The 69,940-nt window shown below is 36.9% G+C and overlaps 1 protein-coding gene across 1 annotated transcript; it reads right to left on the reverse strand.

Moving 5' to 3' along the window:
- Window positions 1-24,154: 24,154 nt before the first annotated feature.
- LOC18426427 (lysine-specific demethylase JMJ29) lies at window positions 24,155-48,889 on the reverse strand. The gene is made up of 13 exons (XM_088858372.1): window positions 48,005-48,889; window positions 47,768-47,916; window positions 42,904-43,003; window positions 42,652-42,784; window positions 41,989-42,052; window positions 41,128-41,881; window positions 38,459-38,788; window positions 31,662-32,279; window positions 31,490-31,562; window positions 31,307-31,392; window positions 27,395-27,514; window positions 27,216-27,286; window positions 24,155-24,726 (listed from the first exon to the last, which is right to left on the reverse strand). Exons 1-13 carry the CDS (start codon window positions 48,740-48,742, stop codon window positions 24,618-24,620), a joined length of 3,345 nt encoding a protein of 1,114 aa, XP_088714498.1. The 5' UTR covers window positions 48,743-48,889; the 3' UTR covers window positions 24,155-24,617.
- Between the last annotated feature and the right edge of the window lie 21,051 nt (window positions 48,890-69,940).

Raw genomic sequence — 69,940 nt, forward strand, 5'->3', positions numbered from 1 at the left:
TTATTTGAAGAATAATTGACAGCACAGTAGGATATCTTGTGGTTTAAGTTACGAGTCCATTGCGATTAGGAAAATGAAAAGGTGATAGAGAAAGAGTCGTAGAGAGAAAGAAAGAGAGCATCAACCAGAAATCCAGGTTGAAGAATTATGAAATAAAAGTTATCATGCTGCTCTTATTTTGTTAAATAAAGTTTCGGTACATACTTTCAATTCACTTGTTGCTGCATAATGGTTGTAAAGCGCAAGCAACCTTTCGATTGTCTACCTGACGAAATGGTTTTTCTCCCTAAATTCTTTAGGTAAATTTTGTTCACTTTTTCTTTCCGTCTTCCTCCCTTCTCTAAATTCTTTATGTAAATTTTGTTCACTTTTTTTTTCCGTCTTCCTCCCTTTGAATTCGTTGAGTTATATGATTCTTGTTCTTGTCTTCCCTTTGAATTCATTGAGTTGTATGATTCTTGTTCTTGTTTTTAGGTGTAAGAGGCTTAAGGTCCTGTCAAATGACCTTTTGGTTTTGCAGCGTGTTTCAAAGGAGGTAGTTGCTGAAAGCGTATGGCAAGAAAAGAAAAACAAACCGACTTTATACCTCAAACGATGTGCCGATGCTGGAAACGCTGAAGCTCGATACCCCATCGGAATAGTAATCTCCCTCTCTCCAAATTTTATGTAAAAAAACTAGTTAAATTAAAATATTTCGTGAATTTTGGTATGGATTCATGTTTTTTTGTGTTTTAGTTTGAGGTTTCATCGTTTATCTCACGGTTCTTGGCATGATTTGAGGTTCTAGTCAAATTCAGTTATTTCATGGCTTTTGGTTTAGATTCACGATTTCTCTTATTTTAGTTTTTGATGTTTAATGGTTTATTTCATACTTCTTGCCATATTTTCATGCTCTTGGTTTGTTTTGGTTTAGTTTTATGGTAATATATCTCTCCCTTGATTTCAAGGAGTAGTTAATTGCAGTTGTTTACATGGTTCTACCTGTCGTTTTCTTCTTTTCAATATTTTGCCAAAAAAGAAAGTTTCTTTTACAATAATAGAAAGAATAGAGGGTCCATAGTAGCATAGAAAGTAGAAACTCAAGGTCATAAATTGAACACCGTCTAAATCAGTTGATGGATGGTGATGATAGAGAGAGTAGGACGGACTCCTTTTGTCATATTCAGGTGCTCCTAAGCTCTCTCCGTCAATGTCGATATTTGTTCCAAGATGTTGAAAAAAATATTTTAAAATCTTAAAAAAATAAGAAACTCATTTGTAATTTATTTTCTAATGTTTTCTATGATAAAATTGGAAAGTGTTTGGGCTATAAATACTTATTTTTATATTTTCCTTTTTTTTGGATTGTTTCTAAAGTTCCCATTGATTATTTAAAAAATACTCCCGTCTTTTTCAAAATCCATTTTTTCCACTACTTTTCTAACTTTATTTAAATGTGTTTTGTTTAAGTTTACTCGAAACATAATTTTAGTACTAATTGAATTTATTTTTTATCTTTAATAATTTTTTATAGAAATTATAAAATTTTATTAAAGGAGACTAAAATGAAACTACAATTGCCTCAGATAAAAAAATACCCCCTTCGCGAGATAATCAGTCATCGCATTGGCTTACATGCAGAAAAGATCCCCATAGACATGCACAAAAGAAAAATTGGCTTACATGCACAAAAGATCCCCATAGGAAAAAGAAAAAGGCCTGGATAAATCCAAGATCTGTCATATGTTCCCCTTTGCACCACCTTATGGCATTTAGGGAATCACATAAGGGAACTAAATTTCTGGTATGCATGATCCGCTTTGTATCACCTTATGGCATTTAGGGATCCGCTTTGCACCACCTTATGGCATTTAGAGAATATAGAACTAAATTTCTTGCCACCAACACCAAAATTTGCAAACCATGAAGTAGAACCAGAAGTTCCGTACGGTTACATGTTAACCAAAACTTGCAAACCATGAAGTAGAACCAAAAGTTCCGTATGGTTACATGTTTTTACCCAAGTGGGCCAGCAAAAGTAAAAGCAATATTATCTTCCCAATCCCTAAACCACCAGCTAAGCAGGTTTTCTTTCGAGTTACCCTCAAAATTAATAATTTTTCGCCGTGGGAAGGGCACTGTCAGATTTTTTGGGTTACTCCAAACCGGTTCCGGGTTACACGGATCATCCCATGTCTGGGTTCCGAGCTTGGTCCGTGTAATCGAACATTGATTCCGTTAATTGTGGAACTTTTCTTACTTCTTGTACATCTTTATTTAGTTTCCATTTCAACATCAAAAAAATGTGATTTGTTAGTGACTTTCTCTTTTCACTAACAAATAGGAAACGTCGCCTAGCAGAGGGAGAGTTCGTCGCATAGCGTATAGGGTGTATAGACCATATCCACCATCGGTTGTAATCAATGATGGCCGAGATGATTTGCCATGCATAAATGTTTGTAGACTCGGCTTGGGCCTCAGACTCTACCATGGCCCAAGCATGAATAACACAACCTGGAGTAACGCAAAGGGCCAGAAAGCCTTAAAACTTTTTTCAAAATAAAAAAATGTTACAAAAAAAAAGAAATTTTAAAAGTGAAACAAAATAAAATTTCCAAATAATCTATAAAAACTAAAAATTACAGATTTAGAAAAAAATTTGTTACAGTTGGTCGAAATATCCAAAAAGGGAAAATACAAAAATAAGAAATTTTGGCAAAAAAATCCTAATTGTATATATAGTTTATACGCATTGATCCCATCAATTTATAGAATTTTTTATTTTATTTTTTAACAATGCCAGAGTTGTAACCCGATACTTAGCTCAGCCAGGGCCTAAGCTCAGTTAAACACTGAAATGCATAGCCTGTAACTATGTATTGTGTGACTTTCAAAAGTTAAAGCAACCATAATGTGCCCCGACTTTGCCCCATGAATAGAGAAAATAAAGTTCTTAGGGCCCTGAGGATCCCATGGTCCTGAGGATTGAAGGTGATAACAAGCTAATGACCATAGTCCTCATGACTAAGGAGATTCATAGTCATCACTGTACATCATAACCCCCTTGGTGGAGCCCGTATGTAATCCACCATAAAAGATGTCACATTGGTTGGTCAGTCTCTCTAATCCTGTCCAATTATTGAATGGATGGTGATCCAATCACCAGATATACCTAGGCTTTCGTTTTTTGTGAGTTGCCTTGATAACAATACGAGTAAAGGATTGTTGTATTAAACTGAAAGTTAAACTACAAGATTGGTGTATTACAATGAAAATGCAAGTTGGTCCCTTTAAGATATTTTTGGTTTTTGTTGTTCGGAGAGTAATAAAAGCCAGTGAACCGATAATTTCAAGTTGACCAGCAAAACATCATATCTATCTTTATGAATTTCTGGTTTTTATTTAATGCAGTACCTAAAAGATTGCTCAAAAACTAAAAGAAATGTATATTTGTGTGTTTTGTAGAGAAAGATCTCTAGCTCGATGAAGAAAGACGAGGGCGAGGAATATTTGAGGAAAGCAATCAAAATGGGTCACACTGAATCTATGTATACCTTGGGCTTGATACTCATTAGTGAGAACAAATTTCATGAAGGTATAAAATTGATGGAAAAGGGCTTGATACTCATTAGTGAGAACAAATTTCATAAAAGTATAAAATTGATGGAAAAGATTGAGGCCTCCATTTCATCTTGTCGAAGTAGGACAAAGTACATTCTTAAAACGATATGGGTCAACAATAAGCTGAAAATGCAACAATGAGAAGTGCCAAAAACCAAGAATCATGGGTTGGAATCAATTAAAAGACTACAGAGGAAGTTGCTCTTCTAAGTACAAGTGGATACGTGAGGTCAATCGATTTTGTCATTAATATCTAACTTTAAGTTAAACTATTAGGGCATGATCCACTGTGTATATGCATTACATTCTTTTACGGTATTTTGTAATTCTCTTTCATTGATAATGAAATTTGTTGAGTCATTTCTATTACTACCATCTTGATTTTCTGTTGGTCAGTTTTACGAATGTAAGTTTTACTTGTTCTAAATATTTGTACAAAGAAAATTACAAGTACTCTAAAGAGAATTATGAATTTAGCGCCTCGAATCCTTTGAGAAAACGCCGAAGAAATTTCCAAACTTATTTCTCTTTCAAAGACCTCCATCACCATTCACCTCAGTCGCACTCCAACTTGGTGCCTTTTTCACGCTTCTCTCACCTTCTCTACCTCCTCCAATTTCTGTGCCTCCGCTTAAACGTTCGATAGCAAAATATAATTCCCTCGATCCAAGGCTCAATTTCAGCTAGTTTCTTAGCTGCATATTCTGCAAGGCTAAGCTCTCCATAAATTCTAAAAGCACTTGGAAATGCCCCAAAAATGGCAGCAATTAGCTTCATAGACATGACTTTAATGTGCTCATGAGCTTGTTCTAGACACCCAAATTGCCCGAAAACCCATAATGTTGTTGGCTAAATCCATGCAATGACTGACTTATTTGCAGCAACCGTGTATGCGAAAGTGCAACCATTTAAAAGCACAATTGAAGTATAACCATTTGGTTCGATTTTCTCCCTCTTCATTGTGAAAATACTTATGTTTCTTTGAAGAGATTCCTTGTGTCCATTAATCATATGAATATATAGACATGTCTTTTATAGATAAATTACAAATGACAATAATAGAAACTAAATCATAGACACCTAAACCATACCTAAACTTATAATGAAGTGCGGATACTCTATCAACCCTTCTCATAAATACTTATTGCAATATATACTTTCCATATTAACCCGATACACAATATGCACTTTCCTTTCACATTCATCACCTCAAACAAAGAACCTTTCACATTCATCACCTCAAACAAAGAATTGCATCATTGACATGTCCATGAGCAGCATGCCCCGAGATCATATCGGTCCAAGAGACTGCATCTCTCTGAGACATTCCATCAATAATGGCTGTTGAGGTACTCAACTCTCCACAATTCACAATTTACTGCAAAAAAAAAAAATTTAAAATCGGTCAATAAGAGCATTAGATACACTAACAACATGCATGAGGCAAGGGTTTTTACACAAGTATGAATCCATCTACCAATGTCTATAGAACCCAAATGAGCACAAACTGGTGAAATAGTTATAATAATCACATCATCAGGCCTAACACTATCGTTCCCATACATCTTTCACAAAATCTCTGGAGCCTACTTATGTTGAACCCTACGAATAAACTCCGATCATTGCATTCCATTAGACCAAGCTATCTCTCTCTTATCTCATTTTTTACCTATAAATCTATAAATCTGAAACATATGGACCATGCTACCAGCCTTGTACACCACAGCCTGTAGTCCATAACCTCTAGAAAAACCATAAAATCTAGGAACATTGGCCCAAATACCCTAAAAGTATCGAATCTAATCTGAATATGTCTATATAGAAAACAGCCAATCACGCCCTTGAAACAAGTCCAAATTCAATTAGATTGCCATTAGACTTGACAAGACATTCTTCCAAATCATCCAGAGTTGGGCCCGGTTTAGTGACGTGGCGCGAGAGCTTGACATACTGGACTACATAAATTCTAGCGACTGGGTGTCATAGCGTGGTGATCTCCTTTGATCTTCTGGAACCTTCTGAACTATGTTTTGATTCCATGTAGAAGCCTCGGAAGCTTAATCCTAATAGATTTAGAACTCTAAAGATAAGCCTAGGACTCCTTATCCTAATTAAACTAAGACCCAAATTGAAGCCTTTACGAACCCCCCATCTAGCCGCCCATAATTCACAACCAAAACCTCAAGAAAATTATATAAGGTAAAATCCCTTAGGAGAGAACAAACCTTAGAAACCCCTAGAGCTCAGGGAAACCCTAAAGCCAAGAAACCCTAGAAAATCAAGACTAAACAAATTCTCTACACCCTTATTCTCTCTAATTTTCAAAAGCTTTAATTTATAAGCCCTAAGAAGACTATACCGTAAGCATCAAAACCCTATAATGAACATGCCATAAATACAAATTCTTCAATCATGGGCAAGATATAGGGTCCCAGCTCTGGGTCTTCGGGTATTCCAGGCCAACCAGCGTGGGTTCAAATTAGTTCCCTTTCTTTTCTTTAGTTTGAGTTTATTTTTTGTTTATTTTCTATATCCTAGTTTCTATTTGGATTTGGTGTGACATCAAGAACTTTTGCCGACAGTTTATGCAAAGATCTTATCCTCTAAATTCATCTTTTTATATGTCGTAATTCGACAAATCCCCCACCTTGCTCGATCAAAATTTAATTGCTTACTTTAAAGTATAAATCAAAGAGGATTTCTTCCCGAGATCTTCCCAGATTTGGTTGTAAATACTCATCAAACAAAGAAAAAATACACCTTAAATCTCCTTCATTATGATACCTAAACATCATCATATATTATAGGCCACAATATCTTTGCTCAATTTCATCGAACACTTTATGACCATTGTTGATTGACCCCTACTCGCATATAACTCAACTACGCTTGTTCCCACGTAATCATTTTTCTCAGTGGTTATCATTTTCTTTCGAGGTACGTATGTCCCTTTTCTCCATATTGGACCGTATTTGAGATATATATAAAAAAGAAACAGGGTTGGTTAAATATCCCGAACATCGTAACAACCCAAATTTTGGTTAGTTGGCATAATCAGGGATTGGATCACTGTTAGAGATATCGGACCAGCCCAATTTATTTTATTTTATATTTCAAATGTAGTGTGATTCTAGAAACATTGGACCCATATATTTTAAAAAGAAAATGCTAAGTATTGGGTGGCCGCATACTTGCACTATTAGACGGCCCTATATTTGCAGCATTGAGTTGGTGGAAAAATTGGAATAAAAGAACATGAAAAAGTAGATCCTCAATGTAAAATTTGAGAAAATATGGGCCAAACAGTAATTCTGGTAAAAAATTTAAATCCATTTGTATTTTTTCTAAAATTAAACAAAAACATAGACACTCTCTCTTCGTCGTAGCCCATTAAGAAAATGAAGAAAATTTTTAAAGCAAAAGAAATTAAACAATTTGGAAAAAAAAAAAAAAAGTGAATAAAGTGGAAACCATTGAGAAAGGAAGAAACGAAATATAAAAAAGGATATATATATATATATATATATATATATATATATATATATATATATAGAAAGAGCTGGGGTTAGCCTATTAGCTCATATAACCATATGAACCCAATGGTCCAGATTGAATCTGGGCAGATCTGACGATCACGGATGTCTGGTAGTGCTTGAAAATATTTTTTCTACAAATCCAAATCACTTAAAATTTTAGGCGTGTGTTCATCAAAAATAGGTAAATCTTCGAAAAATATCAAAAAAATATTTTACAAATAAATTGACCAAAATACCCCGAAAACGTTTTGGGGGGTATTTTGGTCATTTTAATTTTCAAGCATAATTTTTTTATATATTTTTATTAGGTGTAAATTGATAAGAAGAACACACGCGTAAAATTTCAAATGATTTGGATTCGTAAAAAAATAAATAAAATTGAAGTACTACCGTACATCTGTGATCATCAGATCAGCCCAGATTCAATCTGAGCTGTTGGGCTCATATGTTCATATGATCTAATGGCCTAACCCTAGCTTTTTCCTATATATATATATATATATGAAAACATACTTGTACGCCCATATGCTTAACACTACAGTAAACGCCCAACGACCCAGATCGAATATGGGCCGACCTGACGGTCACGGTTATCTTTGAGTATTTGAATTTTAATATTTTTTCTACTAATCATAAGGATCTAAAATTTGGATCGTATGTACATCTTAGTGAGGCGCACCTAATAAAAATATAAAAAAAATAATTCGTAAAATAAATTGACCAAAATGCCCCTAAAATATTTCAGGGGTATTTTGATCAATGTATTTCATGTAAAATATTGTTTCGATATTTTTCATAGATTCACCTATTTTTAATGAATACACACTCCAAATTTCATATCATTCTAATTTGTAGAAAAAAATGAAAAATAAAACACTACCGGACATCTGTGATCGTCAGATCGGCCCATATTCGATCTCGGCAGTTCGGCATTTACTGTAGCGGTACACAAATCGGGGTACCATAGAATCTTCTATATATATATATATATATATATATATATATATATATATATATATATATATATATACTTTACAATAGTTGGGCAGCTATAATGAATTGTAATATAGGTGGAATCTCATCCGTCAAATCTTCATCATGTAGTTATTTATAAAAGACAAAATCTTCATCATGTAGTTCAAAATGCATATCACCATATGAATTTTAATTTCTTTTTCTATAAATTTTTTTAAGTTGAAATTTTGAGTTATATACCTATCACTATTTTGCACCATATAAAAATTTTAAAAAATTATTTTCAATAATTAAAATTGACCAAATTACCCCCATAATTTTTCAGGGGTGTTTTGGTCGTTTTATATTTTGAAAAATATTTTTTATATGTTTTTAATTGTACACCCTACTTTTTCCTACACACATCTAAAATTTCATTATGATCTAATTTTTAGAAAAAAAATTATTAAAATTCATATAGTGATATGCATTCTAACAGCTCTCATTCCACCTATATTACTATTCATTATAATTGCTCAACTATTGGTAGCTTTTCCATATATATATATATATATAGAAATGATCTAATGCAACGGTTGTATAGTAGTATAATGCAATTACAACTGTAGAAAACTATATTTTTGACATTTGTATAACCCCAAATTTTGCACACATTCTCTTCATCCTCATAATCAATTATACGAAAAAAAAAAAAAATCAATGTGCACCCTAGATATGGTCAAAATTAGCACCCATCCAACATTGAATCTTGACCATCCATTTGGTGAATTTCAAGATCTAAGCTTTAATAAATTCAAAATCACTTTTTTTATTTTCTAGAATTATTAATCTAATGATGATAACGCTATATAAAAATTTTGGGAATATAAAAATGCTTCTGAGGCCTATATCTAACCATCTCAATAAAATGGACGGCTTATATTAATTGGTTTAGAATGAAAACTTTCTAGAGCATGTTTTCAAATTTTACTTTTTTGTGATTGTTCTTCATAATGAAAAAAGTGTACATTTAAAAATTAGTGTCAAACAAATCTCTCTAACATGGTTTTTGGTGACGATTACATTATATTACTATACCACCGTTGCATGAAATCATTCCCCTATATATATATATATATATATATATATATATATATATATATATATATATATATATATATATATATATGAAAAAATATTTGGTGAGCCAGCTTGCCTATAGAAAACTTGTGAGCCGAACGGCTCAGATCAATTCGTGAGCAATGGATGGTTGTTGGAGAGTTGTTGTTTTCAAAATTTGAAAACCCTTTTGTCAAACATCCTGACAATGCCAGAGAGAACGATGTCTCTCTCTACTACAAATTCTCTCTCTTCCTCTCTCTACTGCGAGCATCAACAACCCAAAAAGCTATGAAACCTCTCTCTCTCTCTACTGCGAAACCCTATCTCTCCCTCTCTCTCTCTACTATGAGTATCAACAACCCAACAAGCTATGAAACCTCTCTCTCTCTCAACTGCGAAACCCTCTCTCTCCCTCTCTCTCTCTACTATGAGCATCAACAATCCAACAAGTATTATGAAAACCATCTCTCTCATTTCATCCTCTCTCCTTCGCGCTCTCTCATCTCAGTGGAACTCCTCTGCCGAAACCCCTCTCTCTCTCAACTCAATAAAACTCCTTCACGCTAAAGAAGCTCTCTCCCTCTATTGCGAAACCTATCTATCTCTCTCTCTCTCTCCAGAGCTCAACAAGACAAGGCTCTCACTCTCTCTCATTTGGTTAATAAGACAACGAAAGAAGGGCACCTCTCTCTCTCTCCACAGAGCACAACGAAGGTATGGATTAACGCCAATTTGGTTTCATTTTATGACTTCACATATTAAGGATTTTTCTTCATTGCTTCTAGGGCTTTCAATTTAGGGTTTTTTTTTTTGACTTCACAGAATAGCTTTGTATCAGTGGGTACTTAGAAACATAAACAATGATCAGCTAGGAATATTGTGGATACTTTCATACCACCATAATATGGAATTGATGTTGCTCTATCCCTTCCCTTTCCCATCCCTAACCTCCCTCCACCCACTTCCCGTGCCCCCTCCCTCTAAACTTCTATGTATGTGCTTGTGTGGATAACATGTGGGAGTTTTTTTCTACAATTTTGTATGCATCCGATTGCCAACACAATGACCATTTGCTTATTAGTTTATTAAAGTATTCAAAATTTGTTAATGAATAGGGTTTGGCAAGTAGAAGCTGGAATTAGGGCTGGAAATCTCATTTTGAAATCTGAAATGAAAAAGTTTTGAGTACTAGGTAATTGAAAATACTTTGTTTGGTTAATCTATCTGGAATTCTAGGGATTTTGGATACTGTGTTTAGAATTTTACCAACTTTGAGGTATGTAAATTGACTGATATTACTATTCAATGAAGTGTATTAATGAGATTGATATTTGTTAAGAGCATATATCTTTGTCAGAAGACCTACTTAGGAGAACTTCTTTCAATCTAAAATTTTAGGAACCGGACTACTAGATGATTATTAAAAACTAAAATAATTGAAATTTGAGTATTCTAACACTTTTCATCATCTAAAAATTGGATAGTCTCTATTCAATCTTGATAGTTTATTTTTTTATGTGCATGGAGCATACAATTAGGAATTTTTATTGTTGAGCTTAATCTTTGGGTTGAAGATGTTAAATCCTCAAAATTTTTGGGGCCTTAAAATTAATTTTAGGTGACGTTTTTCCCCGATGGAGTAAAGACACATTACCCGATGGAATAGAAGGTGCTGAAGGAAATATATTTTGGCATGTGTTAAATCCACGCCAAAAATATATTTCCATGTGTTAAAGGAAAAAGCCTTAGTTACACTCCAATGAATAAGGCTTCATAACCAACTAAACTTAACGACCAAGAGACTAGAAATGGAAATTGTAAAATCATTTTTAAAAAAATATGTGGAGTGCTGAAGTCGTTAATTGACAAAGATTTCGTGATTTGTGTAGGGTAACTTTGGCACCTGAGATTGACCTCACCATTGCAAAAAGGGTGGCATCTCCCACATGATCAGAGAATGACAACATGGGAGATATTGTAGCGTCCATGGAGCAAGAACCCTTGCTTGCAATCCCGCCCCCCAATAAGTTCACAATTCCTGAAAATGGGGAACATGCGTTGTCGTCGAAGGGGTCTGAAATAGAGGAACCCCATGTAGGAATGAAATTCAATGATGAAAATGATGCATATGAATTTTACAAGGCTTTTGCATTGGTGGAAGGGTTTGGTGTCAGAAAGGGAAGTACTCACACGAATAAAGACGGAAAGAGAATTGATAGGGAATATAAATGTTCTAAATAAGGATTACGTAGGGTGAAACAAGTGCAACCTAAAAAACCTTTCCTTGAGATAAGGTGTGGATGTGATGCGAAAATATGCATAAGCATAAATGCCAACAATGAGTGGGTTGTCACAAAGTTTGTTAAGGATCACAATCACTTACTTGTATCTCCACATAAAGCTCGACTCATCCGATCACACCGAACAATATCGGATGCGACAAAGACAATGATAAACTCCATGAGCTCTGCTTTGATAAAATCTTAGAATATCTATGATATCTTTCTAGAGCAAGCTGGAGGAATTGATAATCTCCCTTACTTACAAAAAGGCATCAAAAACCAATTAGGAATCAAGAGAAGAAAATTCAAAGTGGAAGATGGCAATCGTGCGATGGAATGGTTAAATCGATATGAAGAGATCAAATCCATCTTTTTTCTATAAAGTGAAATTAGATGAAGAAGATCACATTGTCAGCCTACTATGGCTAGATGTCATGTCAATGGTGTTCTACCATCACTTCTCAGATGTGGTCACATTTGATACCACATATAAAACAAATATTTTGGCATGCCCTTTGCTCCCATATTTGGTGTGAATCACTACCTTAGCACAACATTTTTTGGGTGTGCCCTTATATTTGATGAAAAAGTAGAATCTTTTGTATGGGTATTTGAAAACTTGCTAGAGGCAATGGGTGGACGTCAACCTTGAGTAATTATCACCAATCAGGATCCTACAATTGCCACTGCAGTAAGACAAGTTATGAATAAAAGCAGACATCATTATTGTCAGTGGCACATACTTTCAAAGGTCAAAGAAAAATTGTGCCATATCTTGCAAAGGAGTCCATCTGTCCTAGAAATATTCAGAAACTGTATAATGAGCCAAACTGAGGAAGACTTTGAGTCAGAACGGAAATTGCTTACTGAGAAATATGATTTTCAACAGATTGAATGGCTCAATAGATTGTACAGATGTCGACAGTAATGGCTTGATGCATACATGGCAGATACATTCACAGCAGGTATGTCATCGACTCAGAGAAGTGAAGAAATAAATAAGCACTTCAAAATGTATGTGACTTCCAAAACAAGCTTGCGCACATTATTGGAAACTACTATAAAAATGTATGATTAAAAACTTTTTAAGATGAGAGAAAATGACTTAAAGAACATGGCATCTAAGCGTTTTCTAAGGACCACGTGTGACATCGAGACTCACACTTCGAAGATATATACACACAAAGTTATGAAAATGTTTGGAAAAGAAGTTGCAGAAGGCGTCAATTACATAAGTGAAATTATTGAAGACAATGGCACAGTTGCAATATTTAAAGTATCAAAACGTGAAAGTGGAACAAGGGCCTGCAATGTAGAGTTCAGTCGTCACGACCAAACTTTTGTTTGTACTTGCCACATGTATGAGAGGCTAGGCATTATTTGTAAGCATGGGATTAGGGTCTTGATAGTGAATAATATTTTTGAAATCCCATCGCATTACATAATGAAAAGGTGGACAAAAGATGTGATGAAAGGTGTTGTACTTGATGCCAATGGGAAACAAATTCAAGGTACCTCTGATCTACCCCGTTCCATTCGTTTTAATGAGGTTTGTCAAGCCACTAGAGAACTAACAAAGCATGCTTCAAAAAAGTGTAGAACTCCATGCATTTATAATGTTTGAAATATCAAGTACACTTGCAATGGTTAAGGCCACGATTGGAGCTGTGGTATTACCAGATGGTGCTTTTCAGACCCCTTGCAGCAGTCATAATGAGAATGTGATTGCCGGCAGTAGCAATGGAGCTGAGGTTGAGGGATATACATGCTATAACATCCTTGAGCCCCCTCGGGCACGAACAAAGGGGAGACCTACCAATGATAGATATGTATCTCGGGCTGAGATAGAGGCAGAGAAAGCGAAAGCGAGAGTGAAGGAAGTTACCCAAAAGTGCGCAGTTTGCAAAAGGAGTGGAAATAACAAAAGGAATTGTCCATCTCTCGCACGTTCAAAGTATGGATGAATTATTGCTCTAGTTCTCATACTCTATGTGATTTTAATATGAATTCTTTAAATATAAATATTTGAAATGGGTTTTCTTTGTTTAGGTTAAATGTAATTATAAGATGCATGGATGGGTCATGTGAGAATGTAGAACATGTTGAGCAATGGTAAGAATTTTTAAAGATTTGCATTATATTTAGTAAAATAGTATTTTTTGTGTTGAATTTGCATTGTAAGAAATTTGTTTGCATTGAAATTCTAATGCTTGTGTGGTTGTTGACCATGTAGGTAAAAAATATTTCTTATGCTTATGTGGATGCAACGGGTGCTGTACTTTTGTATCAAAAGTTGGCAGGTAAATAATATTTTTTATCGTGTAGTTTATTCATAAATTTACCTTATTTAAGCATTATGGTACTTCTATCCGTGCTTGTATTACTTATTGGTGGTCATACAGTTGCAGACATCGATTGATGAAGGACTTCACATTTCACTTGATGTTTCCAAGACAGAAAACAATGTATGCACTACCTCCGATGAATTTACCATGTTTCATGGTTATTACTTGCATGTCCATCCACAATAGATGGTGGTGGTAGAATAGGTTAGAATGTAGTGAGGTGAATATTTTAATTATTTGTAAACTTAAATTTGTAAACTTAATACTACGCCTTTTGGAGGGTGATCCTTTTGGAGCCATTTGATATGTTTTTCTCTTATGGGACCATGTATCTTTTACTGTTTATGGTTGTCTTCGAACTTTGGCAGTGTGAAAGTGGTTTGTTTTAATTGGCAGTGCGAAATTGGTTTGTGGTGTGTTCATTGTTTGTATTGATTTTTGTTATCTTGGGGCTGTCTCGTTATCTTGGGATAGTGCCTGATGGGGTTTGGAATTTATGACAGGTTTTGTATGATATATGGCTCGAAAAACCAAAAATATGGCAGCAGTGCCCAATTGGGTTTGGAATTTGTAACAGGTTTTGTATGATATATGGCTTGAAAAACCAAAAATATGGCAGCAGTTCCCATTGGAAATCACTACAAACCAACACTAGAAACAAATTACATATATATACATAAAAGTTATGTGATACCTGACCACTATAATGAAATAGAAATCTTTGTTTTACTATAAGAATAGAAACGTTTGAATGAAGGCTGAAGTATATAAGACTACATAGAAAATTTGCTACACAATTTGAAGAGCAATGACTGAAAACACAAGGGCTCACATGCAACTGTAAGAAAGAATGGCATACTTTCACATGGCTGAATTTCAGCTTTTATAGCACATTTTTTTTATAGCCCTCAATAAATGGCAAAATCGCACTGGCCATAGTTCAAATGATCAACCCACCCATTTAAATAAATTATAGATGCTTGAACTGTCACTCGCTATCAACACACAATAAAAAATCAATACATAATGTCCTTGAGATAATATCCTTGAATTGGAATTGCATGGAAAATAATATATGTTTACATTACCAAAAGAACAATTTTGTTACTTTCAACTACAATATTTTCCATAAAAAGAGAATAAAAAATTCCATGATGGAAATAATTACATTAGTAAAAAGGCAACCCTTAGTAAAAAAGCAATTCCAAGTCAAAAAGTATCACATGTTTCTAATCAGGACTATAAAATTAAAAAAGATGAGTGCAAGCAAACACACATTTATTATACACAAGAATACAAAAATTGTTGCAAACGCCCAAAAGCACCGAGTAAGAATTGATGCATGCGCCCTATGGCAACGAGTATCGTATCATTGCCAACACTTGTTTCTTGATTGAGCTTGACATGTTCTTCTGATTCTTACATTGGATTCCATTGTCGTGTATTGTGATGTATTAAATTGATATTTTCCACAACGGTGTTATATTCATCACACCATTGGAAGAACCCACATATGTGACATTTATAATACATCCTGTTCGGGTTATTTTGCCTTGTGGATGCTTTCTTAGCACAATCTATACTGCACTTTGGGCATCGTCGAGTTGTATATCCACGATTACTTGTAGAATCAAATAACATTGTTAGGGCCTACAATAATCGCATCAGTACCACACTATGAAGGACTAAATAAGTACATATTTCAAGCACATCATAACATTTATTGCAAATATGTCAATAATAATTTCAACAATAACCACAACAGCAACAACAACCATCACCACCTGTATGAGGAGGCCCAGAACACTCCATAGAGCAACATCAATTCCACCATATTTGAACCATTAACAAACCAATATTCTTGATGATTGAAAGAAAACAAACGTAATGAATAAAAAGCAATCACTTAACAAAGCAACATTAATGGATGCCATTCGAGTATTAAAAAAAAAAAATTCCAAATTACTACTTCACAAAGCAACATCCTACCCTGTTTGAACCATTGACAAACCAATATTTTTGATAATTGAAAGGAAACAAACCTAATGAACATAAAACAATCACTTAACAGAGCAACATTAATGGATGTCATTCGAGTATTAAAAAAAAAAAAAAATTCCAAATTATGACTTCACAGAGCAATATCAATTCCTTTAACACATGGAAATATATTTTTGGCATGGAAAAAGATAGACTTTTTCCTTTAACACATGCCAAAATATATTTCCTTCAGCGCCTTCTATTCCATCGGGTAATGTGTATTTACTCTATCGGGGAAAAACCTCACCTAAAATTAATTTTAGGACCCCAAAAATTTTGAGGATTTAACATCTTCAACCCATAGATTAAGCTCAACAAAAAAAATTCCTAATTGTATGCTCCATGTACATAAAAAAATAATGCATCAAGATTGAATAGAGACTATCCAATTTTTAGATGATGAGAAGTGTTAGAATACTCAATTTTCAATTATTTTATTTTTTAATAATCATCTGGTAATGCGGTTCCTAAAATTTTAGATTGAACGAAGTCCTCCCAAGTTGGTCCTCTGACTGAGATACGTGCTCTTAACAAATATCAATTTCATTAACAAACTTCATCGAATAGTAATATCAGCAATTTACAGACCTCGAAGTTGGTAAAATTCTAAACACAGTTTCCAAAATCCCTAGAATTCCAGATAGATTAACCAAACAAAGTATTTTCAATTAACTAGTACTCAAAACTTTTTCATTTCAGATTTCAAAATGAGATTTCCAATCCTAATTCCAACTTCTACTTGCCACACCCTATTCATTAACAAATTTTGAATACTTTAATAAACTAATAAGCAAATGGTCATTGTATTGGCAATAGGATGCATACAAAATTGTAGAAAAAAAATCCCACATTTTATCCACACAAGCGCATACATAGAAAGTTGGAGGCAGGGGGTACTGGAAGGGGGTGGAGGGAGGTTAGGGATGGGATAGGGAAGGGGCAGAGCAACATCAATTCCATATTCTGGTGTTACGAAAGTATCCACAATATTTCTAGCCGATCATTGTTCATGTTTCTAAGTGCCCACTGATACAAAGCTATTACGTGAAGTCAAAAAAAAAACCCTAAATTGAAAGCCCTAGACGCAATGAACAAAAAGCCCTAATCTGTGAAGTCATAAAATGAAACCAATTTGGCGTTAATCCATACCTTCGTTGTGCTCTGTGGAGAGAGAGAAAGGTGCCCTGCTTTCGTTGTCTTGTTACCCAAATGAGAGAGAGAGAGAGAGAGAGAGTTATCTCGTTGAGCCCTAGAGAGAGAGAGAGAGAGATAGGTTTCGCAATAGAGGGAGAGAGCCTCTTCAGCGTGAAGGAATTTTACTACGTTGAGAGATAGGGGTTTTACTAAGTTGAGAGATAGGGGTTTCAACAGAGGAGTTTTACTGAGATGAGAGAGAGGGGTTTCGACAGAGGAGTTCCATTGAGATGAGAGAGCATGATGGAGAAAGGGTGAGATGAGAGAGATATGGCTTTCGCAGTGCTTATTAGGTTGTGGATGCTCGCAGTAGAGAGAGAGAGAGAGAGAGAGAGAGAGAGGTTTCGAAGCTTGTTGGATTGTTGATGCTCACAGTAGAGATAGGGAGAGAGAGGGATTCGCAGTAGAGAGAGAGAGAGGTTTCATAGCTTTTTGGGTTGTTGATGCTCACAGTAGAGAGAGAGTGGGGGGGAGAGAGTTCGCAATAGAGAGAGAGAATGTCCTCTTTGGCATTGTCAAGATGCTCTGACAAAAGAGTTTTCAAATTTTGAAAACGAAACTCTCCAACAACCGTCCATTGCTCACGAATTGATCTGAGCCGTTCGGCTCACTGGTTTTCTATAGGCGAGCTGGCTCACCAAATCTTTTTCCTATATATATATATATATATATATATATATATATATATATATGTGTGTGTGTGTGTGTGTGTGTGTGTGTGTGTGTGTGTGTGTGTGTGTGTGTGTGTGTGTGTGTGTGTGTGTGTGTGTGTGTGGTGTGGTGTGGTTTCCATAAGGTAGCAACCTTAAACGATCCAACCCAACTAAGGTTCACCTTCAAAGTTTATCATAATATATAAGTTTAATGTAAAATGTTCTTAGGATTATCTCAAAATCTATTTTTATATCTAATTATAAAATTTTATATTTCAAAAATGGTAAAAATCAAGTAGATCAATAACCATATAAAAATATTGAAAATGGATGGTTTAGATAATATATTGTAAGATGCAATATTTCTGAGATTCAAAATTTTTTAATTTTTCATAGTCATACATCTCGATGTCGTGATGATCAATCACAGGGTCTTCCAACATTAAAATAACCTTTTCCGATGGATTTTTGAGGTGCATTCGTAGTTCAACATTTTAAGATCGCAACCTTATATAAACTTGTTCCATATATATATATATATATATATATATATATATATATATATATATATATATATATATATATATATATATATATATATATATATATATATATAGGGAGTGTGTGGTTTCTATAAGGTTGCAACCTTCAACAATCCAATTAAGGCGCACCTCAAAATTTTAGCATAACATGTAATTTTGATAAAATCATTTTTAGGATTATCTCAAAATCTATTTTTATATGTAACTATAAAATTTTAAACTCCAAAAATATGAATGTAAGTATGACCGTTATGTAATGAATGTTTTCTATATCATGAGTAGGTGCCACAATATCATTTGGCTTGACCACCTAACACTGTCATTTGCAACAAATATATACTGGGGGAGGATGTTTTCCACATTTTTTTCATCTTGTGAAAATTTTTAGAGAAGGGGAAATGATGTTGAGGCTTTAATTTCTTGGAAGTTGATGTCTCCCAACAGGTCCAGAGTTTTATCTTTGGAAGGGGTTTTATTTGGAGCTTTCTTTTTTTTTTTTAACATTTTAAGTTTTTTCTTACATGTAGAGGAGTAAGAAATTTATATAAAGTTCCAACCTATAATATAGAAGCAAGGTGCACCTAAAACATCCAATACAAGTGTAATCCGAAGGTGGAAAATCTTCGAATTAATCATCTTGATCTCAAGATGTAGGGTTATTAAGGCAGTTAAAAAAAAATTTCAAGTCCTAAAAATAATATATTTGACAACACGTTATCTAGACAGTCTACTTTCAATGTTTTTAAGTGTTTATATATTTGCTCAATCTGTACCGTTTTTTAAATTTTAAATTTTATAATTAGGCTTAAACATAGATTTTAAGTCATTGCAAGGTCTTTGACACCAAAACTAAGTGTTTTGACAAAATTTAGAGGTGCGCTTTACTTGGACAACATAAAATTCACGACTTATACAAACCTCACCGTTAAACAAATTCCTATGTGCTTTTGGCATCAGACCATGTGCCGATGATGGTCGGCATGACCGTGAAAGATTCCTTGAACTGGATTACCAATATTTCCCATCAATATTATTTAAATCAAAATGATTCCAAGCTCTCGAGGGAGCATACTGTTCATTTATTCCCTCAGGCAAAATCCAATTTAGGAAGATTTCTAGAACCCAAAATTTTGGGGATGACTATTCAACCCATATGCTATACTCAATAAAAGAATTTCTAAATTGTATTATCCAAAGACTTTAAAGAAATAATGCTTCAAAATTTAATATAAATTATCCAATTTTTGAAGGGTGAAATTTAAGTGTTACAAAACTCAAAATTCAACTTTTTCCTTTTGAATATAATTATCAAGTTTTTCTAGGTGGTTCTAGAAGTTTCGGATCAAGAAAATCTTTCCAAGTTAGTCTTATGTCTAAGGAAGCAAGTGCATAGTATGCTTCTATAGGGGCATAATATACATTTTCTTCTAGTAATACAAAACATGATACTCTAATCTCTAATCCCAATCAGATTTCCTACTCGTTTGGGCAAAACCTTACAGATTTGGGTACCTAGAAATTTATTACATGACAATAGATTATAAGGAAATGTGACATTTATACTGTTTGGGCACACTTTAATAATAAGGAAATGAAAAGAGATTAAGCGTAAAAAACATGAAAACCATTACTTTGGGTATAGTAAAGAAATGGAAAGAGATTACTCAAGATTATCCGAGATTTCTTCAAAAATCACGAAACCATTGAACGTGGTGATGGGCGAAAAGTCTATTATGCATCTTTGATTCTCTGCCCTATACCCAACTTAAAAAAATATTTTTGGTAAATGTTTGGTTTGCATATGTGCTCCCTCCTTCTCTAAGCCTGGCTCCCTCTCTTTAACCCCCTTTCTTTTAGCTGGACTTTTTTCTTTTAGCTGCTAACCTGAAGAGAGAAGGAGGAGAGTCCTGGTAAGCTCTACACAATCATAATAAAAAACTTCACATAACATAATTCTCATAATAGATTAGTAAAAGCTCAATTGAAATAAGATACATCTTTAGTCTCCTCCAATGCCCCAAAATTTTTTACTGCAATTACCACACATTCTAGTTTACTAATCAAATTTCTTCCTATTTTTTAATTTTTACTATAAAGATTTTCAATTTCGTGTCATGTTGAAACCAAAGTCTGATCATATTATAAGGCATGTGATTCCATGTAAGTCTCAAAAGAATGCAAAATAAGTAGAAAATGGTGTCATCATGACTTTAGAATGGTACAAGTTATTATTAAAAAAAAAATTTGGAATGGTGATGATGTTATTATTAGAAAATCTTTTTGAAATGGTGTGATGATGACTTTAATTCCGCATTTCAATGGAATTTTGTGACAAAAAAAGAAAGAAATAATAGTTTATAGGCAAGTGCTGGTAAAATATTGGTAATGCATTTCCCATATTTCTTCCAGACATTGCCAAACACTACCAATGTATTTCTCATGTTGCATTTTAATACTACCCAAACAGTAACAATCCATTTGCAGGTAATGTATTACGCAATAATGTATTACGTCAATAATATATTTCACAGACAATATATTTCCAGGTATCCAAATGGCACCTAGAGAAATATATTTTGGGATTGTATGCTACGAGACCAACTATCTTTTGAATAAGGAGGTCACAACTAATCCTAACTATTAAATGTCAAATCAGACAGCTTAAAGTATGTCACATAGTTCAAAAGATTTTTCTGAGTTTTGAGCCTAATCAATGATGCATTATCAGCCTTCCAATTTCAAAACTAATAGCCATAAGTGGATGTGACCTCCTTTTACAAAGGTAAATCGTCTTATTGTATATGTTTCAATATCTTTTTAGATCCCAAATTTTGGGGATGTAATCTCTAAAACTAGGCAATCAGCCTTAAAAAAAAAAAAAGCTCTCACTTTCTCTGTGCCTATAATAAATGGCATCCCAAGATTGCAGTGGTAACCATCCAATTTTTGAGGAAATGGTCTAGATGTTTAAGAACTCAAAATCTAAATTCTCTTCATTGAAAATAATCATCTAGTTTTGATTAGATAGATCCCAAAAGTTCAAAATAAAAAAAAAATTTCTCTCAGGCTCGCGTTGTTCTAGTAAATATATAGTATGCTCCCAAAAAAAAAGCACAGTATACTCACTCATCTCTAATTTATCATTTTCATTTTAAAAAAGACCCGGCTTCTATGTGGCCAAGCCCTCATATGTAGAAATGGGGCCCTATTAATAAATCTATTTTTTAGATGGATGTTAAAACTTAATATTTAAGGACATATAATAAACAATTTTCCTATTGAAAAGGAGGCCATTTTACTCAAGAAATGATGGACGATGCTCACACGTCCACAACGGTTGGGAGAGAAGGGTAGCGGGTCATGCATTTTTTAGATAAGAAAGAAGCATCATAACTACCTCTCTCAATTGAGTATTAATTGGTTTCGGAGCACTTCAATATGAACATTTTACTCAAGAAATGGTCGATGATGCTCACACGTCCACAACGGTTGGGAGAAAAGGCTAGCGGGTGGTGCATTTTTAGACAGGAAAGGAGCATCCTAACCAATACTATAACTACAAGGGCCCCCACTTTGAATATTGGAAAGTACGAATACTTTCACGTGGTCCCTCGAACAAAGGCAAGCTTTATATGCTTTTCTTACAACATAAAACTTATGTATTTTTCTACACTATTTTATTTTTAATTTTTTTATATGAATTATTTTCACACCAAATTTTGGACTTCCAAACCTCTATTTTTACTTGCACTTTTCAAAAAATATTTTCAATAAAATAAAATGACCAAAATACCACTGAAAATTTCAAGAAGTATTTTGATCATTACATTTTATCAAAAATTTATTTTTAACATTTTTTATACATACGCCCCAATGAGAAGATACCACTAACCATATTTAATATTCATATAATTTTTATTAAAAAATTAAAAATAAAATACTATGAGACATCATATCTAAGATCAAACGATGAGTGGTTCACTTGATCAAAATTGGACAGCTGGATGGTAGGGAAAGCATAGATCTTCTATGCTGGAAGTATAGAAACCTTTCCCCCTAAAAAATAAGAAAAACAAAGATTAAGTACCATCACGTACTTTCTTTTGAGAGAGGGAGAGTGCCTGTAACTGGTTGAAACAGAGAGAGGGAGTAATAAAAAGGAGATTAGTACTCCACATTTTAGAGAGGCCGAGTAGTACACCTCCCTACCTTCCGCGAGATTCGGACATACTGGCCGAGGCCGAGTAACTCAGCCAAGTTTGAAACACAATATAAGAGGATATTAGTACAATAGTTATATCGGTCAAAAAAGAAAAAAAATGTCAGAGGAAATCTAAGTCATTCTCATACCTGCTTCCCCGTTTTGTCAAATTAAATGAGCAGAAACCTTCAAATAATTGAACAGCAAACACAAAGATGGTCCCCCACTTTGGACCTTGGAAACAGTACGCAGTACGATGGAGTACTTTGACACAGTCCAACCAAAACCAAAAATTAAGTACTATCACATACTTTCTTTTGTTTCCCCCGATGATGGGGTGGATAGTACAAAACACTGCAATGTAATAGTAATGTACTACCATTTTGGGACGGACCAATCAGATATAAATAACAACCCACCTTGGTGATTGAAGAAGAAGCATCGGAGAGAATATGAGGAAAACCAGAAACATCATTGAGTGCAGCGTTGGTGAACCCCAAAACCTAATTTTCATCTCTCTTGTTTGGGTTTCGGCAGCGCTGCACCCAATTATGCCTTTGGTATATCCTCCACGACAGGAGGCCGGCCTATCAGATTTTATAGAGTTTTTTTTATAATCAGAATATACAGAAAGCTATTCATGTCTTTGCTTATTCCATCCAAGACCAACTCGCTTAAATCTCTGTTGTTTCCAGACGACCTCGATAGAACAAGGTAATCTCTCTGTGTACATGCTTCTCAACCTAAATTTGCTGTTCTAGTGAAGCCGCCACAGTTTTTGATAGAATGAGGACCCAAAACCACTCTAAACTACCTGCAAATCCATGTTTATATCAAAAACTGGATTTGGAGCTCCTAAAACTCTGCAAATCTCTTCAATCATCAATGGATAATCCAGATCAAATGTAGAGATGACACGAACAAGCATTCCTAAAGCTCCAAATCCATCTCTTCTATGAGAAATTGTTCTTGTGGAACAGCGGTATGGATGCACCGTGTTTTAGTGTGCGACCATATGGAATTACAGTGAAACGAGGTGTAATTGCAGTATCTGGAAAAAGTGGCTTCATTCTAGTATCTTGTAAAGGTGGCTTCAAGCCTTCAATATGCGCCCGCTAAATAACTCCATTACTTCAGTAGCTCGTGATGGTGTGCAAATCCACTCCCGAAAATCCAAAAACCATGCAGATGTCACTCCTGAAACTCCAAGAAATACTTCGGCAAATTTTGAAGACTTGAAGATGGACACTCCAAAAAATGTAATGCTGGACTGCTTAAAGGGCAGGAAGCCCTTTTCCAGTGTTCTTTCCATAATCGCCAAATTGAACATATCTTATTTCCAATACTTGCAGTGCTGAAACTGCATTTTCAGCATGTGAGATAAACCCAGAGTCCCGTAGAGAGAGAGAGAGAGACTTTATTACCTCTTCCTTGCTGCTATGTTACATGTCTACTTTTGACACATGAGATTTGAAACAGAAACACCCAATCTCAAAATTAAGCTTTCAAAAAAAATGCAAAGGTTGAACATCAAATGACAATGTACTTTTATATTAAAAAATTTTAAAACAAAAATCAAGTTGAAGCATGTAAGTTCCTAAATTATCAGTAGAAGTGACATGTATTAAATGTGTAAGCAAGCGTTAAAAATCCTATAAAAATGATAGTCCATGTTGTGCTTGAGCTTAAGCAATTTAAAAGTATTTATAGTTGGTATTCAACCTTAAAATGGCAGGTCTCTCCAAAAGACAAATGTATAGTAATTCACTGTGAGATGAATTATGTTAGCTGAGTTCATAAAAAACAATTACGTGCTTTTGCGGAAATAGGCAGTCGGTCCTTAAGGTGTTCACAACTGCAACAAATTGTCCCAGTTGCAAATGCACGCTGAACCATCGCCCCTACCTCCCTCCCTCCCAAATATCCAAAAAAAAAAAAATAATAAAGTTGTATATACAAAGATTGAGAAGTGAGGCCCCCCACTCTCCATGTATGCCAGACTAATTATTGGATCTACAAAACACTAGTCTATAGGGCTAATGCATTCTCATTCTTCTGCCGAAAAAATAATTGAAGGCGATTGAATAGGAATATCAAAATTTCCGCCTGGCACTATCATGTGCCTAGTGAATTATGAAGAACAACAAACTATACAAGGCATAGTGATCGAGGCTGAACCAATGGGGGTGAAGGGGTCTGTGGAGCCCATGCCAATCTTTGGTTTGAGATTTTAAGGTCCGCAAGTCTCACATCGTCCCTGCCATAATAAAAAGAAATGATCAATTTCCCACGTCCCCTTTACTTTTCTAAAGTTATATTTATGTCATATAAATTATTTGAGAAGTCCAAACATTACTAAGAGTAGTCAGTAGTCACACTCACACCAAACTTGTTATTATTTGTACAACGCATGAGTTGTGCTTTATATCCTAGTATTCTGTTATTATGGTGAAATAGAATACTTAGCTATGTTCATAGATAAGTGGGTTAGTGCTGCATTGCTAAGATATTGATATCTCATATACTCCTGTGGCTGTAGGTACTCTTCGAGTATCCATTTATTTCTAAAGCATTTATCGCAGAGACCGCAGCCCAAGCCATGGCAGTTTGTGAGCATTATTACTTCACAGAAATGGCATGCAGAGCTTAACAAATGGTGTCCAACAGATTGTTCTGTTTTTCTCTCTCTATTTTATGATGATGATGCTGCGTTAAAGACATGGCAAGCTGGCAATAATGGCCTCGCTCAATACATAACAGAAAAAAGTCCCTGGCTCTATCAAGATCCCCAAAGAAACATGCTGAGGAACATCAGTAGCACATTGACATGTGCCACAGAGTTGCAACGCTAACGGTGAACTTTACTATTTTTTCCAGCCAGGAAAGCTTGTAAGCTCTCCTTTCAAGTGTTCCTCCAAGACTTAGCATAAGCAATAAGAGGCTAGATGAAAGTTCAATTCATCATGTCTCGGAAATGGATAGAAATGAAACAGATGGTTACAAGTAATTCCTGGAAAAAGGAACTAAAAGACAAAATATATTCCAAATCCAAATTTTGGCTCTTATTCATTCATATGTGATATACTGGCACTCACATTTAAGAAAACTATGAACCAAGATCATTTTTCTTTGCCATGCAAAAATTTCATTGCAATAAGCAACCGGTCATTCCAAGAACTTGATAACTGGATATTTTATATGTTGAATAGCAATGAACCAAGACAAATCAATATTTCAATTGTTGGATTTTTGTCAAAAATATTTCTTTTTATTTCCTTTATAATATTTCCAATGATATTTGATAATAAAAATTTACCACAAGAAACTTGAGACATTTCTCTGGCCTACACATTCACCTTGATGTCTCACAAGTTGACTTAGTTGACCAAGAATATCTTCTCCATTAAAATCCCAAAACTCCTAAATTCCTAGCTTCTGAATAATATGTAGAGAGTGCAATGCTAGCTTATGTTGTTCTACACTAGGAAGCTATGTGCACTTCTTGAAACTTGTAGCACAAATTTCTGATATAATGAGATGTACGCACGCTTCTGAGGAAAGGGAAGAAGTGCAAGGAGGCAATTACAGTACTTCTAAATGACGCATCTAACTCTTTTGGCAAATGTAGGTTGCTCAAGTTAATCTTTCATGGTAAGGCTCACAGCTTCCAAGGACGTGTTGCCTAAAATTTGTTAATACTTGTTAGCAAGCTTTAAAAACAATCAAACATTTTATTGAAGGAAAAATTTTATATAAGGTTGCAACCTTAAAATGTAGAAATAAAGTTGCACCTAAAAAATCCATCATAAAAAGTTGTTCGCATATTGGAAAACCCTCTAGTTGATCATCTCAACATCAAGATGTATGAAAATGAAAATAACAAAAGATTTTGAATCCACGAAATGGTGTATCTTGCAACACATTATCTGGACCATCTATTTTCAAGATTTTCATGTGTTTATAAATTTACTTGATTTGAATCATTTTTAAAGTTCAAATTTTCATAATTAGAGATGAAAATTGATTCTCAAGCCATCCTAACAAATTTGTATATCAAATTTACATTTATGAAAATATTTAGAGGTGTGCCTTATTTGGATTGTTTAAGGTTGCAACCTTATACAAACCACACCATTTATTGAATACGTTTAAGATACCTCTAGTTAAATGTTAATGCACAGGAGGCTTGCAGTCATCACTTTTTATTAGGGGGGTGAGTATGTAGTCATCCCTTACAACTGCTTTAAGTATGCTATGCGTAACATGACTCAATACTTTTTTGGTTTTATGCATGCTAAGTGTTATGAGACTCATTTTCTTATCTTCTTATCAGAAAATATTCTTCCTTTTTTTGGACATTTGTCCAGTGAATTCTTCATAAAAAGCCTCCAGAAATGTCCTATTGTTGATTTAAACATATTTGATTTCCTATTCTTCTAGATTTCAAATAGAGAACCATAATAACCATGACCATGTAATAAAAATGCTTGCAACTAAAATGCACTGAACATGGGATTCATTTGTCTCCTAGAGCCCCTAATTAATGTCCATTTAACATAATCATGTCATATTAGACTGCAATGTTTTGATAAGCACTGCTTGGACTCATCAATCACGGGAAAGGCCAAAATACATTTGTTCCGAAACATGGGAAGGTAATATTTGCATCAAACAGAAAATTATTCCAAGAAAATAATAATATTCATATGGAAATCATATCCCACAATCATGTTAAAAGACATTTACCTGGCAAGTGATGTCAACTCATGAATTTCTTTGACTGCTGCAGAAACACCATAGAGAGTCATCTTCTTTACCTAATTGTCCAAGTTCAGGCAACAGAAAGAAATGTAATGCCATGAGAGATAGGATCAGCTATGAAGGGGAATTTACAAAGGTAAAAGAAAACAAAATTGAGACGTTACATCCAATTTGTCTTCTTTAGATTCGTGATTCTTTGGCAGTGACCGGAGTTCATCAGTCAACTGGATACATTCATGCACGTTCTCAGGCGATACAAATTCCATAGCCACTTTTAGGCAGGACTGTATTAAGGAATGCATTTCATGTCAGTGCAGCCAAATCTCCAGTAGTTCGGATCGGCTAAAAGGATTAAGTCGTAGAATTCTAAGGCTTAACAAGAAATTAAAAGAAAGGGCAAGCAAGCAGGATGGCAAAACAATACTAATTATAACCATTTGGTGAACTGCTGAGCAGAAAAAAAGCAGAAATAAGAGATAGAATGAAAAAGATAAGAAAAACCAAGCAAGCTGCATGGCAAAACATTATAACCATTTTGTGAACTGCTGGGAGGACGAAAAGCAGAAATAAGAGATAGAATGAAAAAGATAAGAAAAACAAATATTAACATTCTTCCAAAAGTAACAGACATCTCCTGAACTTTGTGTGGAATTCAGAAATGCTCATGTTATTGTTCTTGAAATGGCCATACTCAATATCTGCTTGGCCCCAACCACATGAGGAACTCATGAACCTCAACTACCAAGGCTTCAAAAGAGTTTTGTGCCTGTAAGATAAAAGAGTTGCTTCCCTATAACTATAAGACAAATTTTGGCAAATGCACCATGCGCTAAAAAGCCAATGAAAATATGATGGCTTAAGGAGGACTCCCATCTCCAGCCATTGTTCTCCTAGTATTATCAGACCCAAAAAAAGCACATATTTTAGCCAAACAAAAAAAGAAAGAGATCAGCTAGTACACAGTGCTTTTCCTCTACTCGAAAAATCTAAATCAGAGCAACAAAGAGTTGACCAGGAATCTACACATGGAAGAAAATCCCCCGATAATATGACAGAGTTTCACAGGCATTGCCCTAGGGGTAATGCAGTTCTTTGTATGTTAGATGTACAAATGCTCCTAGAGCATGCATCAGTGGTCTGCATGTTCATTAGACACATGTCCATTTAATTGCGTAAACTTAGCAAATGCATTAAAGGCAACTACTTATATTTTCTTTAGAAAATTGCAAAAACGAAAATATAGTTTATTATATATAAAGAATGCCCCTCCCCTTTAATGTTCACATTTACCACGATTAAGTTACCTAGTTTCTCTACTTCCTACAGTTGTACAAATTTGGCTGAAATCAGCAGAAATTTGGTTGTCCTTTTTCCCTTGACTTTAAAAATTTTTTTTTTAACGGTTTTCATCCTAGAACAAAGTAAAATTCAAAACCCCATATTGACTACAACGTGAAAACGTCAAAACAATTCCCAAGCCCCAAAATTCGAGACCTTGAACACTTGCATGAGCCTATTGGGGGCAAAAATAGCTAAAAACAGCTTTTTGTTTTATGCTAGTTTCTATAGAGATCTATTATACCCAATTAAGATATATAGTCCAACATGTTTTGAGTCCCACAAGCACTGGGAACAGAATGTACTTGTGTTATTAGTTTCTTGGAGATATAGCGAATAGTATGAAGTCCAGCACAAAGTTACCAGGATCTCTTAACTTGGTGGCTATCCCAGCGACCCCATATTTCTGAAGCGGGATCTCGAGTGGATCCCAGTCCTATATTGAGGGAACACGATCCCATTCCCTCAGGAAATTATTGACATAGTTCACACCCATGCCAGATAAATCTCTTAAAAGGAAACAAATTTTAAATGCATAATAATTAAAAATAAAATAAATATGATACAAAATCATGTGCAGTATATTTTACAAAGAGAAAAAAAGAGCTGCAACCCATTGCTGGTCCCGCCTACGCAGGGTCCCGGGAGGGGTGAGCTGGAAACGGTCCTAACCTTTCTCTTTTTATGCACAAAGTGGCCGCTCTCAGGACTCGAACCAGCGCTCTTGCGCTGGCTACCCGAGCCTTTTACCATCACACCAAGTGATGGCCCCAATTTTCCAAAGAGAAAGTGATGCTTTAATCCACCCCATCAGAAAAAGGAAAGTCTTAAAAATGCATGTCAATCAAAAGTAAGGAAATATTGATGGAGATCCTCATACAACATATTTGCTTTGATGGGGAACATGTGCAAACCTAGGAAAATCATAAAAAGAAAGTCCTTGATGCAATGGTTTCATAATTGTATTAAAGAAGGGATATCGGGTCCATGTTTAGCAACTTTGTACGAAAACTCGTCTCTCTTGTTTCTCTCATATTTATTCCCTTTCTACTATGCTTTGGTTTCTTTTTTAATTTATAATGGAGTAAGACAAGAGAAGGAGAGGACCTATTTTGGCCGAAATTCATTAGTACCTTCTGTTAAAATTTTAAATAAATTGATCAAATAAATAACTTTGGTATATTATTGCATAGGTTTTTTACTTGAGAAGAAACATATATTCCTAATATATTTATGGTGTATCTAATATAGCCTAAATATAATTTATTAAGATTGTGTTTTTTTTTTTTAATTTCCATAATTTTTTATATATTTATTGTAAGAGAACTTCTATAACATTCCTAAAGAAGGAAGCTTCTATCTAGTTCCCACTCCCACACTGACTCCCGCATCCAACAACTATGTATTTTTTATTAATTTCCATATTTTTTTATATATTTATTGTAAGAGCAACTCCCGAAGAAGGAAGCTTCTAACTGGTGAGGATGAACCACACCCGACCCCACTCCCACACCAGCTCCCGCTTCCAGCAACTATGGTCCAACATGTTATAAGCTGCCAGTGGGGAAGGCACAAGACAAGTACTCCAGGTTAACCTAGGACTAGAAAACTTAAATCATACATACCATGGCCAAGTGGGATGCATATACTTGGGTTTGTGAACACTTGTAAAAAATGACGAAAAATGAAATACATAGTCATTTTACAGCATACCTTCCTCTTTAGTATCTAGCATTTTGAGGATCTTTAGGTTGACTAATAATCACCTTTTCAAGGAACAAAATTATTCACTACATTACTCACACAAAGAGGCCCTCTTTGCTCGCACATTTCTGAAAGTTGTTTTCTTTACCGTTTATAGCAGAACTTATGGAATAACTAAGAATCTCAGAATTTGCGATTTCGCAGAATTAAAACTCTATCGCAGAACTAAAACTCATGTGTTCACATTTCTGAAAGTTGCAATATATTTATATTCATAGCAGTACTCGGATAGCTAAGAATCCATGAATTCGTAATTAAATTCATGTGTACCTCCTCCGTTAATGACGCAACTTGACTCAGTTCCACACAATTCAATTTCTTCGAAGTTTATGTTTCGAAGTTATTTATTAACTTAATATCCAACCTTTTACTTCTGCTAGTCTTACACACTCATACCAATACAATTAATTAGATAGAAGCTTACGATGTGCAATGCATGAGGAATGTGTCTTGTGCATTTTTTGTCCTATATATCCTCTTACTATGGTTATCTTTAAATCCAAATCTCATCCTGGTTGGGAGGCAAACTTATTTATTTATTTGTCTATTTATTTTTTGTGACAGAGGTGGGTAGGAAATTTGATTTCTTAGAAATGAAAATTTTCACATATTGTAGAATTTCATTTCAATTAATTTTGGTTTTTAGGAATCATTTAAAATTTCATTTATTTTTCCTAATTGGATAAGTTATATTTATTTTTTCATGTATCAAATACATAAAACTCCCACCTCATGATTCAAGGACCATCTGAGTTTGTTGCCCTAATAATAAGAGCATTCCCCAATTTCTAACACAACTTATGGCCACTCATGTAATGATGAGCAATGATATTGAGAAAATCTTAACATACTCAAAATCTGCAATCTGGGGACAAGAGAAGCTTATGGAACCAAAAGTACTTCTCAATAAGGACATTCTCATGGAGCCAGCCAAAACTACCAGCAAAGAGATATCCATGCAACTTCATTCTCACCTTAAGATTTCTAACTTGATGCGGGCACCCCAGAGGAATAAAGATTGCCTCTCCAATGTGCTGCTCAAAAGTCCAAGGCTCCACTTCTACATTTGGTAAACCAGAAAAAGAATAAAAAGTCATCGGTAGTAGTCTCTTTTGGTTATCTCAAACTAAAAATTGAAAAATATCAATATTTCTTACGGAATTCCTCCTTGAGCTTTCTTTTGTGTGCCTCAGTCAAAAAGAAAATCTCATCATGAATGGGATGAACAAACTGTCACAGTGACAAAAATATGATTAGATAAATGCTTTAAATTAAATAGGAATAATATAATGAACATGAGAATTCCCATTTTGAATACTGTCCACTTACATGTTTAACTGGGGAGCAATATGTATGCCAGAATTCATTGGAGTGTTTCCTAAGGTATTCCTGTAGCTTCGGAACATCTTCTCTACGAAATACATCCCATATTGCGCCGCAAGAATCAGCTATTGAATTTCCAACAACGCTTGGAGGTTCCCTGCACTTTGCTTGACTAATTGTCCCACTACATTCAGAATTTTCAGAGCTTTGAGAAGTACTGCTATTGCTAGATTTTTGCTCTTCATTGTCAACATAATTCTTTTTGGTGGCCACAGACATAAAATCATCCAATACAATGTTAAGATCTCTCTCTGCTGCAGTACCAATATCAAGGTCTTCACTGGATTTTGAAGTAACACCAGAAAGAGGTGAATCTTCAGCAGCGGGTAAAGGCCGGAGTGGCTTGCCACCATCAATATCAGTCAGTGAGCTAAGAGTGTCAGCTTCTTCGACATATTTTCTTACAGAATATGCATCAGGCTGCATCTCATAAACCGCTGGGTCCTTACTAGTGCTAAAAAAATCTTTATGATCTTGACTTGTATGCTTTCTCTTTTGCCGTTCTTTCTTGGTAGCTTGTTTGGGGCAAAATACAACTTCTGCAGTATGTGCTAAAACATTCACCTAATTTCAAATGTGCAACATCAATTAGGCTCGTGAAATTATGAAGCTATTATTCAAGACAGTGATGACAATTATGTTTTCTTTATATAAATGCAACCCATTTTAGCAAGAAGGAAACAAATAAACTCAAGAGGTAGCTCACCCAGGAAAAATCAACTCATAAGGCAAAAACACCAAAGAGGCAGAACTAAATGACTGATAAATCCAAGCAGATAAACAAATAAAAGAAACTCAGGTACACCAATTCCCAGTTCGTTTCTTTCTCTTCTTTCTTTTTCGATCCGTCACATGAACGGGAGCGGACGATTCCTCGTCTCTGCCTTTTCGGGGAGCAGCGCAGCCAAGCAAGTGATTGAATGAGTGGGGGGCCCCAACAGGACATTTCCATGACATTAAATAAGAGGGTACCGATAGGAACTTGTGGAAACTGCAATCTCATTCATAATGCTATGAAGGTGAGGGGAAGTGGACTATGTTTCATAAGATATGTAGAAGGAACCTGTGAAATCCACACAAAATGCTTTCGCATGTTTTTTGGCTGCCATTTTAAAACCTCAATTTCTGATGAAACTATTCTAAAATTTGGAAATCACCGAAACTCGCTGCAAGTCTTCTGGAAACACATGTCCATTTAATATCAAACGAAACACACACTCTCTCCCCTGAAGTCCATTTTTTGCGACAAAAATGACCAGGAATATTGAGTTTTATTGGCCTGAAAATTGCTTCTGTTCTTTTTAGATTTGAGGAGAATCAATTCGAGTATTGAAATGGAGGGGACTCCCTCCCTATTCTTCTTGGTTTCTCATGGATCTGCAAAAATTAGGGTAAAATTTCATCTTTTTTGCACCAGATAGGCCTGTATTCTTTGAGGACTGGGGCACCAACTGTGCCAGCATTACCATACATTGAGAGCTCTACAAAGATTTGGCCAAAACAAGCAAGGATTCAGGTTTCATTGAGAGGAGTTTAAACTGTTAAGGGGGGGAACTATGTCTTGATATTAGCGAAGGAGGGAAATGACAACATGAATGGTTAAACAGCTTATGTAATGGACACCCCACTACCAGGTTCTTCTTCCAAACCCCACAAACTTCTCTCCTCTTTCTTCCGAGTTCATCTTCTTTTGTCCTCTCCATTGCCTTCTCTCTCCTTGGAAAGAGGGAGGCCCCCACCCTGCCTCGCTGCCTGCTCTTTCTAGACTTGCAAAATGTACATTAAACAAACCAAAGATGCCCACCCCATAGTTAATAGTAGGATTTATTCCCCCCTACACAACTAACACTGGAACTTAAATCACCTTGGGAACAAATCAAATGGTCCAGCCCTGCCCCTAGCACAAGACACCAGAAGCTGACCCCAAGGACCCACATCTTAGAATCAACCAGAAGCTTCCAACCTAACCTGCTTCCAATTCCAGGGAGCTCACACAACGCAACCACACCTACACACAAGCCGCACAAACCACAACTTCCACAACCTCAGACCCAGAGAGCCAACTCACAAACACACCCTTTTGTCTGCACCTATCTCATCTCAAACTTCTTCAAATCTAGAGAGGTTTCCTTAACAAACAAACTGGCACCCTGAAACACTCATGGACGGCTCGCTTCTCCCCCCCAAGGGATGACATTAAGAACATATGAAAATGGGCTGTCTCCACTTGGAACTCAGCCTAAGTATCCTGCCATACTCTATGCAATGGATACCACTTTTTCACCTTCCCCTGAGGACATGGCTCATAAAGCCACCAAAAATACTAACCTCACTTTCAGAAGAGGACAAGTATCTCTCTCGATGGCCATCATCATTGTTTTCAAATGCGCTACTCTCCCCAAAGAGCATCGCATGGGGGCGCATATGCACTTTGGTGGGATGCGTCCGCATATGCGCCACATCCCACTGCATATGTGGCCACATAGTGCTTCGCGCATATGCACTACATAGCTTGTGGGCAAAAATAGTGCTACAAGCATGAGTATTTTAGTCATCCCCTCCCTAAATAAAAAACACAAAAAACAGCCACACTCGTGGGTGTTTTCGGATTAAATGAAGAAGAAAAAAATTTAGGTGGAAATTATTTTTTGCAAAAAATGGTCGATTTGCTGTTGGTGTTGGTTGGGTTGTCTATAGGGATTAGCTTGGGCGTTGTTTTGGGGAAGTTTGAGCATAGATTCGTCAATATATCGAGTGTTTCAAGAATTGTTAGAAAAACCGGGCGATCTAACCGGTAACCGACCGGTTAGATCGGAACCGGCAAAGGCCAGCTCAGGTTTCGAGAGGTTTTGGTGATCGGCTGGTATTTTAGAAATAAAAATTCAAAAAAATGTATATAAAATCCCAAAAATAAAGAATTTGATTTGTAATACATCTTTTAATATATTTTACATTATGGTAAATATTAAAAATTGTTTTGGTCACTAATACTCACTTTTAAATTCATTTTTTTATTAATTTTCAACTTCATTTGAATGCACTTTGTTTTTATCATTATTTATACGCTTTTCATATTTTAGTTTTTTGCATCTTTTTTATTTGTTTCAACAATTTTTTGGCCACCTGGGACTTGCCCAATTAGAACAATTGAATCGGCCGGTTTACCGGTTAGGCCAGTTAAACCGCTTCTAGCCCCATGTCCGGTTAACTGTTCCGATTCGATTTTGCGAACACTGGTTTCAAGGGCGGAGTTTGCAATTGCGATTATGGTTTTTGGATGTTTATGAATTATGATAATATGATGACTTCTAGTGGCTTCTATAAAGTTATTTTCAAGTTTCTAGTTTCTATTTTCTAGTGTCTTTTAAAATGGGATTCAAAGTCTCCAAATATATGATAATATTGGAGTTAATGAATAAATTAAACACATACGATCACATAAATCACCTCCATAGTTTTTTCATTCATTAACCTATTTTTTGATATTTTCTAGAATTTTTAATATTTATTGACCGCATCGAGGTGATGTGCCCGCATCTGGAACACATCGGGCAGCACCCCCCCCCCCCCCCCCCCCAACTGCAACGGGAACGCATCCCGCATTTTAAAACACTAGTCACCATCTTTTTCGGCCATCATCCGTATTAGGAAACGGGTCCTCATCCAAGGCATCCCTTTGTATGAATGCCAATTCTCACCCTTCAAAGCCATACGACATTTGTGGAGTTTTCATCAAACTTGAGTATAACTAGTCGAAAGTCTTGCCTCTCAAATATGTTATCATCCAAACTAAACCTACAGTGCCTGATCACATCAACATCCAAATCAATAAACTCTGCCACTCAGTCTCAATATCCAGCCTAGACAAACCACATACCAAACCTCTGTTATCACAAACCACCACTCTCCAACCAAGAGCCACAGTTCACAAACACGTCCCAAAGGTGATGCTGGGAACACAGAGACAGGGGATGGAACTTGGTGATTCGCATAAGTCGCCAGTCCAAACATCACCCAGGGAAGCAATATGGCAAAATAAACGAACAGCCACACGCATAGGATCCAACCACTCTCCGCCCCACACTGCACCATCGCGCCCACGCAGCCCCCCCCCCCCTCTCCAATCGCAGACCTGGCACATGTCTGCCAGCCCCCAACAAACCCTGTAATCTGGCCAACAGCAGCACCTAGCCATACGCCCGAACCACAAAATGCCCCGGACCCTTTTCCAACTCTAACCTCCAAGACAACATCCTACCCCAAATCTCAAACCCGAACCCCAATGCACCTACTTAAATGCCTTTTATCAGGCCCTGCCAGCCCTGCTTCAATCCCAAACTTAGCCACATTGCCCACAACCTCACCCCCACCCTCCCCCCCAGGACCTTTTCTTGTCGTCTGAAGCCGGCAACACAACCCCAACCCCATCAACCGCACATCATACTGCGAAAACGACTTTTGTTACCCTAGATCCAACCAACGTGACAATCATGAAAAACCTCGAGTACCAACCTCATTTAATGCCCAGCCACCTTGTAAACCACTTCAAAGTCATTGAGGCGTAACTTCATCATTCTCTGCTGCCTGAAGTCACACATTGGATACACACCTCTTGAAGGGAGTATTTAAGAAACCTCCTCATCAATCACGAGATGATGCTTACCCTCTCTCGTCAACAACCACTCTCAAGTCCATCAATACTCTCGTTCATCATCGTGATGACCAGTCCACATTACCTGCAGCCCTCATCCCCGAATCGATATTCTGACTCCCCCTCATGATGACCACCCTCCCATGATCCTTCTCTATCCTTCTTGGACACATTGCCTCTACCACCCTCCATCTTGTCAATCAATAGCTGCCTCAAACCTACAACCTCATGTCCCCCCATCTATCCTCACACATGGCAATCCCACCTTGAGCATACAAACCCATGCCTCATCATAACTCCCTTTTTCTCCCCACCACTCATAACTCTTTTTTTCTCCCCTCCTTCAAACCACTACTACAACTTTAGCCCTTCCAACCTCTCTTCCCTTTTCCCATTCCCTGCATCCCCTACCTCTCCTCTATCTTCTCCCTCACCCCGCTCCACAACCCAATCCTTTAAACTCTGAGCCCTATGGACAAACCACTAGTTTTCGCCCAACTCCCTAGATGACCCTTCCCCACCACTTCCTATAGCTAACTTACCCCCAATTCCCATGCCTTGCTGAGAATCTTCTTGAAAGTTATGATCTCTTTGGTCCCCACTCCTACACTTTCGCTTCTCTCAACTCAACGGTAGACCCCTTCAAGATCCCCCCACACATTGCTTAACACCCTAGTACTGACACCGTCCCCCCCCCTCAAAAAAAACCCACCAAAAAAACGAAACAAACCACTCTTTCATCTTGCTATTCTCTCCCTAATCTCCCTGCCCCCGACCTGCTCTCTCAACCATGGGCACCTGCTCCTATATTCTAGCTTATCTACCCTTATCAATTCCCTCCCGAACATCCAACCGACTACCAACTACAATCTGCCAGAAGCCATATACTGACCCACATCACCTCAACCCCACTATTACCCATCCTCAAAATCTCTCAATCACCTTGCCATAGACCCCATCCACAACCACAACTGTCCAAGCCGTTCCTTTAGAGTCTGCCCCAGATAGCTCTCTTTATCTGCACCACAAGGTACCACAGCAGCTTATGGACAAGGAGAAAGAAGCTAGCACCCTGTGGACGAGGAGGAGACCTAGAAACGAATAGATGAGGAGATTCGATGCATTGACCACGGTGAACCCCACCATGAGGAGAAGCTGGAGTTAATGGGCTTCAGCTATGATGGACTAGCTTCCAACCTCTCCGAAGTTTGGGCCAAACATCTAAGAGACTTAGACTGGCAACAGGTCACCCATAGGACCATCAAAGACCTTTTCTCTTCCTACTTCTCTCTGCCACACACTTCGGTAAGCCTCTTTCTTTGGAGAGCTTCCATAGCATCCACACTTTGGTCCATATGGGAGGAGAGGAATTCATGAAACCTTCTGAGGAATCAAGAGACAACTTCTGCCCCACAACTTAGTACAGAGGAGGAATCCAAAAGCAAGTCCTCTGTACTAAGTTCATGTACTTGTTACCATCCCAGCATCTCAGGAAACAAAAGCAAGTCCTCTAGCCCCACAACACCCGCATCAAATATTTCAAATTACCCGGCAGATTTTTCTGGGCAACTTCAAAAATCGAATTCCTATATGTTAAAATATACATGGAAATAAACTGCTAGATGATGCAGCTCTTATGGAGAATTTGTTAAAACAGTTATTTTTCAGTATCGCTCATAATGCCTGCCAAAGAACAAGAAATCATGCAAGAAAAGGAACACTTGAACTCAACAGTTCTCCAATGCAATGCATAAAACTCATAAACTAAGTCTTCTGCAAAATAATAAATCCATTCAAAAAGTACCCAAGTTCTTGAAAATAAGAAGACTACGATATTATAAGGATAATTTAACAAATCCATATGGACAAACAGCGAAAAAAAACAGCAATACCCCCTAATACTAGAAATAGGTACTTTGGAATTGATAATTTTTCAAGTCATGGTCCAATTACATTTCCAGGAGGCCCTAAGTAAGTAATATGAGCAAAGAGACCAGACAATACAAAATAATATGAAAACCCATTATGATAATGTGCACGTCTGCGTATATTTAAATATAGCAAATGTGTATATCGCCAGAGGTGGACATACCACATCACATAAGTCATAGTGCAGCTTTGTTACAGAATCACCTCTTCCAAACTCCTCAGAAGTCCCATAACCAATATATGTTCGTGGGCCAAAGTCAGACTTCAGGACATCCTTTGGCAGCTTGACTGCCAGGTTAAGGAGACCATCACTTGGACTAGTATATTCCTTAAAAGGTAATGCACTGATAAATTCAGCTCTATGTTGTGGAAGGTGTTCCTCAAATACTTTAGAAGAGGGCCAATTTTTCAATTTCAGCATCTGAGGCGACATTTTATCATGCATGTGCCCCTCAAAATAACCTTCAAAGAACTGATCAATACTGATATCTACCTGCCAGTTATCATAATGAATCTTTTAGCTCAGATAAAAATTAACATTTTCATGGGAACAAACTATATGCAGATGCACCCAAAAGGAAAAACAACTCCAAGTTTCAAAAGGTTAGCACCACTTGAAGAAGCTCTACCACTACAAACAAAGTTATAAAGCAGTAAGAGAATAGAATAACCGCCCACAATGTACCAAGCAGCTAAGCAATAATCTGTGGTCACTATCCAGTAATAAATTGAATTGCAGAATGATTCATGTAAAATCTCTTCAGTTGTAATGGCTGGATGCAGCAGACTACTAAAATGAGTATATTTTCAAAGGACTAACCAAGGCCTTGGTAATTAGATAGACAATCTTGTAGGACTTTTCAAGAACTAAGGTTACAAGCATGCTAAAGATGTCTAGTAACAGAGATTATAAGAACATCTCATGTGGAAATCTATGTTCCTGTGTGTCAACCTGCAAATATTTGTTACAGAGGGCCACATAAAATGAGCAACATATAGATTTTTGGGAAATTTATCAGAATACATTTAAAAGTTTCAACTACTTAACGTTTTACCCAATGTTCAAAAATGTATAGGCAGGTGCCTAGGCATTTTGGGGGCCTGGCCGCTTAGGCGGCCACCCAAGAACAGGGATGGGTAGGGTCTATTCACATAAGAATTATGATACAAGATATAATAATTATTATATTTATTAATTAATACCCATAAGATTTGGTTTTGGATATCAAATATTCACAAAATATCAATTTCATCCGAAGTTTATGACTATTCACAAATATACGTCCAAATTGATAAATGTTCCATCTACAAATATGTAAGAATATCAAAAAAGTAAAACAAAACTAATAGGATATCAAAACACCACAAAATGTACAAAAAAAGAACCAATCATTCATAAAGGAATTCGATATAGGCCCAATTTCATCGTCCAAATGAGTTAATAATCAATTAATCACCAAAAACATAATCTTTCAACTACAAACATGTAAACATATCGTAAAAATAAATAAATAAAATCAAATGATTCAAAACATATTTATTACATTATAGCAAAACAAATCAAAAACCTTAATCAAATATCATAATGGCATAATGCTCTAAAAATATCAAAATGAAAATGATGTCAGCCTGTCTACTCAGCCGCCAAAAGTCCTCACTATTGACAATTAGAAGCTCCGAAAACTACCACGAAGCATTGCTTTTGATTTCGAAAGAAATCGAAATTTATCAATCTTTTGATAAATCACAAAATCGAAGTTTTTAAAGAGTTTTTCTCTCTCCAAATGGCTCGGATTTGGTTTTAAGGGTTTAGACTGTAGCCGAGGGCATATTTCTGCCCTCAGCAACCTGCATTGAGGCGGTGCCTAGGCGGCTGTGTTGACCTTGCCTGCCAAAGCGGGCACCTAGATGCCCCGCCTAGGTTCTGCCTAGGCAATTTAGCCAATTGGCCACCTAGGCGGTTGGGCGACCAAATTTTCGAACATTGATTTTACCCTTGGTTTAATTTGATAAATTTCAAAACCCATTTGTATGTGTAATTTAAAGGGCAATTGAAATTTGATCAAAAGAATTATGGGCTATTTGAAATTAGATTAAAAGGAGAAGATTTTAAATAATTGAAATCCTAGGTGTAGTTTGATACATATCCCAAGATATTATTTCTCCCAGTTTAATTGATGAAAGAATGTTTGCGTGTTATCACCACAATTCTATGCTTGAGATTATACAAGCACAAGCTAGAGAAGAAGCACCACCAATTGGTAGTTTTTCACCAAGGATTGAGTAAAGTTACCTTCAGTCCATATATGACAGCTTCTTTCTTTTTGTGATAAAAAAGTAATGTACAGTGGGGTGAGATCAACAGTCAAGGAGATGCTAAAGCAACATCCCAAAGGAAGAATCAGTTTCCACAATGTTAGATGATATAATTGTTTTAACTCCAGCATTGTATTAGATGCTCTATAAAGGTCTCGGATCAAAGAGTTCCTGGGGAACAAAGGTGACCTCTATCCAGTCCAATAAGTTGGCTTTGAGATGCTGACCACAGTTGTGATAAGGACTCAAAATTCCTATTTAACATGTGATGTCAGATAAACAAAGATCAAGTATACTGTCAAATTAACCCTTCACTAAATTGAAGTATTCGAAGCAGAAGTCAAAATCGTCAACAAGATAAAATAAGGGCCAGAAACTTCATGATGCAAACTGTCAACATAAAATAATCAAGTGCTAATGTCAACAACATTTATATTATAATCAAGTAAAAATGTCAACAACATTTATATTACAGCATACACGATTAACAACATGAAAAATGTCAGAAAGCCCAACCTGACACCAATTCAAGCAATCAATAGCTTTAACTGTTTTCACTTCATTCTGAAGTTCCATATTTCGTTGGTCAAAAATTGCACGCAACAAGACTGTTGGTTCCCAGCTTAACCTAGAAGTATCTCCAAGCACATTTCGAACTATTATTGGCTGTCCTCTAATCCAATGGTGCTGGAAATGCTCAACGTCTTCAGCTTGGATATCTTGGGCTGTTGGACAATATAAGTAGTTGTCATCAGAGTGTTCCCTAGCAGAAGCCTTCCGTAGCGATTGATCATATTCACTGACCTTATTACCAACTTTAAAGCAAAAGGTACAGCAAGAAGAAACATCTGATGTGTCGGGAAAGTCATAACTACAAGCTATTTCCTCTGCATTTCTTTCCAACTCAGAAATCCAAGTGGCTGGGAAAACACACTTCAAGTCCAGAATGCATTTACCACAACCCCCCAGTTCCTCAGGTGGGCAAGGAATGGTACCATCAGGGTTAGCTATCCATTCACATAAAGGTGTTGGAGAGAACTGCAATGACTGACAAGGACTTAATGCCAAGGGGCTTTGCATAAATTCTCCTCGATAAGGATCTCGAAAATGGGAGTAAGCTCTGCTTCTGTCTAGGTACTCGAGCCTCTTAACTTCCATGAGTCTACATAACTTACCTTCCCGGATATCTCGGCAACAATTTAGGCAAATGTTATAATGACACCTTGAGCAACTTCTATGAAAATCCACTATAGAAGTTTTGCAGTTATCACTGATCCAAAAGGGCAGGAGTAATATTAGATTCTCAAAGGTAGCCACTGGGATAGTGTGCAAAATCTATATTGCATACTACCTAGAGTTTAGTATAAATAAACATACCAGTATAGTTGCTTTCCACAACAGCTTTCCACTTGTTGAATCTGAATGGCGGATGGCACTTCCCCTGCTAATATGAAAACATATCAGAGGACCAGTATTATACTGCACAGAAGACAAAACCGAAAAGAGCATTGTTTATAGGGAAAGGTTTCTATACTTCCCCTACAGCATAGAAGATCTATGCTTCCCCTTCCATCCAGCTGTCCAATTTTGATCAAGAGAGCCACTCACCATTTGATCTTAGATCCGACATCTCAAAATATTTTATTTTTAGTTTTTTTATAAAAATTGTATGAATATGAAATTTGGTACGTGTCATCTTCTCATTGGGGCGCACCTATAAAAAATATTAAAAATAATTTTTGGATAAAATATAATGACCAAAATACCCCTTGAAACTTTCAGGGGTATTTGGTCATTTTATTTTATTGGAAACATTGTTTTTATATTTTTCGCTAGTGCAAGTTTAATAGAGGATTGAACGTCCAAAATTTGGTGTCAAAATAGTTTATACAAAAAAATTAAAAATAAAATAATGTAAAGACATGACATTGTGATTGGGGCAATCTTAGCCCTCCATTCAGAATGGACCGTTGGATAAGGGGAAGTATATAAGTTTTATGTCGTAGGGGAAGCATAGAAAACTTGCCCTTGTTTGTATACCCCGTAAATTGGCTTCCATTTCCCATTCCATCTTCTGTTCAAAATATATTTGTTTCAACACAGGAAGAAGCATGCATATCATATAATGTGCGTGCCGGATTTTATCCACTTTATTTGCCTCCCTTAATGAATCCTGAAGTAAGAGATAAGAGTCAGAGAGACCACTTAGCAACACAATTTAGTGTATTGGCACAAAAAGGTGGAATAATAACTAGCTCAGGAAGAGAAAGGCAGAATGCCTCAAGACTAGACCTTCACACTGTCTACAGCACTTGAGCATTCATTGCAATTGCAATTCCCATGGCATACTGGACAACCCTTCTGAACTCCACCCGCTGTCAAATCAGGGTACCTGTAAAGAGAAGTTCATAAAGCCTTCTATGTGAAAATATGCATCAAACAAATTATTCACAAGAAATATTAAATATCAAAATGTCATACAGAATACTACACAAAGTATGTCCAGCATGAGCGGAACAATACCTAGCCCATGAATCATACAACCAACAAAAATATAATGTGATTTATAACCAATATTGAATAACAAATGCTGTTTTGATAAGTAACGCATCATTTCATGGGATGAATGCATGGTATCAAATCCTACAATGTACAGACATGAAGGCAAATCCATGCAAAGCTGAAAAAGAACAAAACAAACAGGACTAAGCACAAAATCAACCAAACTAAAAAACATTAAGGATGTAACCATTAGAAAGACATGACCCACAGGCACCAATGATTCACTGTTTACAGTTATACCTCCACATCCCAGAGAAGATGGCTAAAAATTCTTTGATGGAGATTGAGAATCTCGAAAAAATGTCTGCAACCCTCCAGGACAAATGATATTTGACCATCTTGATAACTAGAGTTTATGCAAGGCAATGAGATACTTCAAAATGCAGGAGGTAGATTGAACTAGGGGCCCGAGAACAGTAAGAAGGACCAAATACTCTATATTTAGCATCATATGAACCTCTCAGCCAGATGAAAGTCAATCAAACATCCAACAGTGACTTCAGATTAAAGCAACCCAGTCCAGCTAGGTTCCAAGATCCAAATAATGGGGGTCGCCATGTCAAAGGTCTTACAGGTTCCAACATTCAAGCCCCTGTACGCTGCACCAATGACCAGTCTTAAACTAGATCCAAGAGTAAATTGCAAATGATTAGGGGCTAGGAGATCAGCTTATCTCAGAACCATGAAGAAATATAGTCACAATTCAAATAAATGCTAATAAAAGTGCAATAAATTGCTCTGCTTCCCGGCACCTTAAAAAGTAGCCATGGGGCCTATTTTCCAAAGGATGCACTCTCACTGATTACCACGGGTTTTCCATAAACAAAGGAGAAAAGCCACAGACCACAGTATAAAAGAAAAATCCCAAATATGGGCTATAGATATCACATATCAGACAACCATAACTTTCTCTACAGATAAGGCAGACTTTTGGAAAGTGGAGACCATGGTGCTGTAAAGTATCTCTGCTGAACTCATTCCCAAACTACAACGAACAATACAGTTGTAGGCACAGCTAAAATGTCAATCTTCTGTTATTTCAAATACATCTTTTGAGGTATTTGACATAGAAGGACACTCATCTTGAAGTATCTAAGCATCATAGGTCCTAAAATGCAAGGGCCACCTCTGGTTAATAGTAGATTTTTGACAAAGCACAGTCCTCTAGTAGCAAGGCTGTCAAAGTTCTTAAGGTTTGCATAGTTTATCCCATTTAAGCAGATGGAATTTCCTAAAATCATGATTCCTTCAAACCCTCGCCATGAGAAGATCGTCTGGGTTTGTCTAACTTGACTACCACCCTGCCTGAGCTCCAAGTAAAGAAATATAGTATACCAGAATAGTGCTTAGGACTACTCTAATGGGAATAAATCCATCAGCTCTGACAGTGTCAACTTACTCTTAAGCCTCTCCAACATTTGATCCCACAGGGCTTTAGTTCGCTATCTGGATCATAAAGGAAGATCAATATATTGAATTGGGATGCTATCCACTTCACATTTTAGATTGAGAATCAAAGGACTCTGACTTATAAATTATAAAAGAAAAGAATTCTCACACATATTTTGAGAAACCAACAGAAATATGTTTCTGCCTAGAAGCCTAGTTGGAGGATCTCACTATCAGCACGAAATTTCAAAGAATCAAACCATCATTCAAACTAGCACCTGATAGTGTTGTTGCTAAGGACTGCTTTGAAACCTTCAATTCTGCCAACCTTTTTCCCTGCTAACCAGGAATGGGTCTCCCAGCTGAAGGAAACCTCTGCTCCTAAAACCTCTCATGGTGAGCAATTTGTGAGAATCAATGTTCAAAAAGGAGGCGCCAGCCGCCTAGTAGAATGGGCACCCAGATACCTCAGACGCCTTGGGGGGTTGGTTAAGGGGCATTGTGTGTGTGTGTGTGTGTGTGTGTGTGTGTGTGTATATATATATATATATATATAGATATATATATATATATAGATATATATATATATATATATATGTGTGTGTGTGTGTGTGTGTGTGTGTGTGTGTGTGCATGTGCATTCGTGCGTGTGTGAGGCCTTGCATGAAATACGTAAAGATCATTTTCTCTTTTTCTTATCTCATAGGGTAGGGTAAGAGGGAGTGAGCATATGGAACCATGTTTGTGAAAGAGAGGTCTTGAACATTTGGAGGACGTTCTTCTTTTTCTTCTGATACTAAGATAGAGAGAGAGAGACTATGCAAGAGAGAGAGGGACCTCGCATCCAACATTTGGAGGTCAGAGTCTGTGAGAGAGAGAGAGGAACCTCACATCTAACATTTGGAGGTCATCTTCTTCATTTTCTTCTTCTTTCATGTAACGAGAGAGCATATGGGTCCATGTGTGTCTTTGTGTGTGTGTGAGAGAGAGAGAGAGAGATGTAGAGAGGCCTCACATCGAATGCTTGCATCTTCTACTTTTTCTTATATGTAGAGAGAACATATGGGCCCATGAGAGAGAGAGAAGGGCCTTAAATAGGCCTTAACTTTTTCTTTTTTTAATGGCTTTCTTTTGCCTAGCCACCCCACTTTGAGCCAGCCTAGTCAGGGGCCTTGCACATGCCTGACTAGAAAGACACCCTCCTCACCTCTGCCCCTGCCCCCCCCCCCCCCCCCCGCCCCGCCCCGCCCCGACCCGAGGCTAGGCTACGCCTAGGCCCCGGGTGGCCGACTTGTCATCGGTGGTCAGGATTGAGAAAAAGAGATGCGCTCCCCAACTGAGCTCTTTCATACCATTACCAAAACTATTCATGCTACTAGATAATCAAGAAATGACCAATCTACAATATCATATATCTTCCAATCTATATTTTCCTTATCAGTGATATGATGAATTCGTGTGTTATTAGTGCCATATCTAAAATTTTTGGTCATGAAGAAGTGCATCTGGGGATGGGGAAATAATAATGGAAAGACTCCAGCTATAAATTTCTAGATGCTTACCACCAAATTCATGTCCAAACAACTTATTTTTTCTGGCCCTTAGAATCGTAGGAATAAGCAGATAAAGGTGGAGTTTAGGCCTAATTTCAACCTAGTGCAGCCATGAAACTAGTGGATCAGGATCTTCCTTGCGGACATCCTAGGCTCCCGGCAATCTTAGAAAAATGCGAGCAGAAAACCATATAGACCTAGTGCTAGACCTCTAAGAAGTGAAAAGATTGCAAGCCTGAAACTTCCACTACAGGGTATCAGTGAGCAATAAGGGAATGCATCCAGAGGAAGGTATTCTGATGAAGGCTTGAACTCTCTTTGGATGAATAGAACTGGTGTACGACATTACATCTTCTTAATGTGCAATACTGCAAGCCACTTTTGATATGATGAATGAGATTCTCTTCTGCATCCCTTATCAATCTAGTAGACAGAACTTGCACTTCAATACCCTTCCTTAAGTCACACAAGATTTCTAGTTCCGATATGTCTACTGCAATCTATGAGTGCCATGGTACTCTGGTTTTGATGAATATTTTTGGCTTCTATCCTCCGCTAATAGCTTGGGGACTTCCTCCCTCCTAACCATGAATGGTACCTCTTCAGAAACATGTGTATTCTAATGAAGTAAGATTTCACACCTATACTTCCTCTCATGGTCTACCTTGAGGAAACCCTGCAATCTATGAGTGCCATGGTACACAGGCCTTGATGAATATCATTCACTTCTATCTTCCTCTAAGAACATGTGGATTTCCTCTCTCTTACCCGCAGCTGATACCTCTTCAACAAAATTAAGTGTTCAAGTGAAGCAAGATTTACTACTTATACTCTCTTTCACTGCCATGAGTTTTTTCAAACAAAAAACCTATTGTCAACCTGCTCTTCCATCAACACAGTTTCAGATAGCAAGCATGACCTGACCACATGCCAGTGAATCCAGAGGGGATCAATCCTCTTCGACTCGTGAATAGTCACACTCCTTGGAGCCTTTAAGGATATTCACTCCTTGGAGCCTTTAAGGATATTCACTCCTTGGAGCCTTAAGGATGCAAAAATGGTTGACTCCAGAATTTCAGTCGCTGAGTCTTGTCATCACCAGTTCTCATGGTTATTAGACCATGTAAAATTGTCCCCCTCCATTTCACTTAGTTATTGAGTTTTCAATCCCATGGAACCGTACTACAAGCTTACGGGTTCAAATTTTCTTCATTGAGTACAAAAAATCAGTATGCTCATGTCTAGCAACCATTGAGCCTCTAACAGTAAAGCACCCTAATCCAATAACAAGTAACCACTTCTTACTCTTAAGTAGAGATCACCTGTGCGAACAACAACATGACAAATAGGAAGGCACTCACTCAATTAAATGCTGTGAGACCTCTAATTACAAGATAATTTTAAGAATTTAAGATTGACCATTGACAATGTAGATGGCCAACCCAAAAAGATTTGAATCGTAGTACACATTGCTTCTGAATAAAATAAGAATAGAATTTTATAAGGGAAAGAAACTGAATGTGTGAACGTTTTCAAAATGAATTCAAATAAGAACATCCATTAATTGGATGAAATAATAAACAAAAAAGCATTCACTCAAGAAAAAAGCAACTAAATTTAACTCACATTGCACAAAGATGATAAGAACTCACCATTTATTTATGCAATCCATGCAAAAACACAATGTTTGGCAGCTTGAGCATCGAACACCAATGAAATCATCCCTCCTCTGACATTGATGGCAACTTTTGCTCTTAAATTTAAGCCTAGACTTTAACCCACTTCGTTTCCATGGAATAATCTAAAAGCAGAAGTGTATAAGTAAAACCTCCAATGCTTTAAACTAATACTGGACCTGAAATGCCTGAAAATTAACAAAAGCAAGTTACCTGAACTGCTTCTTGGTTAAAAGGCTCTGCGTTCTTTGATCTAACCGGCCTCCTAGCCAACAAACCAGGAGCCAAACCCAACACTAACCCTAATTTCTTGTTAAAAACCCCAACCTCCTTCTCTGGAGCTCCAGCAATTGCCATTAACCCGTTAGGAAAATCCCTAGTCCTTTCCCCCACTCCAGAAACCCCTTTACTCTTCTTCCTCTCCATCCTCCTCTTTATCACTCTCCATATCAGTTCCTCAGGTAACTCAGCTTCTTTCATCTTCATCTTCTTCAAAACCATCTTAAAAACCCTCTCAAACTTCTCAGGAAACCTTTCTGGAACCTCTGAATTCCTCCATTTCTTCTGCATTTTCAACGCTGAATACCTCAAACTTTTATGCATTTTCAACTGAACGGGCCTAGAGTGAGATCGCCTGTTCTTTCTTGGCAACTTCAGGGACTCCGGAACTGGTTCTTTCTTGCTTCGTTTTTGGCCTTGAAGGTGATGGATCTCGCATAGAGCTCGGCCCTCCATTGCAGGGCGAGTGCACCTCCACTCTCGACCATCAGTTCTCCGGCACCTAAGATGGTCAGGCACTGGTTCTTGTTTCTTGGTTCGATTCTTTTGGCCTTGAAGGTAATGGATCTCACATAGAGCCCGGCCCTCCATTGAAGGTCGCGAACACCTCCATTCTCGACCATCGCTTCTCCTGCACCTGAGATTGTCAGGTGGGGTTTCCTCTTCCTCCATTGATGGGGTCTGAAAACCACTTTTGACTGGTTTCGGCGGCTTTCAAAATACCGCCTCCCGCTTAGCAGGAGCAAGATAGATGGTTTAAGGAGGGAGGAGATAGAAAAGGGGTTTCTTTGATGCTATTACTCTCTCTCTCTCCTCTCCTTCTCCTTCTCCTTCTCCTGTGTCTTTAATATTTTGGATTGCAGTGATTTACAGGCGTTCCGTAAAGGCGTTTCCCTTCAAGATTTTGTTGATGTTCATCGAGGCGCGACGCGTGGCGCCACGTGGAATCCAAATTTTTAAACCTAGGTTATAGAAAATTTTATACATGTACTCTTTTTTTTCCTGGATTTTCAGAAAAATCAGATCCCCTTTGCTACTACTACTTGGGAGGTCAATCCAATCCATATGCTGTTTATTGTCTTTGATTTCAAAAGATGAGTGCTTTATTTTGCTTTCAAAAAAAAAAATGGAACCAGTTATTTTGACACAAAGTGTGATAGATTTGGTAGCTTTAAGGTTTACGCCAATTTATCTTAGTCATACCTGGATAAAGTCGATTGAATCAATGTGAAACCCTTTGACTTAAGGCACATTGAACCCCTTCAATCACACAGTGAAAATATAGCATCTTTTTTTTTTTTTTCTTACTTTTTTTTGAGGTAATACAGCTGCCCACTTCCACCAACAATTTAACTTACAAAGTTTAAGAAAGTATCTAAATAGCTAGCTGATTGTCTGATCTTCTACAGGAAGTAAATCAGTGAGAACTGGTTTCTTCCATGTACTATCATGGGTTCCATTTCCGAACTCATTTTGATGTAATTTGGCCGAAAAATAAGAAGCACTTCGAAACTTTCAATACATGGAATGATAGATATTGAGTGGCAGAAGTTTTGCCCTTGCCATTCCAAAGTTGTTTCGCATTAGCGCAATACAAGGACTCTACTCTCCTTTTTATAAACATTTTAACATATTTATAGACCATTTTCTCTATTACCTTATCATTTTAATTCTCGTTTTAATATCATATACGCATGGAGGCGCACAATCAATATTTTACTGAGGGGTGATTTCTTGAATTTTATCTCAAGATGCATAGCTTTAATTAAGTTTTTCTTTCTCAGCATCTGATTTGCTTGTTTCAATGCTTATCACTAACATTCAAGGTCTTTTGTTTTTTTGAATGTCAACTTTCAAGCTTGTTCTTTTCAATGCTTCTCACTAACATTCAAGGTCTTTTGTTTTTTTGAATGTTAACTTTCAAGCTTGTTCTTTATGTGTTTTGCAATTACATTGAAATAACAAGAGGACAAGAGGTCTTTCTATCTCTTGGGGATTAACGCAGAATGAAGCAGCATTTTAAAGTTCGCTCCTTCCTAATTGGTGTTTTCTGAGAATTTATGCTTTGACAGATAAGAGCCAATTGCCTTGCCATCATTAGAAAGAAAATAATTTTTTTCTTTGATTGAGCTAGTTGGACAAGGAAAACGATTTAGTGGTTTGGCAGTCCACAATCAACATATTATTGGGCACCGAAAGGACGATTTGTTTGATCGAAAAATGTTTCATATCATTAGTTCGAGTGTCAGTTTCAAACAAAAAATAGGACTCAGGAGTTGAAAAAAAAAGAAACTCCAACTCAACTCCCTCTCGAAGACATAATCTGAACCATATATTTTGGATCACATATAGCGTGCTAAGAGCTCAAAGGCAATTTTTTCATTTTTTTTGCATTATTCAGGTCTTGGATCTAAATATTATTGAGAGCAAACATAATCCTCTATACTTTTTGAGATGAAACATAATCTTCTATGCTTTTTGAGGTGTATGACCATGTGTTGACACTAGACACTGGACTACCAGAACGCCACAGCAGCACCTGATACAAAGCCTTTGTTTCCACAAATAATGGTATATGTCACTTTCCCAATCCTGCATCTTGTCCACATGGCAGGAAAATCGAGCATCCAAATAGGATTTGAAACAAATATTGCATTTCCTCATAAAAAAGAAACTAGGATTCGAGCAGAAACCGTTCTCCCCCAACTTTATCTAAGGTATTTGCCATATATAATAACTCATAAGGCAGTCTCTTCATTGATTAATCCACATATTGTCTCATTATGAGAGAGGGGACCCATTCGGATATCCTATTTCCTTATAAAAGAGAAATCATTTGTTTCTATGTGTATTTGTTTATGTGTGTCAGAGAGAGAGAGAGAGAGTATGTGTTAAAACGATGCATTAAATTGACATAATTTTGTTCGTCTTCAAAATAATATTTATCTTTTCTAAAGGTAATTTGAATTTAGAATATATCTAGTTTCCAAATAAATATGTTGAGTGTTTCCTATTAAGGAAAAAGAATTGTCTTGGTCATTTCCAATAAATTAGAGAAAGATTTTGCAGTCTAAGGTGAATGTGCATGGAAATAGTTGACTTTGTGATGATGTGTTGATCTCTTTTTTAGGCACCGTTTGTTTCAAAAATTCGTTAAATCATGTCGTTTTAGTTTTTTCAAATTTTATTTGAACAATAGCATTATGTTCTATTATCATTTTCTGATTATTTCAATTTGAATTGTAATTTGTCATTGTCAGGCGAGACAGTAATTGTGGTATTGTTGCTCAAAAGTGGTTGGTATAACGATGGTGGTGATGGTAGTGGTGGTCCTAGTGGAGTAAGTAGAGTGCAGGAGTGGTGGTGGTAGTAGTAGTGTGATGGTGGTGGTTTAGTATGGTGGCGGAGTTCTAATAGTGGTTTAGTGGTTCTTGTGGGGTGGTGATGGCAACAGTGTTATAGTGGTGCTCCTATGGTGCTCTTGGGGCTACAGTCATGATAGTCGTGTTGGAGTAATAGTGGTCGAGTCATATTTGTGGTGATGGAGTAGTGATAGTGGGTAGGAGGCAATGGTGATGGTAGAGGTCAAGTCCTCGTAAGCGTGGTAGTAGTGGATATGGTGGTCGATTAGCTGTGGTGGTAGCAGTTGCAGCAATGCAAGATATGATGGTGTTATGGTCACGGTGCTAACAATGTTGAGAGCGCTGTAGCGGTAGTGGTGGTGGTGTTGGTGCCGGAGAGAGAGATATTTATTATGAAAAGGTTAAAATAATGAAAATTTTACTTTTTGGGGTTTGATGACACAAACTTTAAGGTTTTGAACCCTTAACATCACTCATCCAAACCGACGTACTTTTCACTAAATTGAAGCCTAAATGACAAAGAACAACATTGCTCTCCTAAAATCTCCCTGTTTTCTGAAAAAAATAATCACAATTTATGCATTTATTTAGTGAATCTATACTCTCTCTGTCTCTCAGAATGACAATGACGCACAAACAACCCCATAACTTACCAATTTTTCATCGAGTAAGCGTTAAAAAACTCATGCTAAAAAAAACATGTTGTTTTTCTCTCTCTATAAAAATTCATCTCTCAACATATTTAAGAGTTATTTTAGAGAGAGAAGTGGCTTCCGAGATTTAGGCGGAAGACCATTGCAGGTAATAATAACTGAATTTTCACCTACCCAGAAAACAAAACCCATCACCTTCTTGATTATGATGAATGATTGTAATGCTCCAAGTCCTAATGGATGCCATTTCCAATTCTTGCATTATATTTTCTCTCTCTAAACGTGATGTTTCCCTAAGTAGTCTCTCTCTCTGATCACCATGTATCCCAAAGAATCTTCTCTCTCTTTAAATATGATGTTTCCCCAAGTAGATTAAGAACACTGAACCCTTGAGTGAACAAAATGTTTATAACCCATTGTCACATGCATGCCTCATCCTATTGACTTCTCTTCAATAACACTAAGAGAAGCCCAATTAAATTCATTACCACCACTAAAACTCCATAAAAAAAAATATGCAAACTATTTTAACAGAGAATAGAGTAAACACAAAATATCAAAAAGTAAAGCATGACAAGGAGCCATTACCTTACTTTAAAGAAGAAACTCAATCTCTAAATCAATATAACGAAATCTGAGAGATAATAAAAGATAGTACATAAAATCACCAAAAAACCTATTTTATATATGCATTCTAAGAATAAAGATTGATATAGGGCTCTATATATCTTCATAAAGCCTATGGTTAATAAGGCTAAGTATAATAAGTAAAAAAACAATGCATACTCTCTCCCTCTCTCTCTTTCTCTCTCTCTTCCCTTATTGTTTATTGGATTTAGTGCTCATTGAAATAATCCCATAAACATGGGAGAAACTAGATCTTTATTTATTTTGTTGATATCTCTCTTAATATTAAAAAATATCTCTCTAAATGGAAATTTGGGATATGATATTCTCTCTCTAATGGAAATAATACATTCTCTCTCTCCTTATGGTTTATTTACTTTCTAAGTTTGATGAATTGCTCATGTTAATAATCCTACAAATATGGGAGCAATGAGATCCTTGTAGATTTTGTTGATATGGCAAAATATAAGAGCAATGAGATCTTTATCTATTTTGTTGATATGGTAAGTAGCACTCTCTTCATTGATTTTGTTGATATCTCTCTCTAAATAGAAAATTGAAATGTGCATACTCTCTCTTACCACGCGCTAATTTTAGGAGATTGAAAATAATGCATACTTTCTAACTTTCCTTATGCATACTCTTTCTCTCTCCCTTTCTCTCTTTCTCTCCCTTTCTCTCTTTCTCCCCCTTAGATATTTCTCTAAATAGAAAATTGAACTATCTATCTCTCTCTCTCTTACCATACACTAATTTTAAGAGATTGAAAATAATGTGTATTCTCTCTCTTCCCTTATGCATACTCTCTCTCTTTTCCCTAGATATCTCTTACTAAATGGAAATTTGAGATATGCATACTCTCTCTCTCTCTTACTACGCACTAGCGGAGATTGAAAATAATGTACACTCTCTCTTCCCTTATGCATACTCTCTCTCTCTCTCTCTCTCTCTCTCTTTAAAGGCGGGAATGTCTCATACATCCTCTATAGAATTATGGTTCTTTCTTATTTTCGTAACATGTGTCCACCTATTAACTCTGACTCAATAATGTAGTATAGATATGCCTACTTTTTTTGCCAAGATTACTACAAGCACCCCTTCTTTGTGTAAACACCCCATTCACGGCTGAAGGAGTTCCAGGAAGCCAAGACCTCAGAAAACTTAATATTATAGGCCTAGACCATTCTTAGACCAATCCCTAACCAAAACCCTGAAATTCACCCCACCAAGAACCCATCATTTGCCTAAGCCAGACTAGGGACCATACTATTTCCATACACCCTAGAACCATCATTTTCGTACACCATAACCCATCCCATGTACCATAGAAGTTAATAAACACTTCATTTAAAATCCAACTAAATTAGTTCAACTAGCTTAGTCCACTAGACCCCCTTAAACCTTCCTAAATAAGCATTTACCCACCCTTAAAATTTCAATTTAGACTTAAGCTCCATTAAAACCTTCTAAAACAAGCCTAAACCTACCTAAATGTCCTAAACGCACCTAAAACTTACCTAAACTAGCTTAAACCTTAACCAATACCTCTAATCAGCTTAAACCTTAGCGAATACCTCTAATCCTGGGAGAAACCCTAATAACACCATAACCCCTATTAAGCCATAGTTTGACCGCACCTTTATGACCTTTAAAACCCTTAATTTAAACCCATTACCATCACCAAAACAGTCCTACAACGGCTTCTTTGTATGGTTGAAACATACCATAGGACATAATAAGATAGGTGCCACGAAACTATAAAACTGTGGGTTCCACCATGTCTGTGTAACACCTATTTACGCAAGCGTAATATTGTGTTTTGCAAATGATCTACGACCCAAATTGAACTGCCATTTGCAGGAGTCATTATCTAGGTTTTAGCCAATAAATATAGACCCTTACCTATATCATCGAGACCTGAATTTGAGAGAATTAGGCGAAGCCCTGCCACTCTATGCATTGAACCCTGAATCCTTAGACAACCTAAAGCCAAGAACCCTAATTTCCCTTCTCATAGATCTATGAGCCAACTTTGAACCTCTAAGACCTTATCCTAACCCAAGATATACCCTCTAGCCAATCAAATCATACAATCTCAGTTACCATCCATGGACCCTAGTCTCTTCCTATAGATCCTAGGCTTAATATCCCATTTAAACTTAGGTTAGCATTGAGTCAATCTTAACATTGTTTAATTCCAATTGATGAACTCTAAGAGGCAAAAAAGATCGACGTACAATCTCATATCTGAACCAGACCACCAACTCTGGGTGCCGAGCATGTGGGCCTGGTTTCAAGTAAGTTCATCAATTTTTCTTTTCTTTGGATTTTCATTTTGCTCTTTAGTATAGTTTAACCCTAGTTCCCTATTTCGAAACCCTTTTCTAAATCTCTCCCCTTATTTGCTTTAGAATTTCCAAAACTTCATCTTATTTGTGAATTTTTGGCTTCATCGTTCCATAAGCCGGTAACTGCCGGTGGTTCATGAGAGAGAGCAATCCTTAGGCCTATCTTCCTCTCGGACCATAATTTGCAGAGCTCCAATCTCTACCTCTAATTGACTCAGTTCCCATTCGAATGTGCTTGGCGTCGCGGTCGAAGAGCCGGCCCTCGAGCGTTGTTGTGAATAGTCTGGAGCCCACTGTGGGGCCCTTCAAGCTTGTGGGGCATTGAAGCTACTAAAAATGCCCTCTGGATTCCAATCCAAGGGGTCCTTTTAGGTGGAAATTCATTGTTTTTTATTCTAAGAACTTTTTAGAGCAGAAAGAAGTTAAGGAGCAAAGTGTGTAGTTATCAATAACGCCAGCAAAACACCTATTTACGCAACTCTCTAAGATTTGGTAGTGCGGGTATAACGAGCATCAAGGCCTTTAGGTCATGCATGATTGTTTTAATACACACCAACACTGCCAAATCCTATGATCTAGTCTGCACTTCAGGTCTTCCTTTGGCGTCTCTTGACCATTCTCCTTTTACTAGTGGGTCACAAGCTTTTTGGAGTCTGCATTACAAGGACTTACTGGTGGATAAGAGTCATTTACGCATACCCATTAAGCCTTCAATTTTGGGCATCTCTGGTTATTACGCTTGTGAAAATAGGAACTCCACTGAGTCTTAAGTCCATGGATTTTTCAGTGAGGCTATTAACAGGTGTAACACCGTCTTACATTTGTGTTATAACCAGTTTTGCTTTTAGATCACTGCTCAAAAAAATTCCCATATTTTTGTAGTAGTTGTTCTTGTGCTCCTTGATCTATTGCTCTGTGATTTCTGAGTTTTTCTTTTTTAAAAAAAATAAATAAATAAAAATATTTTCTTCCTTTTTTTACTTGAAGTAAGACTTTCTCCCTTCCTTTTTTGTTTTTTTTATTTAAAAAAGTGAATTTCTATTTGTTCCATTCTATTTTATTTTATTGCTGCCTATTTCATTTGCTCTTACTCTTTTGGGCCACCCAATCCATCCCTTGAATTATTCCTTGCTTGAGCCCACATCGGCAAGGCACACCACACTTGCACGGACCGTTCTTGTGCTTCACATTTGCTTTCTTTTTGCTTATTCTTTATGCACTTGTTTGTTTGATACAAATGGTCACAAGTACGAGTGTGTATTACACACAAATCACACACTAGAGGGCACGAAAGAAAAAACAATTCCAAAATAGTTTTCGAAAACCCTGGATCTGGCGTTAATGTTTCAGAAACGGGCACCTAGTTCCTAGAGGAAGGGCAGCTGGGAGAGCGAGCCCCAACGGGAATGCACCCTCTATATAAACTAGGCCCCTAAGAGCACCCAATAATACTTTGATCTCATAGCTACCTGTAAGGGGACTCGGACCAAATGTGGGTGTACCCATACCATACCCTCTTTTGAAATTCACCCTTCGTCAGGACACCCCAAGCCTTGGCCTTTCCTCAGAGAGACATAGGATTACCCAACAATTTCAATTGTTCTGCTTGTTGAGTAGTCTAGAAAGATGTATTTCGACTAAGACAGGATGGTGTGGGACTCGGACAACGAGTCTACCGCTTCATCTCGGCCTCGATCGGATGCATTGCCTTGCCGCCTAAGAGAGCAGTACTTTGCAATCCCTTACAACTATGAACCTCAGGTTAGTCCAATAGGCTTGGCCCAACGTGATACCGTAATTAGGCTTCTTGATATTCGAGTAAATAACCAACTAAGTCAGCAACAAGGAGCCGAGGGTCATCAAGTTTGCACCGTCAGGAGCACCCTAAATAACCAAGTTGTTAAAGAATTGGGGGTATTACAACCGTCCAGACTTCGAGGCCAGCCAATGTTTATGTTGCTCCCATTAAGAGCAAAATGGGAGAAACTTGGTGATCGTAGTGGGGGCAACCCTAAAAACTTGACAATCATTGATCGAGATAATAGGGAATTGGTCATTAGAAGTACCTCATTTAGAACATCCACTAGGGGGAGCAGTCGTAGGACTAACCAAAGGCCCCTTAAGACCAACCCACCTATGATGGGCAACCCAGTCAACCCTACTTTAGTCCAAACTGTGCTCCAAGCCATAAACAACCAAGGAAACTTAGGACTAGGGGAAAACCTAGCAGCCCAATACAACCTAAGGCTCCCTCATGTTAGTCAATCTAGTCCCCAACCTAAAGTAGGACCTAGCCAACCCATCTATAATGCTCCCTCCCCGAACCATCCCTACCATCCACTACTACCACCTATCTACTCGACACAACCTGTAGGAGCTCCACCCATCCAACAACCTCTCGTAGCACCTAGCTATCCACCACCACATCAATCTACACCCACTTATCATGTACTCATCAGCCTATCTTAGGGAGCAATCCACCACTTCAACCGACACAAGCGGATCCCAAATATGCAGCCTTAGAATGGACAATCAAGGCCCTTCAAGACCTACTTAGATGACTAGGGTACATGTCCATTTTGACTACTCTTATGATGATGCCTACTTAGATGGCTTCGCTGACTTACCACTGAGCTTCGTCATCCTAGATTTTCGCACGCGCTTTAATGAGAAGGGTGACCCACAACTGCATGTGATTAGTTACCTGCTTGTAGTCTCAATGCTTCGTGATAGGCCACACCCACTTAAGGCCTTATTCGACCATAGCGTCATAGGAGATGCCCTCACCTAGTACAACGATTTTGTGAGAGACTATCCCAATGCATTATATCGTGAGATGTTCCAAAAATTCATATCACACTATCATGGAAATAAGCCGCGTTCAATCTCACTCGGCAAACTTACAGTTGTCAAACAAAGAATCGTCGAACCATTCATCGAATTCGTAGAGAGGTTCAAGAGTATGGCTTCGAGAGCTACCGAATGCCCTCTCTCTAACCATTCAAAGATTGGGATGAGAATGGAAAACGCGAGCTTGGAGTACAAGACATTCTTCAACCATGGCGGTAACCCTCTGACTTTCAACATGATGTCAGAAAGGGTCGAGCTATATGAGAGGACCAAATACCTCATAGCGGGCACTAGACTAGCGAAAAACCGAAAGATTGCCGAGCAATCAAGGAAAAATAATAACAATAGAGTCAAACCACAAACAAACATGGAGGTAAATCAGATTATCATTAATCAACCGAACCGTCAAAATCAAAACTGAACCAAAATCCAAACGCCAGGCAAGGCCAATAAGATGTATGAAATCAGCCTAGGGGTACAAATGAAAACATGTTGTTTAATCGGCAAGAGACACTAAGGAATTTCACTTTGCTCAAACAGCCCATGATGGAAGTCCTTCAACTTCTTTTGCACGAGAAGCTTTTGGTACTCCCCTTATTAAAAGATCACCTATAAGAGCCAAAGACAAATCCAAATGGCGTGATTGGCACCAAAATCACAGTTACTATACTGAAGAATGTATTTCATTACTACAACAAGTCCAAAATATGATTGATAGAGGTGCAATTGATGTATTGAAACAAGAAAATGAGGAGCCCGTTAAAGAGGTTAACCAAAAGATGGGGATTTATGTCAATCCACTGCTGAACAATGACCCACAATCTAGTAACAAACTTATCGTGGTAATCCTTGCAGCAATTGGTGACAACAAAGGGAAAGCCACAGTCATGACGGTCCATAGAGGATTCGAGTTCGTTCATCTTCCCAAGTGGAACATTAGTCGGGCCAACTTTTGAGGCACCACCAAAAGAATCACGTTACGAACCAATTCCCCAGAAGAGATTATTAATATTCCCTCTAACAGGGAAATTGATGAAGAAAAAGTCGAATGGGAGGCCATTGAAGTGGATATGATCTACATAATGCTCGTTAGGCCTGCCCAATCCTCCATTCAACGAGAAAAAGCTCCAAGGAAGGTAGTCAAAGATGACCGAAACCACCCCCTCTTTGGTCCTAGCTGATGGAACCCTAAGTTGTTTGACTAGAAAGGGACGTCAGTTCAAGCCTGCTCGGCTTAGAGCCGACACCTTAGTAGGGAGACTAGGGAACCCAGTTCAAGCACTCAAGCCTACCATAAATATCCCTCGTCCTCTGACCTAACCAACCCTAGAGGTAGAGACTATTCCCAGGATTCCACCATGTAGCATGATTGGGTATGATCTCTCAACATATTTAGACAAGATCCCAACTTCCGTATCTATTTTAGATCTTCTTAGGAAATCTCGAACTCATTGGCGACATATTGAAATTGTGCTTGGAAAAACACACGTTTCTCCTGACACAAGTTAGAAGGAGCTCAGTGGGATGATCGGTCAATTAATGGCTCCAATGCCGATCACCTTCAGTGATGATGACATCGCGCAAGGGTTTAACCGATTCCATAACAAGCCCCTTTATATTACTGTTTACATAATGAACTTCGAGATTCTTTGTGTAGTTGTCAACAATGGGGCTATCCTCAATATTTGTCCATTAACGACGATCAAGAAATTGGGTATGGGCCCAACTTATTTTGAAACCTCTCAGCTCACCATCATTGCCTACGATGGGAGTAAGTTTCAAGCTAAGGAGATACTACCGCAACCATCAAAATAAGGCCAGTAGTTCAAGTTGTTAGGTTTATGTCTTAGACAAAGACGAATCCTTCAATCTTCTTTTAGGCCGGCTATGGCTTCATGAGAACCTGGCTATAGCATCAACATTTCACCAATGTCTTAAGTTTTCGACATCACAAGGGGTAGTTAAAATAAACTCAGATAATCTATCAACAGTGAACATTATAGAAGTAGAACGTCATCTGGCAGGCGATGAAAACGAGACCCATGAGCTACCCCTCATCTCATTCGATGTGGGTGGTCAAGCCACCTCACACAAGGAAAGCGGGAGTGATGGGTTCATTCAAAACAAGGCTCCTGTAGGACAAGCTTACAGACACGGGGACTATGAAATCCTCGATCCGGATGTAGGAGTGCATGGACTCCCCAACCATGGTGTGTGCGTAGCTTAAGGGGCAAGCGTGGTGAGTGTACAAGTGAGAGGAACCACCAATGGGGTGGTGTATCCCCAATGGAGTCGCCTGTTGGTTGGCCTAGTTCCGTGGTAGCCAATGAAGATATGGTGGGAGGTGTCGTGCAGTGCAAACCAACAAAATTTAAAATGAGGTAAAGCTTATCTCGAAGTGTAGGTGTCGAATACACCCGGGCGTGTTGCCCTCTTAGATTTCGGTGCCTACTTGTGCTTGTGGAAAGCCCCCTGATCGCTCTTGTGGATGCGGTTTGGACTCAACCCCCTTGTGCTGTCTCGTTTCCCTCTCTCGAACTGCTCGCATGTCGTGGTTAAGGTCATGTGAAATCCTTGGCTTGTCCCAAGCTTGAATAGGGTTAGATATATGCTTGGATTAGGGTTTGGATGGGATGGGTTTGAGTTGGTTCGAGATGGGTTCGGTGTTTGGCTCGAAGTGCATTTGTTGGGTTAGGTGTTCGAGTCAAGTTGGCTCAAAGTGGGTTTGGTGGGTTAGGTGTTCAGGTCAAGTTGACTCGAAGTGGGTTCTGTGTGGTTCGGGGTTTGAGTCAAGTTGGCTCGAAGTGGGTCCAGTGGACTTGGGTAGGTTAGGCTAGGCTAGGTTCGTGTAGGTTAGGTGGGCTTGGATAGGATAGGCTAGGCTAGGTTCGTGTTGGTTAAGTGAGCTTGGGTAGGCTTAGTAAGCTTTGATAGGCTAGGTTCTATTGTGTCTTAGATGTTTACTTCTTTCCGATTCACCTGGTGTCCTTGGTGAAGGCCAAAGAGGGGCCACTATAGACCCCACCATTGAAATTGTGGCCCAAGGGAATTGCCCAAGCAACCCGTACCTTGTCACCTTTCTTAGACCTAGACCTACACCTAAAACCTGCTTAATACCCAAAGTTAGTCATCCTAAACACCTTTTAGCCTTATGAACCTAGAAAACTGACCTAAACACCAATCCGACAACCAGAAAGATCGTATAGCCCTAGATTTGTATACCCCTGAAATGTAACTCAAAATTCATCGAATTTGGTTCGAAATTATTGAGGAGTGTAGACACGCCGGTTTCAACTGGAGAAATTGTGGATAGGTTGAAATGTCCCAGCAGACCGCCCGGATATTTGGACTCATTCACCCCACCAGAACCCTGACATAAATCTAGCCTCCACTAACTCGATATTGCCCCGGTGGGATCAAATACACCCAAAAGGTGCGACAAGGCAGACAAACTCAAAATCACCTGGCTTGGAGCATTTTCAGACGGGAAGGATCTAACGCTGCTCCAATGGCCGCTAGAGCTTTGCCAAAACCCGAAGACAAGGTGACAAAGGCACCTCATTCACGAAACAAGGATTTAGAGCAAGTAGAAGGCTGGCGACATTGCCAATGTTGCCAGTGTCATTCCAAATGTTGCCAGGCCGTGAGATCCCCAACTGATGAAAAACAGTTTGGGACGTGACAACAAGTCAGATCATACCATCAGGTGCGACAAACTCGTACTGGCACGTCAGACGTCACTACAGATGGTGGTTGTTGATTTTCGATAGGTCGAGGTTTAGAGACCAGTACAATCAAGATGACGTGATAGCTCATGTCTGAGGATGTTGCAATTCTCATTGGTGCCATTCGAAATAGCTTCAGGTTGTGATCAGGTCCATCAGACACAGATCAAAATCGTGAGAAGGCGACACATGTCTGAATAAAAATTTGAAGGTTGTCAGAATGCCGCTGGTGCCATTGCCAATGGCGTCAGATCCTGACGGAACCATATCAACCTCATTAAAGAGCAATTAATATTTGTTGACCATCATTAATGGAGCATTAAGAACAATGGTGATGTTCCAAGTGCCGTCAGCGCTATTCTAAATAACATCAGATTTCTGATGGTCCAAAATTCACACAAAACCAACTTACAGGTTGTGGAATGCCTATTTTGTCTATTAATACCCTATTTTACCTCAAACCTAAGGTCCGAATCTTCTTTATCTTTAAGCATAAGTAATATCAAAGGTTTAGGCTTAAGGTTGTATGAGAGAGCCATAGGTGTGAGCCCCCTTGAGCAACCCCCATCCCTCCTAAACCTTTGAATCCAAAACTAAAGCGTCTAAACCCTTCAAGTTACCCTATCAAGCTAAAGGCGGTCCGAATAATCCGAATTTTGATCTTCTTCCTCCTATTTCTACTTGCCTCGTTAAAAACCGAAAATTTACGATTGACTATGCAACCATTCGATCTGAATTGGTGCTGAATCTGGGCGCCGGGCCTAGGGGCCCAGCCTCAAGTATTGTTTTCCCCTTTTTTCCCTCCATTTATTGCATTTATTTCTTCTCTTCAGTTGCATTTATGATTTTTCCTCTTTTCTTTTCATTTATAATTTAATCTCCTCATCTCTCTTCTTCTCCTAATGTTATATTTATTGTTATTGCTTGTTTGCTTTTGATTCTCTTTTTCATCCTTTTAGCTAAGTATTTAGTTCTCTTAATTTGTTGTACTCATTTCTCTCTCTTTTATTAACTTGTTGTTAGAAATCTCTCTCTCTATCTCCCTCTCTATCTCTCCCTTCTTCTCTCTTTCTCTTGCATTTATTTTTGTTATCTACCTTGTATTTTATTCAATAGTTCTACCTTTTTCCTATTTTCTTATTGTATTTAATTTCCTACGTTTTCTTATTATATTTAATTTCCTACGCTCATTACCTTTTATTGTTGTCTTGTATTCATCGCCCCTCATTCTCTAATAAATGTTTTACTCTTCTTTTTCCCCTTTTCTTTCTTGTTTAATGCTTCATTCTTTTTTCTTTTTTTTTTATGTACCTCCTCTCTTTAATGTTTTATCCCTTCCTTCCTCCTTTCGATCTCCTTTCACATGGTGTCCTCTCTTTTTCTCTCTTCATGTCGCCTCATTTCATTTACTTAGTCATTGCATGTTTAGTTTAAATAGTAAGTTAGATGTATAGCTTCCATGCTCTTTACTTGTTTGTTTTTTTTGCATCTCATAATAAGATTCTTTACCCCCATTTACCTTTACTTTCCTAATCAGTTAGTTGTTGTGGTTCTCTTCTCTTCTCCATTTTCTAAATCTATTTTTCTAAAATCCTATTTTTGTCTTCAAACCCTTTTGAAAATCTTCCTGTTGAGTTCCAAAGTTGAAATAGGAGGGAAGCTGGCTTTGCCAACGGTCCAAGAGGGATACAACCTTGTGGCTTGACTCTCTCTTGGAATGTAATTTGACAGGACCCATTCTTTTCCAACTCTTCGATTTATTTACACCTGAAACCAAGGCGAGGGCGAAGTCCCTTGTTCGCATTTTTTGGTATAAACAACAAGGTATTAAGCTTTCAAAGATCTAAGAATCACTTGAATCTGACCAACAGTTTGAAAGTTATGGCCAGGGCTACATTGTTAAAAAAAAATGATAGAAGGGTCCTTGCATGAGTCGGAGCATGTCATGCGGGTCGAAGTCTATCGGGCCATGCGAACCACAAAAATTTTGGCCATGAATTCACCCATAAAATCCCATATTTTTCTGGAATCTCATGGAGGCTTCTAGGGTGCTCTAGGTTGATTTTTAAATGCCTTTTGGCATGTAAAACCCTAGAAATTAGGGGAATATTCACTCAAAAATGCTTAGAACCCAAGCCTTTATAGACCCCCTAGATTTCCCTCTGAAAATAACAAAAGTTGGTCCAAAAATCACTAGAAAATTATAAATCCCCTAGAAAATTAGGAAAAACCTCTAGAAAATTCCCTTAGGCCCTACAAACCCTAGATGCAGTAAAAAACCCTAGTCTAGAAACCCTAAGCCAAAAGCCCTTCAAACTTACCCTACAGAGTTCTTATATCAAACCCTTAAGAATAAGATCTCATAGATCCGTAACCTTTAAAACGAGTTCTGCAAGAAAGCAAGAGAAGACATCAAATGTGTAAATCAACCTTTGGTCTTGATACAGACCCAACTTCAGGTTTCTCAGGTATGTGATCTCTATCTATTCTTTATTTATTTTTCTGATTATTTCTTGACCTCCTAGTTTAATATAGAATTTCAACTTTTAAAGATATATTTAGTGTGAAATTTACATCTGACACTACCAAAAAGGATAAGATCTCTCATATGTGAATCAATATTGGATCTATAATATGATCTGCTCCACTTTTTCTATCGATCCATCAATTTTAGCTTGTTTCACATGAATTGTAGGAAAACTCTTTCAAGATTATCTCATATTTGCATATAAACATGTACTCTAACATTTCATAATTAAAAAATATAACTAAATTGAGAAGGGGTGTCTACAGTGCGCAAATAAGCAACAATAGTAGGCAGATATTTGCCCAAAAAGAACAATAGCAAGCAATTGAAAATAAAACTATAAATCTAAAAGTTGTGATTTTGATAAGAAAGAAAGATGACTTTTATTTGTATTATTGTTTCTCATTATTTTTTATTTCTTTTTTATTTTATTTTATTTCCTTTAGATAAGACTGGGCAACAAAAAATAGTGAGACATGTAAACCACCACACGATTTGGATTTGGAGGAATCATGGCCCAGAAAATGAATCTGGGCCATGATGCAAAATGTGTCATTGGTCTATCTACCACCAGTGATGTACAAGGCATCACTATTCCGAAACAACCCAGAAATTGCGATGATGATGCACTATGCGTCATCCAGGTGTAAGACACATACAAGGAATAATGCATCTATCTATGAAGATCAACCTCCATACTCACAGATTTAACCCGTACAATAGTTTTAGTTCCATGTTGGTAAAAATACTAGTTGTGGAATGGATTTTCAAGGTAGTTTTATGATGGATTTTGTGTGATATGAAGCTTTACGTACTCCACGGTGGATGCCAAAATGTTTACAACTCTCAGAAAATTTCATATGAAACTCTCTTTGATTCGTGCTTTCAATTAAACAATTAAATTTCAATAGAGAATATCGGGTTTGTTCTGTTGCGATTAAAAGAATCTTGATCTTGAAAGATCAATCTTCTTTGAGAACCGCTAGCATTGCTGGTTTGAAATCATGCAAAATTAAGAACATAAACCAAGAAAATAGGAAATAAAGAAAAGAAAAGGTTAAAACTAACAAAAATCAAACTAAAGGAAAATGAAAAGAAACTTCCTTGGAAAACCTAGAGTGGGGGCCCATATCATTGATTCACATCTTCGTTCATTCTCTTTTCCTTGAAGAATTGGCTTGAAAGGATTTTCTTTTTAATTGAAGATTTGTAGAAAAATTTGGTGGGAATTTATAGAGATTTGGCTTGAGTTCCATCCTGGGTTTTCTAGGGTTTCCTAGTTCTAGAGTTTCTAGGGGCTTATTTTAGCCTACCTTTTGGGAATGTTTTTTAATTTTTCTAGAATTTTAGGTTGTTTTCCTAAGGTTTTCTATGAAATTTAGGTTGTGATTTGTGGGATGCTAGAGGGGTTTATACCTGCTTCAAATTGGGTATTAGTATAATTGAGATTAGAACTCCTAGGCTTATATTTAGGCTTCCAAATCCCGATGGATTAGGCTTTCCAGTAAAAGATTCAATCAAAATCCCACCCAAGATTGATCTAGAAGGTTCAAGAACCTTTGACCAAGAACAAGTCAGACATTATGGAAATTTTCAAAAGAAAATAAGTTTAGCGATGCGTCGTTAAAGTTTTGGTGTGCGTGTCACTAAATTTAAAATTTTAGTTCCCCATCAAAATTCAGGGGGAGTTTAGAGCTTTAAGTTTTTGGGAATTCCCTTGGCCAAAATTCAAGGGCTCTACGCACTTTTTTTTTAAAAAAAGGGGCTTCTTTTTTTTCCCTGAAAATAAAAAACCTACCCAAGAAAAATAAACATATTTATAAAATAAAGGAAAAAATTCAAATCACTTCCATTTATCATTCTCAACAATATATTACATAAAGGCACAAATAAAACTTAGCAAATTATTACCAACTTTCAAAAAAAGGCTTTTTTTAGTTTTTTTTTTTTTTTTTTTTTCTGGAAACCCTGAAATCTGCGAAGTTTTGGGGCTAGATCTATATAACAATTGATTTAGACCAATTAATTACATTCTAAAAAGATGAATGAATGTTCATGTGACCCAAATTTGAACAAATTTGGTTCAAAATCGCAGATGAAAACAACAATTACGTGGATTTTCAAGAAAGCTAACATTACTAGTAGGATTACGTGTATTGTACGCAAATATTCAATAAGGCACTTTAGGAAGCAAGAGATTAACAAAAGCATAATAGAAACATGTTCTCTTTACTGAACTTTGTCATACATCCCAATCTATTTTTTAAAGATTTTCTCAATAGTTTAATCTACAATTTGGTTCTATTTTTCAATAATGAAATTTCATGGAGAAATCAATTTAATTTTATACTTTAAAAGTTACTAAAAAGTACTAGAAATTTAATGTAAAAAATATAAAAGATAATAAAAATTAGTCCTAAATGTGAGTGCATATATCACATGGACCTCATAGAAGATAATTGAATAAATAATAAAGTGGGGATGCCAAGCATAAATTTAAACCAATAAAAGAAAAGTAAAACATTAATAAATAAAAATAAAAATAAAAAAGAATATTCAACAAAACTCTCGTTACAAATATAATTTTTTTTTAAAACATGTTACCATATGGAAGAGTAAAAATTAAATATTGAAAGAGACAATAGAAAATTATATTGAAGATCAAACAGATTGTCAATAATCTATGTCTCCAACCGTAGCAAATCCCACAACTTTAAAGAATAAAAAATTTAGCTAAAAAAATCAGAAGTTAGCAATAAACTAATAGTGAGGAATAATGTGCACAAAATAAAAAATCTTGACAATTTTATAGATTTATTTAAAATAAAAATTAAAAACCTAAACTACAACTATTAGTTATGTATGTAGAGCATGGGATCCCAACTCATATCAAGAAAGATTGAGAATGCCAAAAACATGCACGGCTACATATACTTCTATCTAAATCCTCTGTAATGAAATGAACAAACTCAAATCACCAGAATCCAACATGACTACATAAAAATCACCAAAAATCCTATACAACTGAGTGAGACTAAATATTTAAGTGAGTGTGGCGAGTTAGGTGTGTCTCAGATTCCACGATGGTTAATTATGAAAGAAGGTTGAGGATGAGAGAGAAATCAACATCTCTCAATTCCATTTCTACACAATAACGACATTCATTAACTAAAAATAATAGCTTAACTGGCTTTGCTTATTTATTTTATATAATTATTGTATATATTTTTGTATTTTTGTAAATATAGACTCTCAGTTGCTTTAATCCATAACTAAAACATCCCATGCAATGAAAAGTATAGTAGTGAATCACACTAAAACTAATGAATCGTGTGATATGGAGAAAATACTTATAACTATATTACCAAGGAAAAAGCAAAAGAAACGTACCTCATTGAGAGTAAGGATGATGTATGAAGCAAAGAGAGGGAAAAAAAATAACCAAAGATCGGTAGAAGCTAATATAGTGTATGAGCAAATGGCTTGGGTGTTCCCATTTTAGGTTTTCTAACTTCAATAACATCAAAACCCTAATTAATGTGAGAGTGAAATAGAGTGGGGGAGGGGCATACATACATTGAAAGAGGTTATCATGCACTTTGATGGGGATACTGAAACAATCTTAATGCATATCTTTCTCTCTCTTGAATTTGAGTTGGGGATAGATACCCATTTTATGAAGTTTGAAACAAAAAATAGTGAAAAAAATATATATTATTTCTCAAATTAAGATATGGAAACAATCTCTTTCTTCCTAAAATCTCTACTCTTCATGCAAACAATCTTAGATATGTATGCATATTTTTCTCTCTCTTGAATTTGAGTTGGGGATAGATACCCATTGTAGGAAGTTTGAACAAAAATCGAGAGAGAAAAATCTCTTATTTTTCAAATTAAGATACGAAAATAATTGGTCTTTTTTTTCCTAAAATCTCAACTCTTTCTCTCTAAAATCTCTCTGTCTCTTACATATTCATATGGTAAACATTGGAATCCTATCCATCTTTACATATTCATATGTAGGTAAACATTCGAATCCTATCCATCTCTGTACGGTTGAGATAATGAGGGGCTTAAGGAAAGAAATACGGTGATATATACAAGGAGCTACATGGGTTGCGATAAATGACGGGCTTAAAGGAAGGAAATATGGTAACTTATACTAGGTCTCTTTTACTTTATAGTTCTCTCTTACTCTAATATTGATGTATATCTATTTTTGTTAATAACTGTGCATGCCTTGTAGCTCCTTCTTATTAAGATGTACATCTTCTCTCTTACTCTAATATTGATGAATATCTCTTACTCTAATATTGATGTATATCTATTTTTGTTAATAACTGTACGTGCCTTGTAGCTCCTTCTTATTAGGATGTACATCTTCCCTTTAATTTGTAGATATTTGTATCTCCTTTCTTCTCCACTTGCTCTCTCTTTCAACTCTTTCCGTCTCACATCTCTCTCTTCTCCACATACGTTCTCTCGATAGGGATTAGGCAACCTAGGTTTTTTTAATTTGGAAGTTATGTGCCCTACAAATACTCTAGAATTAGGGTCCCATCCAAGGCTTTTTTAATTTAGAAATTACGTGCCCTATATATACTCTAGACTTCGGGTCCCGTCTTTTTTTTGCGACACATGTCAACCCTTTTAACTCTAGCTTAATAAAGTAATATAGATATAGATAGTGAAACCCTAAATTTGAGAAAATTCAAAATAAGAAATAATGTGAGAACTACAAATACCTAGTGTGAAGAGCAAGGCTACTTGTAGATCGCAATCCCCAATGGGATTTGCAGGAATATAGAAAAAAAAATTTGTTTCTTTGGCGAATTTCAAATATAGGTGGAAGAAAACCCAAAATGTTTTGAACTAGATCTACAAAAAAGTAGGATTTTGTCGACCAAATGAAACCTTTAATTTTGTAGAAGGTTCGATCAGTTTCATTCGGAACCAAATTCGTGAGAGTTTGGTTCAAAATGAAGGAAAGCAGCGAAGTTTGACAAATTTCTTAGAAAAAAAAAAAAAAAACCGTGTTTTGTAAAAAGAAAAAAGTAATTTTTACTACAAACAATCCTTCGAAAATTGATTTGGATGAAAAAGAACAACTATTGATGGATCCACCAATTCCTATACCGTGGATTGCCAATTATGGGACAGGACTGGATGATTTAGGAAAATTTCGCATGGTTCCCAATGCCATAAAAGAATTGATTTCGTCAATAATGATTCCCCTGCTCTATAGGCATTTTTTTAAACCCCGTTTTCTCATTGTTCTACAGGTTCACCAATGGGCCCCAGTGTACCATACACCAGTAGGGCTGCCAACGGGTCGGGCCTGGAAAATGACCCACCCCCCGGTAAATATCATGGCACGGCAAGTACCTGCAAAACCCGGTCCGGCCCAGAAATTCACAGTTTAGGCCTGCCCAAGGCCTGGTAAGCACTTTATTGGGCTGGGCATGAGCCTGTCGTGGCCCATTAAGGCTTTTTTTTTTTTTGCTTTTTTTATCTCATTTTTCAAGTTTTTTTTTGTTTGTAGTAAGCCATAAAAAAAAAAAAAAATTGTAAAATATTTTTTAGAAACTTTGCTTTGGTTTTTAGAGAGAGAGAGATTGAGTTTCTAGAGAGAGATTGTGAGATTGAGTTTCTAGAGAGAGAAAGAAAGATTGGGTTTTTAGTAGAGAAAGATGGATTGGGTTTTTTTGAGAGAGAATGAGTTTTTAAAGAGAGAAACAAATACTGAGTTTCCAGAGAGAGAGAGAGAGAGAATGGATT

Source organism: Amborella trichopoda, chromosome 2 (assembly GCF_054954075.1).
Source record: "Amborella trichopoda isolate Santa Cruz 75 chromosome 2, AtrichopodaSantaCruz75HAP2 v2.0, whole genome shotgun sequence".
Classification (NCBI taxonomy): Eukaryota; Viridiplantae; Streptophyta; class Magnoliopsida; order Amborellales; family Amborellaceae; genus Amborella; species Amborella trichopoda.

Bases quoted from the DNA above. Each gene is read 5' to 3' on its own strand.
- LOC18426427 (XM_088858372.1), bottom strand. From the start codon at position 48,742: ATGGAGGAAGAGGAAACCCCACCTGACAATCTCAGGTGCAGGAGAAGC. The intron at 47,917-48,004 runs GTAACTTGCTTT...TTCTGCTTTTAG, and splicing joins TTAACCAAGAAGCAGTTCAG to ATTATTCCATGGAAACGAAG. The intron at 27,287-27,394 runs GTAACGTCTCAA...TTGGACAATTAG, and splicing joins CTAAAGAAGACAAATTGGAT to GTAAAGAAGATGACTCTCTA.